The 72,089-nt window shown below is 44.1% G+C and overlaps 2 protein-coding genes across 4 annotated transcripts; one reads left to right on the forward strand and one right to left on the reverse strand.

The window, feature by feature from the left end:
* Nucleotides 1-5,397: 5,397 nt before the first annotated feature.
* Nucleotides 5,398-24,516, reverse strand: LOC112264513 (ubiquitin-conjugating enzyme E2Q-like protein 1). 3 transcript variants are annotated; one of them, XM_024441166.2, is made up of 3 exons: nucleotides 24,072-24,506; nucleotides 22,831-23,629; nucleotides 5,398-6,139 (listed from the first exon to the last, which is right to left on the reverse strand). In XM_024441166.2, the coding sequence occupies exons 2-3, from the start codon at nucleotides 23,557-23,559 to the stop codon at nucleotides 6,008-6,010; spliced, it is 861 nt and encodes a 286-aa protein (XP_024296934.1). In that variant the 5' UTR covers nucleotides 23,560-23,629; nucleotides 24,072-24,506; the 3' UTR covers nucleotides 5,398-6,007. The 3 variants fall into 3 exon arrangements, with proteins under 3 accessions (XP_024296934.1, XP_024296933.1, XP_042151376.1); XM_024441165.2 differs by having other exon boundaries at nucleotides 22,831-23,751; nucleotides 24,072-24,505; XM_042295442.1 differs by lacking the exon at nucleotides 5,398-6,139 and adding an exon at nucleotides 21,855-22,181 and having other exon boundaries at nucleotides 22,831-23,751; nucleotides 24,072-24,516.
* A 4,466-nt stretch (nucleotides 24,517-28,982) lies between these two features.
* med10 (mediator complex subunit 10) lies at nucleotides 28,983-31,427 on the forward strand. Its single transcript, XM_024441168.2, has 4 exons — nucleotides 28,983-29,326; nucleotides 29,684-29,767; nucleotides 30,380-30,482; nucleotides 30,746-31,427. The coding sequence occupies exons 1-4, from the start codon at nucleotides 29,205-29,207 to the stop codon at nucleotides 30,839-30,841; spliced, it is 405 nt and encodes a 134-aa protein (XP_024296936.1). The 5' UTR covers nucleotides 28,983-29,204; the 3' UTR covers nucleotides 30,842-31,427.
* Nucleotides 31,428-72,089: the final 40,662 nt, after the last annotated feature.

Below are 72,089 nucleotides of genomic sequence, written 5' to 3' on the forward strand. Positions count from 1 at the left end.
TCTCTCTGTCTCTGTCTCTCTCTCTGTTGTTGTTGTTTTCTATGGTTCTTGTGTCAAGGTAACCTTCAGGGGCTTGTTCCTTGTCTTTGACATTTTAGTGCCTTGGTGTGCATCACAGTGTGTGTGTGTGTGTGTGTGTGTGTGTGTGTGTGTGTGTGTGTGTGTGTGTGTGTGTGTGTGTGTGTGTGTGTGTGTGTGTGTGTGTGTGTGTGTGTGTGTGTGTGTGTGTGTGTGTGTTTGTGTGTCCTGTTGTGAGAGAGCCACTGCCCAAACAGAGACACAGCTCGGCGGACACTATTAACTGCTGTGTAGAATAATATAATAATATCACAATAATATGATAATCAAGTCTTATAGCTGATTGCTAATTTGTTTACACTATATTTCTCTCTCTCTTTCCCCTCTGTCTCTCTATATATTTGGGTGATGATAGAGAGACAGAAACAAGTGTGCCCATGGATCAATTAAAGGTTTGTGTGTGTGTCCTTCTGCTGCTAATGAAGGTGACTAGGTCACTGTTCACTCTCCTGACACTATCAGTTAGACCGTGATGTGCTGAACTTGTGTAGCCCACAAATGAGTCACACACACACACACACACACACACACACACACACACACACACACACACACACACACACACACACACACACACACACACACACACACACACACACACACACTTGAAGGCACTCTAACACCAGCAGTCCTTGAGATATAGTCATCCATTCCACATAGTCATCCATAAATGATGTGTTATGTGTTAGTGCAGTATGAAGCTATTACTCATCCACTACATGCAAAACTATCTCCCTGTGCTGCACCATGTCCTCCTGTCCCTCCTGTTTTCAACCTCCCTAACTGAGCACCTGAAGCTATTACTCATCCACTACGTGCAAAACTATCTCCCTGTGCTGCACCATGTACTCCTGTCCCTCCTGTTTTCAACCTCCCTAACTGAGCACCCTATCAGTCCACTGGGGCAGCTATAAACCTGAGCTGCTTCACTGTTTGTGTATGTGTACTGCATTTTTGGTATGACACCATCACCTAAAAAGGCATACACAAGACCCTTAGATAGAGAACCACTGAGCAACTGCAATATTTCCTTGTATGCCTTGGAATGTTTTATTTTATTTTTTATCCCTAATTACTTGTTCCTTCTTGACTTTTCTGGGTCATGGTTATTGACAGTACTTCTTTGTGTTGTGTTGGTGTGTAGACGGTTGTGAGTTGCTGCCCAGATTGGGATGGAAACTCCACTCTCTGACATCTATTTGAGAGGATGAAGTAGTATGACAGGTAGCCTAGTGGTTAGAGCGTTGGGCCAGTAACCGGAAGGCTGCTGGATCGAATCCCTGAGCTGACAAGGTAAAAATATGTCCTTCTGCCCCTGAGCAAGGCAGTTAACCCACTGTTCCCTGGGTGCTGTGGATGTCGATGAAGGCAGCCCCCTGCACCTCTCTGATTCAGAGGGGTTGGGTTAAATGTAGTGGACACATTTCAGTTGAATACATTCAGTAGGACAACTGACTATTAATAGCTGAGTAACTGTAGAAACATAGCTTGCTAGCCTAGTGGGTTAATACACACACACACAGAGGATGAAAGCTCATAGAAGACATTCTGTTCTGATACCACTTGAACCAGACCTGGTGACTCTTCAGATAGCAGAGACAAAAGATGAATTTAGCTAAGCTCTGAGATAATGGAGAAAGATCCTGTGTTTCAATATAAAACTGGAGCACAACGGAGACCAAAGTGGGTCTAAAGTGGGTCAAGAAAATGTGTGCAGCAGTATGTAAGTTTACCTCTTCAGGAATAACTTTTCCCTCTGAAAAACAGGTGAAAACTTGGTAAGTCAATGCTTAGTACATTTTTGGTAGAGATCCTAACATTGGACGCTGTTGGCTGTGCCTCCACTATTCAATGTACCATAACTACTCCGGAATAGCTCTAAAGAAAAACAAAGATCTTGGACAGTGAAGAGATAATGATTCACATGGTCATGATGACATGAAAAACATCAACAAAGATCTTGAATAGAGAAGAGATCAATAGATAAATGTTTGTGTATCATGTGAGTGAATACAAACAAAACCAGGTCCATTCATCAGTTTCAATAAGCTGTAACTTTTATTGCACATTCCTGTTTGGTCTTGCAACGACCTTTCACCTTTTGAACTTTTGACCTCGGCCTGGACTAGACACTTCAATCGGGAGTAGGGTGAAGTTGCCCCAAGAAGCTGATCTAGGGGCAGATGTGCGTATTCCATTGTAATCGTGAAGGTTAGGATTTAGGCAGGGTAAGCTGATCCTAGATCTGTGCCTAAGGGCAACTTCTACCCGAGCAGTACCGAAGTCTGGAACCAGAAAAAGAAGGAAGGACATCAGTGATATCACAGAAGAGAGTAGGAAATACACGTGAGAGCAGAGAATCCCGATTGATCCTTCAGTTCCAGTGGGTTCCATAGAGTTCTGCTCCCAGTGAGATTAGTTTCTGGAGAATGTTGACATCATTGTCTAGTCCTTCTTAATCTGGTTCTTTGAAAGTCCCCTATAAAATATACAACTGAACACCCTCCTTCTGACACAGATAAGCATCATCATTCTTAGTTCGGATTTATTTATCTTTTTCTGTGACAATACCTGCGACATGCTTCAACATCTTCATTTTGGCAAACCACAAATAAATTAAAACACAAACATTCAAAGAACATAACGTGAAAGTATTTTTTAGGAAGTCGGAACGAAAAATATAAATACAGAAAACGGAAATCAAGAGAACAAGAGAAGATCAGCATTTTGCTGTTCGTTTTTTACCCCGTCGTCGTTTTTCCCGTTGTTTTTCTTGAAAAAAAGATAGCTAGCTACCAATCACTTACCACATGCAGATATAATACAACAGAACTGATTCACCCAGTTAGTGTCTGCAAACTAACGATCTAAACTATATCACAAAATGATTCTCTTTAAACCAGCAAACACCCAATTTGGAGATATTTTGTCTTATATTAATTCTTAATTTTACAGTAGTTTTCTCCTCTCATCGTAAGCACAGAGCAACGCCCACAGCCAACCCTGACTTGACTGTCCCCAACAGAAAAGGAAGAAGACCGTCAGCACTGACTTAGGCCTCATCCCATTGGCACCCTATTTCCTACATAGGGCTCTGGTCACAAGTAGTGCACTAGATGGGTAATACAGTAGGGTACCATTTTAAAACGTACCCTTTCTCATGATTAGATACCAGATGGGGATGTCTTTAACTGTGTCCAAGAGACCGTCACACACGAGACAACCACTCTCACACACATATCATCCCCCTGATGATGAACATCATCTATAAGGATGTACTGTATGAACATTGCTTTACACACAATGTAAAACAAAAAGTGAGTTTGTCTAGAACCCCCGACCCAGCAGTGCAGGATGTGTGTGTGTGTGTGTGTGTGTGTGTGTGTGTGTGTGTGTGTGTGTGTGTGTGTGTGTGTGTGTGTGTGTGTGAGCAGAGCAGGAGGTGTGACGTCATCACTCTCACTAGTTATTCATCTGACAACTCTCTGGTCAAATGTCACAGCAATTAGCAACTAGCTCCTTGTGGTGCTCATTCCCAGCCACACATTTACTGTACAGCATAACAAGAGGGATGTGGAGGCTACAGTGTGTGTGTGTGTGTGTTTGTACACACACACACATGCTTTTTTTCAGCCATTCTGGATTCCAGCTGACATTTCGAGGAGCTGGCGGTAAACATCAAAGTTTGCATCCCTCTCTCCTTCCCTCTATTCCTCCCTCTCTTCCTCCCTCTCTCCTTCACTCTATTCCTCCCTCTCTTCCTCCCTCTCTCCCCCTCTCTCTCCTTCCCTCTCTTCCTCCCTCTCTCCTTCCCTCTCTTCCTCCCTCTCTCCCCCTCTCTCTCCTTCCCTCTCTCCCTCCCTCTCTCCCTCCCTATCTCCCTCCCTCCAGACATTAATCAGGAGCTCACTGAGACACAGTCATCTCTCAGAGGGCACTTGTTTATTATTCCACCACTCCATCCTCGCCAGAGTTCTGCTCTGTCCATCCTAATTTAGGGGTGTTATCATCACACACAGCCATGCTGGCAGGTGTGTGTGTGTGCACGCGAGCCAACGCTAAATGCTGAGTGTGCATGTGATGTGCCAATGCACACACCTTTCAGGGGCCTGATTATTAGCTTGACCATCTGGTACCTAAATCATGGATTATGAATTATAGCTGCTGGTCTTCATCTATACATGATAATGTGACCAGAGAGAGAGAGAGAGAAAGGGGGGAGAGAGAGAGAGACAGCGAGAGAGAGACAGCGAGAGAGAGAGAGATACAGAGAGAGATACAGAGAGAGATACAGAGAGAGATACAGAGAGAGATACAGAGAGACAGAGAGAGAGGAGAAAGAGACAGTGAGAGAGAGACAGTGAGAGAGAGACAGCGAGAGAGAGACAGCGAGAGAGAGAGAGAGAGAGAGAGAGAGAAGAGACAATGAGAGAGAGAGCGAGAGAGAGAAAGAGAGAGAGAGAGAGAGAGAGAGAGAGGAGAGTGAGCAAGAGAGAGAGGAGAGAGATTGCTGTGGTTGACTGTCATTCTATTAATCGTACAGTCTCTGCATATAAAGCAAGTGATTTTTTTTCTCGTTGGAAATCAATAACCGTCTACGCAACACACTGAGGTCTAAATTTAGCCACAAAGAGAGAGAGAGGAGAATTAACGATAGAAAGCGAGATGGAGAGAGAGCACAGCTCTACATACATTACAATCTTCATGTTGCATTGAACTGTGAAAAACAGCACAGTCAAAAGAAAAGAACAGAGGAGAGAAAAATCAAATAAAAAAGAAGGGGTGAATGCATGAGCTGCACTGCACTGCCTGTCTATTAAACATCAACAGCCGGGTCAGGATTTAAATGATCAGGCAGACTGGATGGACTTCAGTTCAGTGCATTGTAGTGTCAGCTTAGAGAGAGCGATGAGGGATAAGAGGAAGGAAGGTGAGATGGGAGGGTGGGACAAAATAGGAGAGGAAGGAAGGTGAGATGGGAGGGTGGGACAAAAGAGGAGAGGAAGGAAGGTGAGATGGGAGGGTGGGACAAAAGAGGAGAGGAAGGAAGGTGAGATGGGAGGGTGGGACAAAGAGGTGAGATGGGACAAAAGGAGAGGAAGGAAGGTGAAGGAAGGTGAGATGGGAGGGTGGGACAAAAGAGGAGAGGAAGGAAGGTGAGATGGGAGGGTGGGACAAAAGAGGAGAGGAAGGAAGGTGAAGGGAGGGTGGGAGATGGATGGGAGGGTGGGACAAAGAGGAGAGGAAGGAAGGTGAGATGGGAGGGTGGGACAAAAGAGGAGATGGGAACAAAAGAGGAAGGTGAGATGGGAGGGTGGGACAAAAGAGGAGAGGAAGGAAGGTGAGATGGGAGGGTGGGACAAAAGAGGAGAGGAAGGAAGGTGAGATGGGAGGGTGGGACAAAAGAGGAGAGGGGATACATCTCCCTCTTCTCAGTAGTCTTTCACAGTCTTTCCACAGATCCCCACACAGTCAGTGTGGGTGTGTGGTTGGTGTGTGGTTGGTGTGTGTGTGCGTGCGTGTGTCGGAAACCCAATCCATCAACCGCTGTGACAAACACTCCGCTGACACACACACACACACTTTCCTGAATAAGTCCGTTCACGCACATCCCGCAGAACCTTCTACTCAGCCGAAGGAGGGATGAACGCAGAGAGAGAGGAGGGAGGGAGGAGTGCAGCGCAGGAGGGAGGCTTGATGATGACGAGATTATGACAATTATCGGCAAAGTGAAGACGAAGTAGGAAAGCGTTCCTTTATTTGTTCCTTCTGAAGTCTCAGTGAGCTGATGAAGACAACAACAAGAAAAAACCCAAAGCAACCGAAAACAACTGGAGCGGTGGAGTGGTATGGTCAAGGAGGAGGAGTCGAGTTAGCGTGGTGTGTCATGGTTAGCATGGCTAGCTAGCGTCATGGCCGGCCCGTCACCTCAGCCGTCAGACACAGGGGGGGAGACCCAGCCGTACTTCTCGTGGGTCTTCACCAGACTCTTAAAGGTGGCCTCCGCCTCTTTGCGGCTAAACGCCTTCTTGGACTTCCCTGCTTTTCTGCAGATACGCCCCTACGGAAAGAGAGAGAGAGAAAGAGAGGGAGGGAGAGAAGGAGAGAGAGATGATTAGTAGGGAATTGACGTCATTGATACATTGAAAACACACCCACACAGAAAGAGAGCGAGAGGGAGTGAGAATGAGTACAGTATCATCTGCCTTCTACACCTCACTGAGTCAATTATTGCTGAGAAAACAGAGACCCACAACCATCAACCATCCTTCCACAAGCTCCCTTGGTCCAACTCCCCAAGGTGACTACTAAGTCAGCTCTTTACATAAAAAAAACTTCCTTGTCACAGATATTCAACACCCTTATGTCACCAGTACTGCATCAAAAGGATGAATATCCTCATAAGGATGAATCGTAAAATTATTTTACAGGTGAATAATAACATACACTACATGACCAAAAATATGTGGACAGCTGCTCATCGAACATCTCATTCCAAAATCATGGGCATTAATATGGAGTTGGTCCCCCCTTTGCTGCTATAACAGCCTCCACTCTTCTGGGGAGGCTTTCCACTAGATGTTGGAACATTGCTGCGGGGACTTACTTCCATTCAGCCACAAGAGGTCAGGCACTGATGTTGGGTGATTAGGCCTGGCTCACAGTCGGTGTTCCAATTCATCCCAAAGGTGTTCGATGGGGTCGAGGTCAGGGCTCTGTGCAGGCCAGTCAAGTTCTTCCACACTGATCTCAAAGGAATCCCAACTCTGATCTTTTGCCAATTATTTGTCATATTTGATATGTATAAACAGCAACAACACCAAAAAACATCTGATCTTTTGAGTTCTGATTTGTACCACATCTGTATGTGGTTCCCAATGATACATTACGCAACCTCAGTCTGGACGCAGATTTTTTTCCACATGACTTGCTGTTACCAAAACAACCACCCAAAATGTAATGGAACAGTGACAGAAAATGGACTGAAAAAAAGATCAGACATGAAGAACAAAAACTAAATTGGGTTCTTACGGCCCTGCTATATATCAGCCATCAGGGGAACGCGTTTAAAGAATGTTATGGAAGCTACTGTGCTGCTCGCATTGCGATGCGTCCAATCTCAAGAATCAGCCAGCTTTAATTCTCAATGCCTGACACGCACTTTCATTCTATCTTGTGAATTGAAATAATGAAAAATAAAGTTGATTTTGGTTGTTTTCTGTGTAGCAGGTAGAATGTCACATTGAGTGACATGTGTAGTGTAGTGTTAGGGTGGATGTGTAAACAACATCTTTCACTCTCTTGAATGGGGAAAGATATGCTATTATCTAATCAAATGTGATAAAATAAACAAGCCATCCAAGATTTTTATTAATAAAAAATTTAAAAAATATTATTATTTACAAATTCTGTATGGATCTTGCTTCATGAACAGGGGCATTGTTATGCTGAAACAGGAAAGGGCCTTCCCAGACCATTATTCCTCCTCCACCAAACTTTACAGATGGCACTATGCATTGGGGCAGGTAGCGTTCTCCTGGCATCCGTCAAACACAGATTCGTCCATCGGACTGCCAGATGGTGAAGCGTAATTCATCACTCCAGAGAACACGTTTCCACTGCTCTAGAGTCCAATGGCGGCGAGCTTTACACCACTTCAGCTGACGCTTGGCATTGCGCATGGTGATCTTAGGCTTGTGTGCGGCTGCTCGGCCATGAAAACCGATTTCATGAAGCTCCCGATTAACAGTTCTTGTGCTGATGTTGCTTCCAGCAGTTTGGAACTCGGTAGTGAGTGTTGCAACCGAGGACAGATGATTATTATGACCTATGTGCTTCAGCACTCAGTGGTCTCGTTCCGTGAGACTGTGTGGCCTACCACTTCGCGGCTGAGCCGTTGTTGCTCCTAGACATTTCCACTTCACAATAACATTTCTCTAGCAGGGCAGAAATGTGACAAACTGACTAGTTGGAAAGGTGGCATCCGATGGCGGTGCCACGTTGAAAGTAACTGAGTGCTTCACTAAGACCATTCTACTGCCAATGTTTGTCTATGGAGATTGCAACCCGTCAGCAATGGGTGTGGCTAAAATAGCAGAATAAACTAATTTGAAGGGGAGTCCATACACTTTTGTATATATAGTGTATACATGACCACGGTTTTGGTGGTGAAAGCTCAGGTGCTTTGGATGCTGTTACAACATTCGATTAATGTTGAAGGAAAGAGAAAGGAGTCACTCTCGATTGCCAGAGAGAAGGAGCTACTCTGGAGACTAGATCCTCTTCTCAGATCCAACAATGAAACATTTCAACATCACAAATATGAAAAGAAAAAATATGGGAGATAATATTCTTGCGATGGCTGCAAAAAGCGTCCCACAAACAATTGAGTTAGTCAAAGAAGCAATTCCATCCAAACACAATCTCCCATCTTGGTAAAAAAAAACAATAACAACTGTATTTCCTACACACACAAAGGCTAATAATATACAGTATGTGGGAGAGGAGGAAAGAAGCGAGTGTAGGCGTTGCATGTGACGCTAAAGCTGGGATGATCTCTTAGCAACAGTGGCTCAGTCTTCTCTAAAGAGGATTGTGTGGGTGGGAGAACAAAATGACAAAACAAAAAAGCCCGGACTTTATCTTCAAAATATTAATATTTAGCCTCAGAGCCACAATAAGAGGCATACTAAAGCTAATATAAGATGCATGGCTGATTCTGCTTTTGGAGGCGTTGTGTGTTGTCTTAAATGACATCATCTAATTTATGATTCACCTCTAGAGCATAACGCTTTGAAGGGTCAACTCACACACACACACACACACACACACACACACACACACACACACAGAGAGAGAGAGATAGAGGTAGAGATAGAGAGATAGAGGGAGGGGGAGGAAGAGAGAGACAGAGCAAGAGTAAGAGAGAAAGAGAGGGAGGGAGGGAGAGAGGGAAAGAGAGAGAATGTGAGAGAGAAAAAGTGGGAGAGAGGGAAAGAGATAGAGAATGTGAGAGAGAAAAAGCGGGAGAGAGGGAAAGAGATAGAGAATGTGAGAGAGAAAAAGCGGGAGAGAGGGAAAGAGATAGAGAAAGCGAGAGAGACAGAGAAAGCGAGAGAGAAAAAGCGAGAGAGAGACAGAGAGAGAGAGACAGAGAGAGATAAAGAGAGAGAGAGAGAGAGAGAAAGAGAGAGAGAACACAGGCCAGAATGGCTCCTTGCCACCACCGCAGTAAATCAGTTTCCATTGGTCACACTCAAACCACATTAAAGGGTAATGTATTAAACGAGCGGTTAGTGTGTCTGTACGGTCATTTTGCGTCAAAGGGATCAACCAAATCTCAGTAAGGCTCTGGTCAAATGTTGTGCGCAATGCTGACGCTATCTGCAAATCAAATCAAATCCAAGTTTATTTGTCAAGTGTGCCGAATACAACAGGTGTAGACCTTACAGTGAAATGCTTACTTACAGGCTCTAACAAATAGTGCAAAAAAGGTATTAGGTGAACAATAGGTAGGTAAAGAAATTAAACAACAGTAAAAAGACAGGCTATATACAGTAGCGAGGCTATAAAAGTAGCGAGGCAACATACAGACACTGGTTAGTCAGGCTTATTGAGGTAGTATGTACATGTAGATATGGTTAAAGTGACTATGCATATATGATGAACAGAGAGTAGCAGTAGCGTAAAAGCATCTGAAATAGCACCCTATTCCTTATATTGTGCATTATCTTAGGATGCAATTTCAGAACCATTCTTTGTCTGGTCAAAAGTAGTGTACTACATGTGGAACAGGGTGTCAATTGAGACTCTGTTTCAGATTCAGCCATTTTGTGTCAAATGGCAGGCTTGTGTGTCTGGTCGGACATTTTGTGTCTTAAAGATTCTGGGGATGAGTAGGATGGGGTCATAATGCTGAGTGGTCAGGTGATTAGGAACACAGTTTCCATGTCTAAATGCGCTGGTTAATGAGACTCAGTGACTAAGACAGACTAGAACAGGAACATAATAAGAACAGGAGGATCATCAGCTCAGAAGGTGGGATCTTTCTCCTGTCTCACAGAGGAGACACACAGACATTAAGGCTGTATCTCAATAGTCAGAGTAGTAGTAGGCCTACTATCTCCTCACCTCCTTCTCAAAACCCATCGGAGGTGAAGGTTAGAGAGAAGGGACCTTTGGCTTTCTCATCCAATGGGTTTGAGAAAGAGGCAAGGAGAGAGGGGACGTGAGGAGTATGCAATTGAGATTCTCCCATAGACTATTGAGATTAGTGATGCACGGATATGACATTTTTGGCCGATACCGATATCCAATATTTTCCTTGACAAAAAAAACCAATACCGATACCGATAACCGATATTGACCATTTTTGCAGCCTTTTGAACATTCTAGTACAGTTAAATAGTTAACACACACACACACACATGGACGCAGCGGTCTAAGACACTGCATCTCAGTGCAAGAGGCGTCACTATAGTCCCTGGTTCGAATCCAGGCTGTATCACATCCAGCCGTAATTGGGAGTTCCATTGGGCGGCGCACAGTTGGCCCAGCGTCACCTGGATTTGGCTGGGTTAGGACGTCATTGTAAATAAGAATTTGTTGTTAACTGATTTGCCTAGTTAAAAAAAGGTTACCCACACAGACACAGACTGACCAAAAAGTTATTTTGTTGGCATTTACGTATGTCCCCATTACCAGTAAAACATAATCAAAACCTATTTCTTTCACTTACCATTTAACACTATTTGACGTGTCAAATAAATTTGTTTACCAATCAGGACCTGGATATGACTGCACGTCACATAATAATTTAACGCATTCATACATTTTATATGTAGTTATTACACATTGATTAGTTGACTAGTAACCGTGTCTTTCTCACAGGCTACAAGTGTAGACAGACACATCAGGGATGCAACTGTGGGCGTCCTTATCCAATTCCGAGGAGCATATTGAAGATATTGGGGGCGTCAGGGTAGCCTAGTGGTTAGAGCGTTGGACTAGTAACCGAAAGGTTGCAAGTTCGAATCCCTGAGCTGACAAGGTACAAATCTGTCGTTCTGCCCCTGAACAGGCAGTTAACCCACTGTTCCTAGGCCGTCACTGAAAATAAGAATTTGTTCTTAACTGATTTGCCTAGTAAAATAAAAATTGTCACAATGACTCATAGATACTAAGGATCAGCCACAACAGTGGACTTTTCGGTTAGCCTTCAAAATAAAAGTATGGCATAATTCTACTAGTTGTGTTCATTTGCATCACTGTCAATGACATACATTTATTTTGAAGGCAAACCTGCAAATTCCAATATTGTGCCCAATCCTTATTGTGGCTAGCTTCACAACACATAACCCAGTCCGGTCGAGTCTCATTCGCCAGATGAAGCTAGTTGGCTGCTTATAACGTTAGCTTTGAGCAACAGGTTCAAGTAGCTGGCTAGCTATTTATTGTCATGAACTGAAGTTCAATTTCAATAGGCGAACAACAAGTGGCAACCTAGCTAATACTTGCTTACAAGGATTCCTAAATCATTGCTAATAATAAAGAAAATGACTGCAGTTTCTACTGGTCATTGTTTTCAGGCTGGTAGTATTGGTGCTAGCTAGGTACCAAGCTAAAGTTAGCTACCCCAGAAGTTGCGGTCGAACAAATTATGCTTTATTACCAACGCGGTATTGTAAACATATCGCTCGTGGCTGGTGTTTGCTTGTTTGCAGACTTTTTAGTACATCTTTGACAGTTTCTCCTGTCTCTCCTCTGTGAGACAGGGGAAAGGTCCCACCTTCTGAACTGATGATCCTCCTGTTCTTATTATGTTCATGTTCTAGTCTGTTCTAGTTGGACACGCAAAGACCCATACGGCGTTCCATTGTATGTATGTTGTGACGCTATTACTGTGTAACTCCGGTAGGGCAACATCGGAAAAATAGCGCACTTGGTAGTGCTAACCGGTGCTCGACCAGTCGGCGAAAGCCAACATCCCCCACGTCAGAGAACGGTTGACTGTCAAGGGCAATGAATTCCATTATCTTGGCTTTAATGGATTTCGCCGTTGAGTTGTCTCGCTGAAATGTTGTTACTTTTTCAAATGACTGCTTGACTTGTTGACTGCTTGACTTGTTGACTGCTTGACCCACACAGCAGATATTGTGGGCTAAATTGGGAATGCTGTGTTGCACGTATAGAGCAAAATTGAACGTGGCGTCATTACGTCATGTACCTACGTTATATAGGTATGCACGTCAGTTTTGACATCGGTGTTGCACATCAGTGTTAAACTAGACTTCCGATATGTTCACCTATATATCGTGCATCCCTAATTGAGATGCTCAATAAAGACACTGTGTCAGCAGTAATGGCCACCCTTTCTCAAAACCACTAAAATGAGTTGAAAAGTGAGAGAAATGTCTCGCTATTTTACCAGGCAAAATAATCCAGTGAAGACATGACTTCGAGACAGACAAAGCCTCTTATCAATAACTCATTGAATTCCTGAAACCTAGGACCCATTCCAGAGAGGTGAAAGCTCAACTGGGCGAGACTGTTTAGCTTGCCTAACTAATCGTTACCTTGGTATAATCATGTCTGTGTTTCAATAATGTGCCAGTTGACTCTGTTACAACCACTGATTTATATATCCACTAGATAACTGGCAGGGGGCACAGTTTTGAAGCCACTGTGCCTTCATCTCGGCACTCCCCCACCGTAGTAGAAAAATATTTTGAAAGCTATAGAAATGCATTTATTAATGTCTATATTCGTTTTTGACAAATGTATTTTATTATAGACACCTTAATGCAGACTTTTAAATTATATTATATGAGCCAAACATTTTTATTTATTATATAAAATCATTACCCTTAAAGTATAGTTTTTGGAGATTACTATTGTTACTGCCCCCACTACAACAAAAAATACTTGAAACATTAAATTGAAATACTATAGAATTCCATTAATTCCTATGGAGGACTGTTCCTACTAGGGAGTGCAAATATGGCCGACCAGTGGCTTCAAAGCCTCTCAATGGCTAATGCATAGCATCAAAAATCCAGGGTTTATATACATCATTGGTTACAGCCCGACACGGTTTGTGGCCATCTTTGCCATGGAGAGAGGTTGCCAGGGCGATCGAGAAGAGTCATTACCTTGGTGATTAATACCAGAGGACGACTGGCCAGTGGCCACTGGTTTAACACACAACCATTATTAGAACAATTTCAATACACACACGCATGCACAGCTAAATTCATCAACCTCGTCAATTATGACCAATTAAACAATTAACAAATGACATTCAAAACAATTTCCTGAATTGTCTTGCACTGATTTAATTCAACTGGATATCACAGCCATTTGAGAGCTAAGCCTTATTTCCCCTAATCAACATTGCCTGGAAGAGAGCAATGTAGAGACTGACTACCGCATTGTTTACATTACATCAATCAACAATATCACTCCACCGGCCAGCACACTCCATTAACGTGTGACGATTATGTCTGTCCCCCTAGCCACTGCACAGCGATTATTTCCTTCCCCTTGGCTGTGTGACGATTATTTCCGTCCCGTCTGCCCTGTGCAATTGGTATTTCCTTCCTTCCTTCCTGTGTGTGTGTGTGTGTGTGTGTGTGTGTGTGTGTGTGTGTGTGTGTGTGTGTGTGTGTGTGTGTGTGTGTGTGCGCGTGCATAGGGACTGAAATAAATCGTTCCAGCCCCAGGCATGTCTGGGCTGACTGACGCTTAACAAGACTGAAATAACAGAGAGAGCGAGAGAGAGATAGAAAGAGAGAGAGACAGAGAGAGAGGGTGAGAGACGGAGGCAGAGAGGGAGAGAGGAAGAGAAAGAAGGAGCAAGAGAGATGGGGAAGAGAGGGAGAGAGAGAGAGAGAGAGAGAAAGGTGTGTTTGTGTTTGTGTGTGTGTTACATCCAGAGTGTGCTTGAGGCTGTACAATACAGTTGTCTATCATTGTTAATCTAGTTCACTTAAGCCTTCCCTTCCTTGCTTGCTCACATCCACAGGGACACACACTAGTCCGTTGTGTGAAGTGAAGTGGTTGATGGGTAATCTTGTGAATGGAGATCAATGGGCTGGGCGGCGGGCACTCCGATCAGGGCCCCAGTGTATCTTGGTAAGAGGCTTTGGGCTTGGGATTATTGCGTAACGCCTAGCTGCATGTGCCAGAGAATCGGATCAAGCTAGAGAAACATGCTATGGTACTGGAGAGCTGGGGATATTGTCAACACATCACTGAAGACTTGTTGACTGTGGAAATTCATGTGTAATATGCAAATAGTTGTGGGTTTAGTGATGTCTGACTGTTTGTAAACCGCAAGTAGATACAGCACCAGTCAAAAGTTTGGACACACCTACTCATTCAATGGTTTTTCTTTATTTTGACTTATCTACATTGTAGAATAATAGTGAAGACATCAAAACTATGAAATAACACATATGGAATCATGTAGTAACCAAAACACCATTATCTCAACCAGCTTCACCTGGAATGCTTTTCCAACAGTCTTGAAGGAGTTCCCACATATGCTGAGCACTTGTTGGCTGCTTTTCCTTCAGTCTGCGGTCCAACTCATCCCAAACCATCACAATTGGGTTGACGTCGGGGGATTGTGGAGGCCAGGTCATCTGATACAGCACACCATCACTCGCCTTCTTGGTCAAATAGCCCTTACACAGTCTGGAGGTGTGTTTGGTCATTTTCCTGTTGAAAAACAAATGATAGTCCCACTAAGCGCAAACCAGATGGGATGGCGTATCGCAGCCAAATGCTGTGGTAGTCATGCTGGTTAAGTGTGCCTTGAATTCTAAATAAATCACAGACAGTGTCAACAGCAAAGCATGCCCACACCATCACATCCACCTCCTCCATGCTTCATTGTTTCTTGGCCCAAGAAAGTTTCTTCATATTATTGGTGTCCTTTAGTAGTGGTTTCTTTGCAACAAATCGACCATGAAGGCCTGATTCGCGCGGTCTCCTCTGAACACTTGATGTTGAGATGTGTCTGTTACTTGAACTCGGTGAAACATTTATTTGCGCTGCAATATGAAGTACAGTTAACTCTAATTAATTTATCTTCTGCAGCAGAGGTAAGTCTGGGTCTTCCTTTCCTGTAGCGGTCCTCATGAGAGACAGTTTCATCATAGCGCTTGATGGTTGTTGCAACTGCACTTGAAATTGACTGACCTTCATGTCTTAAAGTAATGATGGACTGTTGTTTCTCTTTGCTTATTTGAGCTGTTCTTGCCATATTATGGACTTGGTCTTTTACCAAATAGCGCTATATTCTGTATACTACCCCTACCTTGTCACAATACAAATGATTGGCTCAAATGCATTAAGAAGGAAATAAATTCCACAAATTTAACAAGGCACACCTGTGAATTTAAATGCATTCCAGGTGACTACCTCATGAAGCTTGGTGAGATAATGCCAAGAGTGTGCAAAGCTCTCTTCAAGCAAGGTGTCAACTTTGAATCTAAAATATATTTTGATTTGATTAACAATTTTTTGGTTACTACATGATTCCGTATGTGTAATTTAATAGTTTTGATGTCTTGACTATTATTCTACAATGTAAAAAATAGTTTAATTTTTTTTTAAATTAAAACTTAGAATGAGTGGGTGTGTCCAAACTTTTGACTGGTACTGAATATAAAGGGTGTAGGGTTTCTAGACTTTTAATAATCTCTTCCTGGTAAAAGATGAAGTGTAAAAAAAGCAAAACATTTGAGAGTGAATTTGGTCTTTATTCAACAAAGGTTCTCTCTGGACATGGTTATGTTAATGGCCGTCATGACCACTGACCTAAATAGCTGTGATAACGTGTGATAACGTGTACTCCGAGCATGCGCTGACTAACTGGCAAGTGTCTTCACTGAGATTTTCAACCTCTCCCTGTCTGAATCTGTAATACCAACATGTTTCAAGCAGACCACCATAGTCCCTGTGCCCAAGAACACTAAGGTAACCTGCCTAAATGACTACCGACCCGTAGCACTCACGTCTGTAGCCATGAAATGCTTTGAAAGGCTGGTCATGGCTCACATCAACATTATTATCCCAGAGACCCTAGACTCACTCCAATTTACATACCGCACCAACAGATCTGTATATAGCAATGATGTCGCTCTTGCTGCTGATGATTCTCTGATCCACCTCTACGCACACAACACTATTCTGCATACATCTGGCCCTTCTTTGGACACTGTGCTAACAAACCTCCAAATGAGCTTCAATGCCATACAACACTCCTTCCAACTTATTTTAAATGCAAGTACAACTAAGTGCATGCTCTTCAACCGATTGCTGCCCACACCTGCCCGTCCGTCTAGCATCACTACTCTGGACAGTTCTGACTTAGAATATGTGGACAACTACAAATACCTAGGTGTCTGATTAGACTGTAAACTCTCCTTCTAGACTCACATTAAGCATCTCCAATCCAAAATTAAATCTAGACTCAGCTTCATATTTCGCAACAAAGCCTCCATCACTCATGCTGCCAAACATACCCTCGTAAAACTGACCATCCTACCGATCCTTGACTTCGGTGATGTCATTTACAAAATAGCCTCCAACACTCTACTCAGCAAACTGGATGTAGTCTATCACAGTGTCATCCATTTTGACACCAAAGCCCCATACACTACCCACCACTGCGACCTGTATGCTCTCATTGGCTGGCCCTCACTACATATTCTTCGCCAAACCCACTGGCTCCAGGTCATCTATAAGTCTATGCTAAGTAAAGCTCCGCCTTATCTCAGCTTACTGGTCACCATAGCAACACCCACCCATAGCACAAGCTCCAGCAGATATATTTCACAGGTCACCCCCAAAGCTAACACTTCTTTTGGCCACCTTTCCTTCCAGTTCTCTGCTGCCAATGACTGGAATGAATTGCAAAAATCACAGAAGCTGGAGTCATATCTCCCTCTCTAACTTTAAGCTTCAGCTGTCAGAGCAGCTCACAGATCACTGTACCTGTACACAGCCCATCTGCAAATAGCACACCCAACTACCTCATCTTCATATTATTACTTATCCTCTTGCTCTTTTGCACCCCAGTATCTCTATTCTCTACTTGCACATCATAATCTGCACATCTATCACTCCAGTGTTAATGCTATATTGTCATTATTTCGCCTCCATGGCCTATTTATTGCCTTACCTCCCTACTCTTCTACATTTGCACACACTGTACATTTTTCTATTCTGTTGACTGTACATTTGTTTATGTGTAACTCTGTGTTGTTGTTTCTGTCGCACTGCTTTAACTTGGCCAGGTCGCAGTTGTAAATGACAACTTGTTCTCAACTGGCCTACCTGGTTAAATAAAGATGAAATAAAAAAATTCAAAATAAAAGATCCACAGCTGAAGAAATCTCTATTGCACGCCACACTGCCCTTTCACACCTGGACAAAAGGAACACCTATTTGAGAATGCTATTCATTGACTACATCTCAGCGTTCAACACCATAGTGCCCTCAAAGCTCATCACTAAGCTAAGGACCCTGGGACTAAACACCTCCCTCTGCAACTGGATCCTGGACTTCCTGACAGGCCGCCCCCAGGTGGTAAGGGTAGGTAACAACACATCCTCACACTGATCCTCAAGACAGGGGCCCCTCAGGGGTGCGTGCTCAGTCCCCTCCCGTACTCCCTGTTCACTCATGACTGCACTGGCAGGCACAACTCCAACACCATCATTAAATTTGCTGATGACACAACAGTGGTAGGCCTGATCACCAACAACGATGAGACAGCCTATAGGAAGGAGGTCCCAGACCTGACTGTGTGGTGCAAGGCCAACAACCTCTCCCTCAATGTGATCAAGACAAAGAAGATGATTGTGGACTACAGGAAAAGGAGGACCGAGCACACCCCCATTCTCATCGACAGGGCTGTAGTGGAGCAGGTTGAGAGCTTCAAGTTCCTTGGCGTCCACATCACCAACAAACTAACATGGTCCAAGCACACCATGCCAGTCGTGAAGAGGGCACAACAGTCTCCCTCAGGAGACTGGAAAGATTTGGCATGGGTCCTCAGATCCTCAAAAGGTTTTTACAGCTGCCCCATCAAGAGCATCCTGACTGGTTGCATCACTGCCTGGTATGGCAACAGCTCGGCCTCCTACCGCAAGGGCCAATTTCGAGTTTTCATAACAATCGGTAATCTGCATTTTTGTATGTCGATTATGGCCGATTACATTGCAATCCACGAAAAGAATGCGTGGCAGGCTGACCACCTGTTATGCGAGTGCAGCAAGGAGCCATGGTAAGTTGTTAGTTAGCATTAAACTTAACTTATAAAAAACAATCAATCTTAACATAATCACTAGTTAACTACACATGGTTGATGATATTACTAGTTTAACTAGCTTGTCCTGCTTTGCATATAATCAATGCTGTGCCTGAAATTGTGTCACTTTTCTTGCGTTCAGTGCATGCAGAGTCAGGGTATATGCAGCAGTTTGGGCCGCCTGGCTCATTGCGAACTGTGAGAAGACCATTTCTTCCTAACAAAGACCGGAATTAATTTGCCAGAATTGTACATAATTATGACATAACATTGAAGGTTGTGCAATGTAACAGCAATTTATAGACTTAGGGTTGCCACCCATTCGATAAAATATGGAATGGTTCCGTATATCACTGAAAGAATAAACGTTTTGTTTTCGAAATGATCGTTTCCAGATCTGACCATATTAATTACTTAAGGCTCGTATTTCTGTGCGTTTACTATATTATAATTAAGTCTATGATTTAATATTTGATAGAGCAGTCTGACTGAGCGGTGATAGGCAGCAGCAGGCTCGTAAGCATTCATTCAAACACCACTTTCCTGTTTTTGCCAGCAGCTCTTAGCAATGCTTGAAGCACAGCGCTGTTTATGACTTCAAGCCTATCAACTCCCGAGATTAGGCTGGCCTAATAGTCCTATAATTTCTAAAATAACAACAACCTAAAACTTCTTAACTGGGAATATTGAAGACTCATGTTAAAAGGAACCACCAGCTTTCAAATGTTCTCATGTTCTGAGCAAGGAACTTAAACGTTAGCTTTTTTACATGGCACATATTGCACTTTTACTTTCTTCTCTTTTGCATAATTTAAACCAAATTGAACGTGTTTCTTTATTTACTTGAGACTAAATTATTTGCATTTATGTATTATATTAAGTTAAAATAAAACTGTTCATTCAGTATTGTTTTAATTGTCATTATTGAAAATATTTATATATGTATAAAAATCGGCCCGATTAACCGGTATCGGCTTTTTTTGGTCCTCCAATAATCGGTATAGGTGTTGAAAAATCATGATCGATCAACCTCTACTACAGAGGGTAGTGCGTACTGCACAGTACATCACCGGGGCCAAGCTTCCTGCCATCCAGGACCTCTATACCTGGCGGTGTCAGAGGAAGGCCATAAAAATTGTCAAAGACTCCAGCCACCCTAATCATAGACTGTCCTCTCTTCTACTGCATGGCAAGAGGTACTGGAGCACCAAGTCTAGGTCCAAGAGGCTTCTAAACAGTTTCTACCCCCAAGCCATAAGACTCCTGAACACCTAGTCAAATGGCCACCCAGACTATTTGCAATGCCCCTCTTCTACGCTGCTACTACTCTCTGTTTTATCTATGCATAGTCACTTTACCTACATGTACATATTACCTCAATTACCTTGACACCGGTACCCCCTGTATATAGTCCCGCTATTATTATTTACTGCTGTTTAATTATTTGTTATTCTTATCTCTTACTTTTTTGGGGGTCTTTTCTTAAAATGGAATTTTTGGTTAAGGGCTTGTAAGTAAGCATTTCACTGTAAGGTCTACTACACCTGTCGTATTCGGCGCAGACAAATGAAAATGTATTTGATTTGATAATGCTGATAATCACCCACGGTCAAACCACTTCTAAAAACCATTCAGTGCTTGAATTGGAGCGGTGCAGCTCGCATGTTCTACAGCTTGAGTACCACTTATAGAATATTCACTCTAAGATATGAACTCTGGTACTGTCAAATTAAAGAACCAGCACCTTTTTAATTGGTCTTCAATCTGAAAACCTAAAGTCTTCTTCTGCTACCCTGGGGTCTAGTACACATCCATGTGGAAACCATAGGAATCTATTGTCTTTCAACTCAGTAACTACATCATCGTCCCATTCAGGAGATGGTTGTTATTGGAGGTGATCATTTTTATCTCAAGCAGAACCACCACAGGGAACCACAGAGTAGCAGTACTAGTGGCACTAGAGGAGGAATTACTTTGTGTTAGTTTCACATTCAGGATGTGGCAAACCAATCACATGGGAAATCAGGAAACACACATACAGAGATGCACAAGCAAAGACACATGCACACGCACACACTTGCATAATTAATCAATATTGTTTTCATTAGCAAACCTGAGGAGGAAGGCACTGTGAAGTTAATTAGTGTATACTGACTGCAGAGCTTCTCTCTCTCTCTCATTCTCTCTCTCTCTCTCATTCTCTCTCTCTCTCTCTCATTCTCTCTCTCTCTCTCTCTCTCTCTCTCTCTCTCTTTCTCTCTCATTCTCTCTCTCTCTCTCTCTTACTATCTCTCCATCAGAGTGTAATCAGAGAGATAGGATGGAAAAAACAACCGACTAATCCATTTCTAGAACCTTGTGATGTTCTGTCTTGACTGATACTGAAAAAAAAGAAAAAAGAAAATGGTGTACTCTGAATACGTGTGTGTGTGTGTGTGTGTGTGTGTGTGTGTGTGTGTGTGTGTGTGTGTGTGTGTGTGTGTGTGTGTGTGTGTGTGTGTGTGTGTGTGTGTGTGTGTGCAATTTTAAGGCCTCAACCAGTGGGATGGAGATGAGAACCACTACGTTCACAGCTGCTTCTGCTCACAATGCATCATTAGGATCTAATTGGCTCGTAATACATTATAAATGTATTAAGTGTAAATGAAATACTTGAGATGAGGTGTACATCACCAATCTATATTATTGATGTCTTTGCTATGGATCCTTTTGGGTGTTTTTCCTTACATTGCCCATGCATTTACGATTGTGACCACATCTTATGTGTCAATGTACCTGAATTATTTGAAGTGATATGCACAATATCAATGCATAATATTGAAAACAGAACCACCACACATACCTTTGTTTTACATTGTCCATTAGACTAAGCATATTTTTCTTCCTCTCTAATAATTCATACATTTAATAGACCTATAATAACACCTGCATGACCCAATGTCAACTGGAATTCAACTGAAATACTGTTACATCATCAAAGGAAAAAGGGAAAAACTACCACTGGAGGGAAATCTGGTGACACGCTTACATAAATCCCTCCTGTCATAACGCTGTCATAACAATGACGTCACATGTGACGGGCAAACCCGAACCGTCAGTCAAAGCAGCTAGATTCAAGGAATGTCAAGCAATAACGTTCTAATGCATGAAATGCTCCACTTGTTCATGTGGTGTATTTCATGCATCAGCGTACTGATTGAATAGGATCAGGTCAACAAACATGATAAATTACAGGGAAATGATCATATTTGATGACAGAGGGGGTGAGAATGTAGCAGTGTCTGATTTACATAAGTTCTGCTCAGTCTGTCTCTGTCAAAGAGGACAGGACAGGCGAGAGCACAGAGGAGAGACAAGCTACTGACTGACTGGATGATGCTTGGTCAATGTGGTTCCAATGACTTCATGGGCTACCTGCAGTAGTTTAATTACATTTTTTATTACATTTTTACATATATGATTTCAAATCATTCCTGTAGGCTTGAGGAAATGAAACCCTCATGCACATGTATTCTATATCTGGCCAATAATTAGATGATCTGGAGTGACCTTGTCATTTCTATGGTAGGCATTTTCCCCCCCCTTAATGGTGAGGATTTCTGGAGGTGATAAAAGATGATGCATTCCAATGAGGAGATAGGAGGAGGAATATACATCTCACACAGAGTAGAGAACATTCAGAGCACAGCAGCGAAATGGCGGCTGTAATGTCACGGCTAAAGATGAATCACGTCTGAGATGGGGAGATGGATTCTTGCCTCTCTCTTTCTCTCTCTCAGAGCTGGGGGAGAGATTTAGGTCTCACTAAATGAGATCCGTATCACAGTAAAACACCATTCTGATTCTGCTCAGTTTGGCAGATATGAGCAATGGCAAGCTGCAACTAACTCTCACAGTCTCATGACAGAATTAGACGTTCATCCAAGTTTCTCAAGCATCAAATTTCGAAATTGTTGCAAAGATCAAATTTCAAAGTTTTAAGGTTAAGTTAAGGCATTAACTCCGAAATCATAAAGTACAGGCTGACGTTTGGGATAGGGTTCAAACAAAAACCTCAAAAACAACTTTCTATTACTGGATTCCAACTGGCAACCTTTGGAATCAGAGGCAGGTTTTTTTGCCCATCCGTGTCCACAATGCAGTAGAAAAAGAGAAACCTACTTGAAAGTAACAGTGCTCAGACATGGATGGACGTCGAATACTGGTTTGTATCATGGATGGACCTCGAATACTGACTTGTATCATGGGTGACCTAGCTGCAACTACTTCGTATCGACAGGTTTTATGCAGTATGGGTTCACTAAATTAACATTATGCATGTTGCATGAGTGTCAGGTATGAACATTCAACACTAAATATTCAGCGTCTGCAGCGTCTAATGTTTCAAAACACACACGGGAAGAATGTATTAATAAAACAAATATCCTCACCTGTCCTTTTACCAGACTGGCCGCAAATTGTCTCATCACGGCTTCCACTGTGTAGGCGCTGGACCATCCGCGGGGGGTTAACAACTCCATACATATCGCTCCACCGTCCAGAACGTACCCGTTTTCCAACCGGGGGGTGAGCACCCGCATGAATGGCGGAGAGAAGGGGAAATTGTCGGGGAAAGAGACATTCAGCAGAATGAACTCGGTGTTTGTTTCTTTCATGTCCTGCCACAGCGCCGAGTCTTTGTCCACCTGGTGGAGCTTGACGTTCCAGTCAAATAGATTGTCGTCGACCAGCTCGACCGTTATAAAGTTGTCTCCCAACCGCCGGATCTCCTGGAGTTCCTTCATAAGTCTCCTCGTCCGGACTTGGGTGCAGTGCTGCCGGTGAGGGGCTAGTGGTGGTATTGAGGCACTGGTCGCTGATTTTCCAACCCCGATCCCACCTCCTCCTCCGCCTCCCATCTGCTGTTTCTCATTGGCGTCCTTGCCCTGTTGCTTATCCTTTACGGACGGTTTGTCATTGCTGTTGTGCTGGTCCAGCTTCTTCGCTTTGATCTCGGGGGTGCTGAGGATGTTGTTCGTCTCGTTGGTGGTCTGACAGTGCTGCTTAGTGTTCTTCGTGTTCCCCTTGATCCCCTTTAGTGAGCCCTGGTGATGCTTGGGGTCCTCTGTGTCCCGGTCGTGAAGACGAATCAGACCGATTTTCCGCAGTAGAGTGGCCATTATGTTTTCGCCGAGCGCAGGGCGATCGAAATTCACGATTCTCCCTTTACAGACAACCACTGATGTTAGACTGTGGAACCGTAAAAAAAACGTCAACAGTGTGCCGCAATCGCTCAGCTATACTGCAGCCTCTGGACAGACGCTTGCATGTAGCCTAGTCTTTCTTCAGTGCATCATTCCGATGAGGTCCGACTGAAAAAACACACAAGCCATGAATACACTGATGAACTGCTGTCTAATCGATTTGCAGTCTAATAAATCTGCCACTGAACGTAAAAAATAATCATATTCAATAGTAGCCTAGTGGACTGACTGTGTTGTGGCTATTGACTGCATTCCTAGTTGCAATGGCTGCTTAATATCTCTGCTATTATCCAAAAGGCTACAAAGCGCACCGAATAGATAGCTGCTTTGAAATAAGCCTATACACTATTATGTATGTTAGAAACGAATATAGTTAACACATAGAACACCAGCTTCTCTATTTTAATATAGCCTACACGTCGACTTACCATTTATAAGTCCGTTCGGAAAAATGTAGCCTTTGCGACGAAAAGGCGAATCTGCAGCAGCTATTACAGTAGAGAGGGATATCAAACGGTTACTATCCAGCAACGTTCGCGTTGACGTGACCTGGAAGAGCGAGCTAAAGCCTTTGATGTAACTGCAGCTGCCGCGACACTATCTGCTGAGGACAAACCAACTCCACTAATCCTTGGCGAGGACTCACACAATCCTCGTTAGCTCGCTGCGCTCACACACATATAGCAGTAGCGGAACGGAACGACCGGCCAGACGTGGGTTGGCTTTGGCCGCTCTACCTTGTTGGAATGGATAATGCTGTGGACTGGAGTGAGAGCGATAGATGTGGACGGAAGAGGAGAGCGTGAAAGTGGGCTGGGCTTTTTAGCCAATGTCATCCTATCAGCCGATACATAAGGTCGTTTTCCCCACTCCCCTATAGATCTCCCCTTTGCAGGCCTATATGTCTCAGGGTGGGGTTCAATTCCCTTCAATTCCAGTCAAGTCAGAAAGTAGGGTGATGTCAGCATTAGTGGGACATCAGGTGTTGTGGTACATTTGTGTTTGAGGGTACTGTTCTGTGTTGATTTTGCAACCCAATCACAATAAATGTTATTGGGCTGTTGGTGAATCAATTAAAATGTTATTTGGCATTGCTTCGTAAACAACAGGTATACTAACAGTAGGGTTGGGTAGGTTACTTTCTAAATGTAATCCTTTACAGTTACTAGTTACCTGTCCAAAAATGTAATCAGTCACGTAACTTTTGGATTACCCAAACTCAGCAACGTAATCTGATTACATTCAATTACTTGTAGATTACTTTCCCCTTATGAGGCATTAAAAGAAGACAAAAAGGTATGTTACCACTTGAACGACATCTACTGCAGGATAAATCAATGTTAAAGTTTACATAGCTGGCCATATGTGGATATTACATTTGACTTTATGGGTTGATTATGTAGGCTTCTTCTAACCCATCAATTTCTACTACATATAATAATACGGTTAAATTATATCTTTATATTAAAAACCAAGGTCTATCAGATTCCAGTCATTCCAATAAATGTTATACCCCTTGATCTTCAAGAATAGGACATGGAAATATGGAAGTATAGATTAGCCAAATTGTTCTCCCTGAGCATAACCCCAAAACTAAGGATTTATTAGCCAGCCCTACTCTGTTGTTTATGATTTTGTTGTCATGGAGGACTGATTGGGCTCATTAATAAATGCTGTCCTCATAGAACGGCATGCTTTGAGCACCACTGAAAAGTGCTATTTACATGTGAAAAATAAATGCTGTATGCTGAATTTGCTGTAGGCCTATTGTTTACCTTTTTGTTGGTGACACTTTGATATCGTGATAATATGCAGCTGTTTAAATCCACAGAAGAAACAATAACAAAACGGTTGCCCCGCCTCTGTTTTGGGTAAAAAGCTGAGGGATGGGTCTGGAAAAATGAAACCACTCTCAGATTAATAGACAGAGCTATGGATGCAAGGACTGACCATCCATGATATATAAAGTATTCTTTTAACCATGTTATGAGGTTATACCGTGTTTGTTTACAGTTATGATGTTTACAAACATTGGAGATATACAAGCTTATATTTTGGGTTTTCATGGAGTGTGACTAAATTCATGAGGCATTTATTTATAAGTTATATTCTTCAATAATCAATGGATACATATAGTACCAGTCAAAAGTTTTTAATCACCTGCTCATTCAAGGTTTTTTCTTTATTTGTACTATTTTCTACATTGTAATAATAGTGAAAACATCAAAACTATGAAATAACACATTTGGAATCATGTAGTAACCCAAAAAGTGTTTTTTTAAAAAGAGATTCTTCAAATAGCCACCCTTTGCCTTGATGACAGCTTTGCACACTCTTGGCATTCTCTCAACCAACTTCATGAGGATACATTTAAAAGAACAGGTGTGCCTTCTTAAAAGTTACTCTGTGGAATTTATTTCCTTCTTAATGCGTTTGAGCCAATCAGGTGTTGTGACAAGGTAGGAGGGTATACAGAATATAGCCCTATTTGGTAAAAGACCAAGTCCATATTATGGCAAGAACAGCTCAAATAAGCAATGAGAAAAAACAGTCCGTTATTTTAAGACATCAAGGTCATTCAATACGGAAAATTTCAAGAACTTTGACAGTTTCTTCAAGTGCTGTCAAAAAACCATCAAGCGCTATGATGAAACTGGCTCTCAGGAAGACTGCCACAGGAATGAAAGACCCAGAGTTACTTCTGCTGCAGAGGATAAGTTCATTAGAGTTACCAGCCTCAGAAATTGCAGCCCATATAAATGCTTCACAGAGTTCAAGTAACAGACACATCTCAACATAAACTGTTCAGAGAAGATTATGAATCAGGTCTTCAATGGTCCAATTACTGCAAAGAAACCACAACTAAATGACGCCAATAATAAGAAGAGACTTGCTTCGGCCAAGAAACACGAGCAATGGACATTAGACCAGTGGACATTTGAGATGGTTTGGGATTAGTTGGACCGCAGAGTGAAGGAAAAGCAGCCAACAAGTGCCCAGCATATTAGGGAACTCCTTCAAGGCTGTTGGAAAAGCATTCCAGGTGAATCTGGTTGAGAGAATGCCAAGAGTGTGCAAAGCAGTCATCATGGTTATGACATGATTCCATACGTGTTTTTTCATAGTTTTGATGTATTCACTATTATTCTACAATGTAGAAAATAGTACAAATAAAGAAAAACGCTTGAATGAGTAGGTGTTCTTAAACTTTGGACCGGTAGTGTATGTTGGGTGAATTCAGAAAAATGGGGACACTTTTTGCATCTCCTTTTTCTGTAACCTCCTTCGACATATATCCAACATACAGTATTAGCCCAACACATGATACATTGACATGTCTGAAATCCTCAACTGAGTCTAAACCATTTGTTCAGTTTACATTTGGTAGACTGGGACAGCAGGTTAGATAAATTGGGACAACATTGTTAAAGTCCTAATTGTACCCCAATGACAATTCAATTCAATGTTGTATGATTAGGAAGATTATGATTATGATTATGATTATCATGTGTTGAGCTAATATGTTGGGCATACACTATGTGTACAAAACATTAAGAACACCTTCCTAGCATTGAGTTGCCCTCCCTCAGAACAGCCTTAATTCGTCGGGGCATGGACTCTATAAGGTGTTGAAAATATTCCACAGGGATGCTGGCCCATATTGACTCCAATGCTTCCCACAGTTGTATCAAGTCAGCTGGTGGTTCCTTTGAGTGGTGGACCATTCTTGATACACAAGGGAAATTGTTGAGTGTGAAAAATCCAGCAGTGTTGCAGTTCTTGACACAAACCTAGGCAACAGGATAGATAATAAACAGTAGCATCAGCATATGTGATCTGTCAAAAGTGTTAGTGCAAAAAGTGTCAATGCAGATAGTCAGGGTAGCTATTGCTTAACTATTTAACTAACTATTTAGCAGTCTAATGGCTTGGGCGTAGAAGCTGTTCAGGGTCCTGTTGGTTTCAGACTTGGTGCATTGGTACGGCTTGCATATGCGTTAGCAGAGAGAACAGTCTATGACTTGGGTGGCTGGAGTCTGACAATTTTTAGGACCTTCCTCTGACACAACCTGGGATAGAGGTCCTGGATGGCTGGGAACTCGGTCCCGGGGATGTACGCACTACCCTCTGTAGTGCCTTGTGTCAGATGCCAAGCATACCAAGCGAGGATGCAGCCAGTCAAAATGCTGTCAACGGTGCAGCTGTAGACCTTTTTGAGGATCAGAGGGCCCATGACAAATCTTTTCAGCCTCCTGAGGGGCTGAATATGTTCTGTGCATTAACCATTTTTTAAAAGTTAGTGTGTTCTGGCTTCCTAGATGGGGTGACATGTTGAAACTCATGATAACCCGCCATGTAAAACCTTAAAAATAAGGCTTTCATTCTATCAATTATAATTCAACAATATCGCTTTTGGTGTTGAAATGAGTAGTTATTGGTAGTGTTTTAAAATATAATAACTAGTCATGTAAACAGTTGTTATATTTTATGAAATCAGAGTTATAGCACTGTTCCACTTCCCCTGAATGGTGTTTCAATAGTGGGACAGGGACCTTTTCAGCTATAAAATGCACAAAATGAACCTTTAATAAATGTAAATGTATTTTCCTTCATTAGATGTTGTATAATACATTGAAATATGTTGTTTTAGTTGTTCATAACATCTCTGAATTGATTTATTTGTTATATAGCAAATATAGCATAGGATGACGGTGGAAGGAATTAGAGGGAAATAATAAGATAGGAAAGAAAGGAGGCACATGATGTTCCATAAAGGGGGATAGAAAAGAGGCTACATTCATGAAAGGGGGCAGAATTTTGGGAAAGTAGAGGTGTTTCAGGATCAAGTAATAGATGTGCAGACTTTTAGTTAGTTAGATTTTCACCAAGAGCCTGGAAGGTCCCCAAATCGATTTTTCCAAAGGCATGGAGAGGGTTTTGTAAAAAGGTTATTGTCACATATTTGTAAAAAAACAAGTTTGTTATCGGATCGTTATCTACAAGCTTCTACAAAGTCTTATTGATTAATTCTTAACAAGTGTGAGGTGAAGTGGGACACTAGGGTAAGGTTATTATATTACAAAGTGGCATTCAACCAGCTGTCCTAAGTAGCCTACAAAGTATTTTACTATATTTTGTATGTTTTATTTCTTTATTGCACTGCTTTTATGAATCGAAAACACTTATAAAACACTGTCCATCAATATATAAACACATGCTTTCAAATGACCTGTATTAAAAATGCATGGTGATGATGATACATTGTAACAATCAATTTTACGAGTTATAAGACCTTGTACAAATAGCAAGTTGCAACAATGTGTCTCTGACTATTTCCGAGCACGACGCTTTGCAGCAATCTGGAGCTGCAGACGGCAGGCTGTCGCTACGGCAACTACACATTCGCCAATTATTGGTTCTTACCCTTCGGAAAAGCAGTGTAGCGCTATGGGAGTCTGGATAGCGACTGAAATTGTGATGAATTGACAAAAGGCTTTGTTTGTCTTTTTACATTTCATGTTTATGAGAACTGAAGACATAGATAACATTTTGTTTGAGACATGGCTGAGAAATTTGATAACCTCGAAGAGCATCTCGAAAAGTTTGTTGAAAATATTCGACAAATGGGAATCATCGTTAGCGACTTCCAACCTAGCAGTCAAACAGGACTCAACCAAAAACTGTAAGTTTTGCCAGTTGGCTCGCTAGCTAGGTGTTTCTAGTATTACTAGCCATCATAGCTAGCCCCTTAAATATGTGACTGCCAACTCCCCGTTATCAATACACCACAGTTGTGTAAAAAAGGCAAACTGGTTAGTCAATGCTAACTAGCTTCCACATAGCGAGCTAGCTAGCTAGTACAGTCAATAAATGTTGTAGACACACAGCATGGTATAAAATACTTAACATATATTAATGACCTGATTTAATTGCTGCCTAACTATCAGTAATGTTGAGGTAGTTAGTTGTATGGTAGTTGTAGATTTTGCCTGCTAACGTTAGTTGTTGAAATGTCTATCCTCGATTCTGTGCCTTTCAGAAACTACATGATCACGGGACTGCAGGACATTGAGAAATGTCGCCAGCAGTTACATGAGATCAACGTTCCTCTCGAGGCATTTGAGTGAGTAGATGTACCTACCAACTTGTACATACACCTGCCATTTCTAGCTCTAGTTTGTGAGCCTCGGAAGCCCAGGCTTCTCATGTAACTTTTGAAAGACTGGGAAAGTTCACCTCATGAATAAGATAAAAATGGGTGGAGAGTACGGTGGAGTCGAGATGGAAACTAGTTATGCGCCATTTCAAACCAATCACATAGTTTGTATGGGTGACACTGGAGCTGGAAACAAATTGTTTCTGAAAATAAATCTGCCTTGCATCAGGTGAGCATGCATTCATACGATACTCAACAAATGCTCCATAAGCTATAAGACTTTGTCTGACAGGGTAGGAAAAGGGACACAGACAAAACAAGGAATTGCATCTCTTGAGGGGAAACTGAGTAGTAATTTATTTGCAGAGCCAGTCAAATACGAGTGTTGGATGCCAGCGCTCCCATTCAAATAGTTGGGTCAACGAGATGAGATTTGTAACGATGGCTACTCGAGACTGTGGTGAGCTTAATAGAAGGAAAGTCACCCTTATACCAGCCCTTTCTCACCCTCAGACCTCCACTTGGCCACAGACCCTCAGCCTAACTAAACCAATGTTATGTTTTGCCTTATGTTGTCAGATACATAGACCAGGGTCGTAACCCCCAGCTGTACACTAAGGAGTGTCTGGAAAGGGCCCTGGCCAAGAACGAGCAGGTTAAAGGCAAGATTGACACCATGACGGTAAGTGGGAGTAGATTCAAGCCTAATAAAGACATGGAAATAGATTCAAGAAGTTACTTAATGACAAGTGTTCATGGTTACACTTTACTCAAAGTCTGCTGGTATAATGTCTTGGGATTATAATGGATTGTAAGACTTGTCATAAGATTATATAATCCTTTTATATTGTCTTATTACATTAAGGCCATAAAGGTTCTTACTAAATAACAGTAAATAAACTTTAGCTTCAAACTCTGACCCCTCTGTTCTGTCTCTGGTTGCAGAAGTTTAAGAGCCTGCTGATCTCTGAGCTGGGCAAGGTTTTTCCAGAGGAGATGACCAAGTACAAGGCTATCCATGGAGATGACCCCCCATCATAGTGACCCCAGAACTTTAACCCTGACCCCTAACCCCCCTACTCAAAGCCACAGAGAGGTTTCACAGGGCAGGATCGATGAGTCAGCCAGATGACGTGTATTCATATTCAGGGTTTATTAATGGGAAAGTGGGTTGTTGACATTGAGAAATCACCTAGTCTGAGATAATGAGACAGCTGTAGAGGTAGTTGGAGGAGAAATTCTTTGATGTGGGGAGAGTAATGTGGCAGGAATAGTAAGAACTGGCAGCCAAGAACCTATTGCCTTTTCGAATATCTATTTGTTGTACTGGAAGTATGTCATTTACTCAGAATGTGATATCTGGCTAACTGTTTCCTCCTGCTGTGTGAGATCCCACCTAGAACATGTATATAATGTTTCTACTTATACAGAACCTTTTTGTAAAGACTAAAGATCATTGTACAACACTGAAGATCTGGTCTTGGACTCTGTTTTGTATCAAGCTCAAGTATCTTGTACATGATCAACAAACTAGATCAGAGGTTTACAACACACATTTTGTGTTTTGATTGAATCATGTTTGTTTTGCTTTTTGTTTTATATTGCAAATAAATGGTCTTGATTGGAAGATTAGTGTGGTATTTACTCCCATGTTAGCGCCTTGTAGACTACAATTCATAAACAGGAACTTGATTTATAACAGGTATAAGTAGTAAAGGCCTCAATGTCCCATTCTTTCACTCAAAGGTCAATCACTATGGACATTATGTTATAAGAGGTTGTGTTCAGTGGGTATTAAAGAAGGAAATGGAAGAAAATATTTTTAACCAACAGATATTCAATGTTTATTTTTTTACCCACCTACCAATAGGTGCCCTTTGCGAGGCATTGGAAAACCTCTTTGGTCTTTGTGGTTGAATCTGTTAGAAATGCACTGCTTGACTGAGGGATCTTACAGATGATAGTATGTGTGAGGTACAGAGATGAGGTAGTCATTCAAAAATCATGTTGAACTATTATTGCACACATGGTGAGCCCATGCAACTTATTATGTGACTTGTTAAGCACATTTTTACCCCTGAGCTTATTTATGCTTGCCATAACAAAGGGGTTGAATACTTATTGACTCAAAACATTTCAGCTTTAAATTTTGAATTAATTTTTAAAAAACCACATGAATCCACTTTGACATTATGGGGTATTGTGTGTAAACCAGTGATACAATCTCAATTGAATCAATTTTCAATTCAGGCTGTAGCAACAAAATGTGGATAATGTCAAGTGGTGTGAATACTTTCTGAAGGCACTGCAGGTATCGACTTCTCAGCCGATGAGGCTGCCATCAACCTTCACAATGCCCTGAGGTCGCAGTTGATTAATTCCACTTAGGTTCTCCACAATGCAGGTGTGTGTGCTCCCTGGATGACTGGTTGCTTAGTAATTGGCGCGTTAATGAGAGAGCCCTCAGTGCTCTTTAGTGACGCACAGACGTGACAATGCAACCTGTCCTCAGGGGAAACGGGTGATGTCATATGTGTGTGTGCAGGGTACAGGTAGGTGGCTGATGTCATCAAACGGACACTATTCTCTGCCTTTTTTCTCCTTATCTTCCTTCTCTTTTTCCTCATCTCTCTTCCTCCCCTACTTGTCTTTGTCCTTTACTTGTACTGTGCCGTCAACATCTTATCTCCTCTTCCGGTGTATTGTCATCACCTGCTAACCTCTCCCATTTCTCAAGGAGTTTTGAAGGAATTGTCAGTGACAATGCATCATAGGTCAGGGGTAGACCTTTCAGTCACCAGCAACACAGGGAAAGGCTTTTGATGTAAATGTACTTTGGATGTTTTTGTTCAGTTTATTGTTATTCCCTTTTTATTATTTCTCTAGCTGAATGTGTGTGTGTGAGAATTACTTCTTGTGAGGTACGTTTGACTTCCTCCGTTTCCCTCGTCCTCCTCGTGATCTCAGGCTAGTCGCCTCCAACGCGAACATCCTCGGCCGTTACCTAGGTTACCTACCTTCTACCTTCTCTATTTTATGATGGCCACATTCTTTTTATTTTATTTATTTTTTTGTCTTCAGAATTCCTACCAGGAGTGAGTCAGAAAGAGAGGGGGAATGTGGGATTTCTTGATTGAAATAGTCTTGCTGCTAGAGGTGGATCCTCTTGCTCTTTGTTATATGCAGTTCCTGGCCTTGAGTAGTGTTTATGACACTGAATGCTATCTAGTTCAATGAGGGTACTGGAAAAAAATCATTTTAGTTCCTAACAGTTGCTTTTATTAGTTAAAGTGATGTCATATTCCTATTGTAAACTATAGATGGTAAATGTATGAAGTTGTGTACATTAATGCAGCATAATTAACATAGTTAAGGCTCTGTCCTGTGTAGCCCAGTTGGTAGAGCATGGCACTTGCAGTTCAGGGTTATGGGTTCAATTCCCATGGGGGTCCAGTACGAAGAAAATGTCATTTCACAAGTGTAAGTCACTTACGCAACAGCAATCTCTTCCTTGATAAGGGTCAGAAGACAGTCCTTCTGTCGCTCCTGTTACTATGGTAACACCCCTCCCCGGTCCCTGGCTAGATGCAGATACAATTGCCCATGCCATGTGTGTGTTTAATTGCATATTAAGTGAGAAGGCAGAAGGTGTGTGTTTGTTATTCATATTAGAGCCCTAGAGGACAATAAAGGCAGCCAATAGAATCCGCTTTGATGAGACCGACACACACACACACCAGCCTTAGAACAGAAGGTCGTCAGGTCACCAGAGAGGCATTGACGATCTCTAGGATCACTTTACTTATTCAGTCACCTGTAGTAGAGACAGATTGAATGACTGTTACCTAGTACGTCTATGGTTCCTCTAGGTCCATTTACACACTAGCTGTTAACATGAATCACCAAGGAAAAAGACACCTCTACCCTGGCACCATTCTGAAATATCCCTGCTTAGAGGAGAGGGAGATGAGAGAAATACTCAAAGAGAGAGAAGAGGAGAGGGGGGAGAAACATTCAGAGGGAAGAGGAGAGGAGAGGGGGGAGAAACATTCAGAGAGAGCGAAGAGGAGAGATGAGAAATAGAGGGTGATTGAGAGAGGAGAGATGGTTGAGAGAGTAATGAAAGGAGACAGAGGAGAAAAAGATGGAAATAGAGGGGGATTGAGAGAGAAAGGAGAGAAGAGAGATGGGAAAGAGGGAAATAGAGGGGGATTGAGAGAGACAGAGTCGAGAGAAAGGGGGAGAGAGATACTACGCCCAGGGGTGTAGTATTGTCCAGTGAGGAGGATGGGACACTAAACGTTAAATGAAACCTATAAATTACCAGTTAGTTGTCATCTGCACATCCAGACTCCACTGATAAATCACATTACTGAGTAGGAGAAAGTGACTGATTGCACCTTTATTGTTACAAATGGTACTAATACATGGAAGGATATCTTTATTTCAGGATTATGCCTGCTCTATCAGTATTTCTAACCATTTTATCTCTCCTCCACTCCTCTCTTCTCTCTCCTTGACATCCCTCTCTCCCTCCCCCATCCCTCTCTCCACCCTGCCCAAGAGTCCCCATCTAATCTACAATCAGAGAGATTTGCTAAGGAGCAGTGTGTGCAGGGTGAACCAGAGGGAGCAGGAGGAGGGGAGAGATAGACAGACAGACAGACAGACAGACAGACACAGAGGGAGAGATAGATAGATAGATAGATAGATAGATAGATAGATAGACAGACAGACAGACAGACAGACAGACAGACAGACAGACAGACAGACAGACAGACAGACAGACAGACAGACAGACAGACACAGAGGGAGAGATAGATAGATAGATAGACAGACAGACAGACAGACAGACAGACAGACAGACAGACAGACAGACAGACAGACAGACAGACAGACAGACAGACAGACAGACAGAGGGAGAGATAGACAGACAGACAGACAGACAGACAGACAGACAGACAGACAGACAGACAGACAGACAGACAGACAGACAGACAGACAGACAGACAGACAGACAGACAGACAGACAGACAGACAGACAGACAGACAGACAGACAGACAGACAGACAGACAGACAGACAGACAGACAGAAGGAGAGATTGTAAAATGAGAGAGAAAGAGAATGTATAAAAGGATTCTATAATTTCCCCCTGGTTTAATTATCTACCTTTGTAGACAGCTCTGCTCTCTCCCTATCAGTGTTAAGTGTGTGTGTGCAATTGTGTGTGTGTGTGTGTGTGTGTGCAAGCGTGTGTGTAGGTGTTAGGACACTGCTCCCCGTCTCAGCATTAAGTGTGTCTTAATAACACTGAATTATAATCCCACCATAACACACACACACACACACACACACACACACACACACACACACCACACACACACACACACACACACACACACACACACACACACACCCCCTACACACACACACACACACACACACACACACAACCCCCCACACACACACACACACACAACCCCCTACACACACACACGCGCACACACACACACACACACACACACACACACACACACACACACACACACACACACACACACACACACACACACACACACACACACACACACACACACACACACACACACACACACACACACACACACACACACACACACACACACACACACACACACACACACACACACACACACACACACACACAACCCCCTACACACACACACACACACACAACCCCCTACACACACACACACACACACACACCCCCCTACACACACACACACACACACACACAACCCCCTACACACACACACACACAACAAAACCCCTACACACACACACACACACACACACACACACACACACACACACAAAACCCCTACACACACACACACACACACACACACACACACACACACACACACACACAGACACTACTGGATGAATGGAGGGAATAGATCACGTTCATGTTTCTCCAGCACTTTGTGTTGTTGTGATCAGATATGTCATTACAATCATTTTCATGATGTATATGTAATCATGTATCTGTATTATGTCTGGGAAAAGTGGCAGGTATGCATAAATTGAAGTCTAGGTTAATTCCACAAGCTTAAATAATGGCTGTGAATGATACCAACAATGATTCTCACATTCTATTCATTATTTTGTCTTCAGACATTTAGCCTCAGGCTGTTTTGACCTGACGCTGAGGGAATTTGGGAATGTGGTTGTACACTGAGTAAGTATACCAAACATTAGGAACACCTTCCTAATATTGAGTTGAACCCCCTCCTACCTTTTGCCCTCAATTTATTGGGGCATTGACTCTTATTGGCCCGTGATACACGTCAGTATTCGACGTCCATCAATGTCTGAGGTTGGGAGATGATGTAGAAAACGCCCACTAGGGGCAACAGTGAGCGATGTTACCTTCAAGTAGGTTTCGGTTTTGTTAGTGTGTTGAGGACGGGGATGGCGGATGGACGTAAGCATCTGATTCCAAAGGTTGCAAGTTCAAATCCAACAATAGAGAGTTGCTTTCTATACTTTTGTTTTAAGCCTATCCCAAACCTTAACCCTATACCTTAACCATTCAGAGTTAATGCCTAACCTTCAAAATTCAGTTAATGCCTAAACTTAACCTTAAACACTTCAAAATTGGATGTTTGGAACAACTTTGAAATATGACGTTTGGAACAACCTTGAAATATGACGTTTGAGAAACATGGCTGAACATCTCATTTTGACGTGAGACTGTGAGAGATGGCAGGGACTCCACAAGGTTCCGAAAGCGTTCCACAGGGATGCTGGCCCATGTTGACTCCAATGCTTCCCGCAGTTGTGTCAAATTGGCCAGATGTTCTATGGATGGTTGAGCGTGAAAAACCCAGCAATGTTGAATTTCTTGACACAATCCAATGCGGGATCATAGGTTTCACCTGGATTCACCTGGTCAGTCTTTGTCATGGAAATAGCAGGTGTTCTTAATGATTTGTATACTCAGTGTATGTGGTTCCTTTTGGGGAAAAAGGCCTCTGCTTTGCTCTGTAGGCGACCTCCCCAGGAACAGAGGGGGTGAGTAGAGATGTGTCCCAAATGGATGAATAAAATGTACATTTGTCTCCTCTATAGTCAGCTGTTAGCCCCGCTCATTATTGTCCTCCGAGACAACACACACACACACACACACACACACACACACACACAGTCACACACACACACACAGAGTCAGGCCTCATGAAACTGCCCACCACACCCAGGCTTTGTCTAGCCATGTGGCCCACACTGCTGTGCTCATATGTGGTCCTTGGTAGGGACATCGCACGCACGCTCAAACTCACACACACACACCCCACAGACTGCAACACACAGGCACATGCATGCACATTTCGCCATGAGCCAACCCTCTCCCAAAGAGCCAGGAGAAGGAAAGACAGGACAGAGAGAGAGGGAGAGGGGAGAGACCACTGTTGTCTGGGGTGTGTGCTAGCAGTAAGGTTGGGGTTGGATGTAGGTCACTAAGAGTGGGAGGTGGGGTGAGGGTCATGCAAGTGTTCAGGGACGTCACACACCTCGCCATCGGCTGTTAGAGACTAAGGACGGCGGGGGTGGGGGCATGTAGCGTGTGTATAGGTCATGTCAGGGTTGTGTGTGTGTGTGAGGGGGAGGTTGACCCCCTGGTATAATGGGGTTGTGATGGCCATATTGTTTCCGTTTCGTGCTGAGGTCTGGCCCTGTCAGCAGATGTGCTGTTACACACAACATAATGAATCACTGTATGGCTAGATGGGTGTCTGTTGATGTCCATTTGTGATGTCAGTTATATGTGTGTAAGCAGTTTTTGATGATGAAGTGTGTGACTCACTAAGATCAGTTAATATCCCCCTAGGGACTGATGGGGTATAACAGGGACCAACAGTCTAATTTAAATCATAGCTATGGGGCTATTGTGACCCCATCTTTATAACACACACGCACACACACACACACACACACAAATGCTCATAAAAGGCACAGGAGGGTCATTACTAGTCTGCAACACTCTTTTCTCCCTCTCCCTCCCTCCCTCCCTCCTCCCCCTCCTCCTCTTCTCTCTCCCCCCCTCTCCTCTCTCTCTCCTCTCTCCCCCTCCCCATCTCCTCCCCCAGTCATTATCTCTTTATCAACCATTTACCATGTAGGTGCCACCACCACACCTTCAGTCACTAATAACACACATACTGTATCTGTGTTAGTTTCCACCACCACACCTTCAGTCACTAATAACACACATACTGTATCTGTGTTAGTTTCCACCACCACACCTTCAGTCACTAATAACACACATACTGTATCTGTGCTAGTTTCCACCAGCACACCTTCAGTCACTAATAACACACATACTGTATCTGTGTTAGTTTCCACCAGCACACCTTCAGTCACGAATAACACACATACTGTATCTGTGTTAGTTTCCACCAGCACACCTTCAGTCACTAATAACACACATACTGTATCTGTGTTAGTTTCCACCAGCACACCTTCAGTCACTAATAACACACATACTGTATCTGTGTTAGTTTCCACCAGCACACCTTCAGTCACGAATAACACACATACTGTATCTGTGTTAGTTTCCACCACCACACCTTCAGTCACTAATAACACACATACTGTATCTGTGCTAGTTTCCACCAGCACACCTTCAGTCACTAATAACACACATACTGTATCTGTGCTAGTTTCCACCAGCACACCTTCAGTCACTAATAACACACATACTGTATCTGTGTTAGTTTCCACCACCACACCTTCAGTCACTAATAACACACATACTGTATCTGTGTTAGTTTCCACCACCACACCTTCAGTCACTAATAACACACATACTGTATCTGTGTTAGTTTCCACCACCACACCTTCAGTCACTAATAACACACATACTGTATCTGTGTTAGTTTCCACCACCACACCTTCAGTCACTAATAACACACATACTGTATCTGTGCTAGTTTCCACCAGCACACCTTCAGTCACTAATAACACACATACTGTATCTGTGTTAGTTTCCACCACCACACCTTCAGTCACTAATAACACACATACTGTATCTGTGCTAGTTTCCACCACCACACCTTCAGTCACTAATAACACACATACTGTATCTGTGCTAGTTTCCACCAGCACACCTTCAGTCACTAATAACACACATACTGTATCTGTGCTTGTTTCCACCAGCACACCTTCAGTCACTAATAACACACATACTGTATCTGTGCTTGTTTCCACCAGCACACCTTCAGTCACTAATAACACACATACTGTATCTGTGCTTGTTTCCACCAGCACACCTTCAGTCACTAATAACACACATACTGTATCTGTGTTAGTTTCCACCACCACACCTTCAGTCACTAATAACACACATACTGTATCTGTGCTTGTTTCCACCAGCACACCTTCAGTCACTAATAACACACATACTGTATCTGTGTTAGTTTCCACCACCACACCTTCAGTCACTAATAACACACATACTGTATCTGTGCTAGTTTCCACCACCACACCTTCAGTCACTAATAACACACATACTGTATCTGTGTTAGTTTCCACCAGCACACCTTCAGTCACTAATAACACACATACTGTATCTGTGCTAGTTTCCACCACCACACCTTCAGTCACTAATAACACACATACTGTATCTGTGCTAGTTTCCACCACCACACCTTCAGTCACTAATAACACACATACTGTATCTGTGCTAGTTTCCACCAGCACACCTTCAGTCACTAATAACACACATACTGTATCTGTGCTAGTTTCCACCACCACACCTTCAGTCACTAATAACACACATACTGTATCTGTGCTTGTTTCCACCAGCACACCTTCAGTCACTAATAACACACATACTGTATCTGTGTTAGTTTCCACCACCACACCTTCAGTCACTAATAACACACATACTGTATCTGTGTTAGTTTCCACCACCACACCTTCAGTCACTAATAACACACATACTGTATCTGTGCTAGTTTCCACCAGCACACCTTCAGTCACTAATAACACACATACTGTATCTGTGTTAGTTTCCACCACCACACCTTCAGTCACTAATAACACACATACTGTATCTGTGTTAGTTTCCACCACCACACCTTCAGTCACTAATAACACACATACTGTATCTGTGTTAGTTTCCACCACCACACCTTCAGTCACTAATAACACACATACTGTATCTGTGCTAGTTTCCACCAGCACACCTTCATAAAGGTTTATATGTGTGACATATGTAGGGATACTTGGCAAAACGCACATCACTACTGTGCACTGGTGATGGAACATTGAAAAGGGGATGAAAACAAACAGCTAGCTGACAAAGGATTGACCTTTTAGGAGCAGGATTCTTTTTGTCTTCTCATGGTGGACATACTGTAGAGATAGAAATCCACTCTTAGTGAAACAGATGCTGTCCCCATAGGAGAACTGCTTGAAGTACCCTTTTTGGTTCCAGGTAGAACCATTTTAGTTACAGGTAAACCTCTCTTGGGTTACATGTAGAATCCTTTCCACAGAGGGTTCTACCTGGAACCAAAAAAGGTTCTCCTATGGTGAAGGAAAGCTTCTGAAACCTTTTTTCTAAGAAGTTACATTTGAACCTTTTTATGTAAACTTCTGGTCTATTTTGGGAGATTGGTGAGATACAATTGACTATCATCTAGTCACTGCAATGCCCACTCACGATTCCAACCCACGCAGGGCTGTATACTGGAGTTGTGATACAATATATACTACTCAAACCTATTTTTACAGAAGATGATGAAAAAGGTGTCCACATGCTTGATGTCAAACCCACATACCTTATCGGCCTACATGTTCTTCTCATGTCTCATTCTCCTACATATACATATCTCCCTTCCTCTCTCTACCTAGCTCCCATCTCTCTCTCTCTCTCTCTCTCCCTTCCCTCTCTCTCTCTACCTAGCTCCCATCTCTCTCTCTACCTAGCTCCCATCTCTCTCTCTCTCTCTCTCCCACCCTTCCTCTCTCTACCTAGCTCCCATCTCTCTCTCTCTCTTCTCCCCTTCCCTCTCTCTCTCTACCTAGCTCCCATCTCTCTCTACCTAGCTCCCATCTCTCTCTCTCTCTCTCTTCCCCCTCTCTCTCTCTACCTAGCTCCCATCTCTCTCTCTACCTAGCTCCCATCTCTCTCTCTCTCTCTCTCCTTCCCTTCCTCTCTCTACCTAGCTCCCATCTCTCTCTCTTCTCTCTCTCCCTTCCCTCTCTCTCTCTACCTAGCTCCCATCTCTCTCTCTACCTAGCTCCCATCTCTCTCTCTCTCTCTCTCTCCTCCCTTCCCTTTTCTCTACCTAGCTTGCATCTCTCTCTCTACCTAGCTCGCATCTCTCTCTCTACCTAGCTCCTATCTCTCTCTCTACCTAGCTCCTATCTCTCTCTCTACCTAGCTCACATCTCTCTCTCTACCTAGCTCACATCTCTCTCTCTACCTAGCTCCCATCTCTCTCTCTACCTAGCTTGCATCTCTCTCTCTACCTAGCTCCCATCTCTCTACCTTCTCTCTCTCTCCCTTCCTCTCTCGCTCTCACTTCCTCTCTCTCTCCCTTCCCTCTCTCTACCTAGCTCCCATCTCTCTACCTTCTCTCTCCCTTCCTCTCTCTCCCTTCCCTCTCTCTCTCTACCTAGCTCCCATCTCTCTACCTCTCTCTCACTTCCTCTCTCTCTCCCTTCCCTTTCTCTCTACCTAGCTCCCATCTCTCTACCTCTCTCTCTCACTTCCTCTCTCTCTCCCTTCCCTCTCTCTCTCTACCTAGCTCCCATCTCTCTACCTTCTCTCTCTCCCTTCCCTCTCTCTCTCTACCTAGCTCCCATCTCTCTACCTTCTCTCTCTCCCTTCTCTCTCTCTCTCTCTCCCCTTCCCTCTCTCTCTACCTAGCTCCCATCTCTCTCTCTCTCTCCTTCCTCTCTCTCTCCCTTCCTCTCTCTCTCCTTCCCTCTCTCTCTCTACCTAGCTCCCATCTCTCTACCTTCTCTCTCTCCCTTCCTCTCTCTCTCCCTTCCCTCTCTCTCCCTTCCCTCTCTCTCTCTCTCTCTCTCTCCCTTCCCTCTCTCTCCCTTCCCTCTCTCTCTCTACCTAGCTCCCATCTCTCTCTCTCTCCCCTTCCTCTCTCTCTCCCTTCCTCTCTCTCTCCCTTCCCTCTCTCTCTCTACCTAGCTCCCATCTCTCTACCTTCTCTCTCTCCCTTCTCTCTCTCTCTCTCTCTCCCTTCCCTCTCTCTCTCTACCTAGCTCCCATCTCTCTCTCTCTCTCCCTTCCTCTCTCTCTCCCTTCCTCTCTCTCTCCCTTCCCTCTCTCTCTCTACCTAGCTCCCATCTCTCTACCTTCTCTCTCTCCCTTCTCTCTCTCTCTCTCTCTCCCTTCCCTCTCTCTCTCTACCTAGCTCCCATCTCTCTCTCTCTCTCCCTTCCTCTCTCTCTCCCTTCCTCTCTCTCTCCCTTCCCTCTCTCTCTCTACCTAGCTCCCATCTCTCTACCTTCTCTCTCTCCCTTACTCTCTCTCTCCTTCCTCTCTCTCTACCTTCCTCTCTCTACCTTCTCTCTCTCTCTACCTAGCTCCCATCTCTCTCTCTTCCTCTCTCTCTCTCCCCTTCCTCTCTCTCTCTTCCTCTCTCTCTCCCTTCCCTCTCTCTCTACCTAGCTCCCATCTCACTCTCTCCCTTCCTCTCTCTCTCTCCCTTCCCCCTCTCTCTACCTCGGAAGTTAATTAGTGTATACTGACTGCAGAGCTTCTCTCTCTCTCTCTCTCTCTCTCTCTCATTCTCTCTCCCTCTCTCTCTCTCTCTCTCTCTCTCTCATTCTCTCTCCCTTCCTCTCTCTCTCTCTTCCTCTCTCTCTCCTTTCCCTCTCTCTCCCTTCCCTCTCTCTCCCTTCCCTCTCTCTCTACCTAGCTCCCATCTCTCTCTCCTTTCCCTCTCTCTCTCCCTTCCTCTCTCCCATCTCTCTCTCTCTCCCTTCCTCTCTCTCTCCCTTGCCTCTCTCTACCTAGCTCCCATCTCTCTCTCTCTTCTCTCTCTCTCCCTTCTCTCTCTCTCTCTCTACCTAGCGCCCATCTCTCTCTCTCTCTCTTCATCTCTCTCTCTCTCTCTCCCTTCCTCTCTCTCTCCCTTGCCTCTCTCTACCTAGCTCCCATCTCTCTCTCTCTCTCTCTTCCTCTCTCTCTCCCTTCTCTCTCCCCCTCTCACTCTCTCTCTACCTAGCTCCCATCTCTCTCTCTCTCTCTCTCTCTCTCTACCTCTCCCCTCTCTCCCCCTCGCTCTCTCTCTCTCTCTCTCTCTCTCCTTCCTCTCTCTCTCCCTTCCCTCTCTCTCTCTACCTAGCTCCCATCTCTCTACCTCTCTCTCACTTCCTCTCTCTCTCCCTTCCCTTTCTCTCTACCTAGCTCCCATCTCTCTACCTCTCTCTCTCACTTCCTCTCTCTCTCCCTTCCCTCTCTCTCTCTACCTAGCTCCCATCTCTCTACCTTCTCTCTCTCCCTTCCTCTCTCTCTCCCTTCCCTCTCTCTCTCTACCTAGCTCCCATCTCTCTACCTTCTCTCTCTCCCTTCTCTCTCTCTCTCTCTCTCCCTTCCCTCTCTCTCTCTACCTAGCTCCCATCTCTCTCTCTCTCTCCCTTCCTCTCTCTCTCCTTCCTCTCTCTCTCCCTTCCCTCTCTCTCTCCCTTCCCTCTCTCTCTCTACCTAGCTCCCATCTCTCTACCTTCTCTCTCTCCCTTCCTCTCTCTCTCCCTTCTCTCTCTCTACCTAGCTCCCATCTCTCTCTCTCTCTCTCTCTCTCTCTCTCTCTCTCTCTCCCTTCCCTGTGTCTCTACCTAGCTCCCTTCTCTCTACCTTCTCTCCCTCTCCCTTACTCTCTCTCTCCCTTCCTCTCTCTCTACCTTCCTCTCTCTACCTTCTCTCTCTCTCTACCTAGCTCCCATCTCTCTCTCTTCCTCTCTCTCTCTCCCTTCCTCTCTCTCTCTTCCTCTCTCTCTCCCTTCCCTCTCTCTCTACCTAGCTCCCATCTCACTCTCTCCCTTCCTCTCTCTCTCTCCCTTCCCCCTCTCTCTACCTCGGAAGTTAATTAGTGTATACTGACTGCAGAGCTTCTCTCTCTCTCTCTCTCTCTCTCTCATTCTCTCTCCCTCTCTCTCTCTCTCTCTCTCTCTCATTCTCTCTCTCCCTTCCTCCCTCTCTCTCTTTCCTCTCTCTCTCCTTTCCCTCTCTCTCCCTTCCCTCTCTCTCCTTCCCTCTCTCTCTACCTAGCTCCCATCTCTCTCTCCCTTTCCCTCTCTCTCTCCCTTCCTCTCTCCCATCTCTCTCTCTCTCCCTTCCTCTCTCTCTCCCTTGCCTCTCTCTACCTAGCTCCCATCTCTCTCTCTCTTCCTCTCTCTCTCCCTTCTCTCTCTCTCTCTACCTAGCGCCCATCTCTCTCTCTCTCTCTTCATCTCTCTCTCTCTCTCCCTTCCTCTCTCTCTCCCTTGCCTCTCTCTACCTAGCTCCCATCTCTCTCTCTCTCTCTTCCTCTCTCTCTCCCTTCTCTCTCCCTCTCACTCTCTCTCTACCTAGCTCCCATCTCTCTCTCTCTCTCTCTCTCTCTCTCTCTACCTCTCCCCTCTCTCCCCCTCGCTCTCTCTCTCTCTCTCTCTCTCTCTCTCTCTCTCTCTCTCTCTCTCCCCCCTCGCTCTCTCTCTCTCCTTCTACCTCTCCCCTCTCTCGCTCTCTCTCTCTTTCCCCCCCTCTCTCTCTCTTTCTCTCTCCTTTCATGTCTGCTTAAATCCTATGGGGATGATGGTGATGTTTTCCTAGGTCTGTGTAATGAGTATTGATTCAGTTATTCTACTAGAACTAATTACAATACTGTTGATTCTTGGTTTCCTACAGATGACATATACTAAAGCATCATACACTGTAGTGTCTGTCTGTCTGCACCATACACTGCAGTGTCTGTCTGTCTGCACCATGCACTGCAGTGTGTGTGTGTGTGTGTGTGTGTGTGTGTGCCGGCCGGCCGTCCGTCCCCATCTACCTTATTGTATTCTTACCAAGAGCAGCATCGCTACAATACATTCACACTGACCTCAGACTGAAGAGGTGTGTCTGGAAATAGCCTCCTGTTGACAGCTTTGTCCCTTGTTCTAGGTAGGACACACACACGCGTCTAATGGAGGAGCTTAGGGAGAGGGCGATGCTTGTGTCAGCATGTCACGTAATAGATTTTATCATTGCGTCCAAAAGAGCATCGAGCCAAACCATCTCTCACACACACACGCCCCACTGTGAACATCTTCAAGGTCGTGCTGACCTGCTGCTAGACACACACACACACACACACAGAATATAAACATAACAGATCAAGGCGTCTTTTGAGACAGTTGCTTCAGGTGTGTGTGTATCAGATGGTATCTTTAGCCCTTATTAATTGTGTTGTAAGGGTGATGAGCTTAATTGCCAGTCCTGGCTAGCAGGATGCTCAGTCTGCAGAGGCAGGGGGAATTATATAAAACGATGTACAGTTTTTTCCAATTGCTAACACACTAAAATGACATGCACAGCACAATTATTTAAACTGACACACAGAGAGCAAAACCTCTTCTCTCGTCTCCAAAAGTCTAAACACATGTTCTGCTTTACACACATTTTGCAATTCAAAATGGCCCTTTCTAAATGCACTGCACACGGTTCTCTGCATAAGACACAACAATCTGACATAAAGTCACATGTTTGCCATTTCAAAACACTGCCATTCAAAATGACACTACATGAGCTAATTGGCCAATACATGTGCCACCTGGCCAAACACCTCAATGGTTAAATTTTACCACTTCAATCAGGAAGCACAATGAAAAGACCACAGGTGAGCACCTTTTGTTTTACAGCAACAATGGAAGCCGTTGCAGAGAGAGGAAGAGGGAGGGTGAGAATGAGAGTGGGAGGATGAGTGAGAGGTAGGAGTAGAGCTTGTAGAGGAGTTCTTGGCCAACGAAAACAACAACTTTCAAATGAAATCAGAGCAACCTTAGTTGATCATGTCATCAACCATGGGCTGACAATGTGAGAGGCTGGACAGAGAGTGAAATCAGAGTAACCTTAGTTGATCATGTCATCAACCATGGGCTGACAATGTGAGAGGCTGGACAGAGAGTGAAATCAGAGTAACCTTAGTTGATCATGTCATCAACCATGGGCTGACAATGTGAGAGGCTGGACAGAGAGTGAAATCAGAGTAACCTTAGTTGATCATGTTATCAACCATGGGCTGACAATGTGAGAGGCTGGACAGAGAGTGAAATCAGAGTAACCTTAGTTGATCATGTCATCAACCATGGGCTGACAATGTGAGAGGCTGGACAGAGAGTGAAATCAGAGTAACCTTAGTTGATCATGTCATCAACCATGGGCTGACAATGTGAGAGGCTGGACAGAGTGTGAAATCAGAGTAACCTTAGTTGATCATGTCATCAACCATGGGCTGACAATGTGAGAGGCTGGACAGAGTGTGAAATCAGAGTAACCTTAGTTGATCATGTCATGGGCTGACAATGTGAGAGGCTGGACAGAGTGTGAAATCAGAGCAACCTTAGTTGATCATGTCATCAACCATGGGCTGACAATGTGAGAGGCTGGACAGAGAGTGAAATCAGAGTAACCTTAGTTGATCATGTCATCAACCATGGGCTGACAATGTGAGAGGCTGGACAGAGTGTGAAATCAGAGTAACCTTAGTTGATCATGTCATGGGCTGACAATGTGAGAGGCTGGACAGAGAGTGAAATCAGAGCAACCTTAGTTGATCATGTCATCAACCATGGGCTGACAATGTGAGAGGCTGGACAGAGAGTGCAGCCCAACTTGAGCCGTTTTACTGTCGCCTGTGTCATCCGGACATTTAGACTGGAGTACAGGTATGTAACCAACATTTCTTTCACACTATGTAGTACACCCCATGTCATAGTGTATCAGTTGGGTGACACCTGTTTACTTCATGAATGGCTGCTGTCATACACTAACTGCACAAATTTCCTGTAGAATTTCCTCTACTGTGGGGGAAATATCTTTAGGCTGCATTGTCCAAGCCCTATGTTTGAGTTTTTTTGTTTTTCTAAAGGGCTGAGAGAAACAACCATGGTGGAGGAAGGGGCCAACCATGGTGGAGGAAGGGGCCAACCATGGTGGAGGAAGGGGCCAACCATGGTGGAGGAAGGGGCCAACCATGGTGGAGGAAGGGTCAACCATGGTGGAGGAAGGGGCCAACCATGGTGGAGGAAGGGGCCAACCATGGTGGAGGAAGGGGCCAACCATGGTGGAGGAAGGGGCCAACCATGGTGGAGGAAGGGTCAACCATGGTGGAGGAAGGGGCCAACCATGGTGGAGGAAGGGGCCAACCATGGTGGAGGAAGGGTCAACCATGGTGGAGGAAGGGGCCAACCATGGTGGAGGAAGGGGCCAACCATGGTGGAGGAAGGGGCCAACCATGGTGGAGGAAGGGTCAACCACGGTGGAGGAAGGGGCAACCATGGTGGAGGAAGGGTCAACCATGGTGGAGGAAGGGGCCAACCATGGTGGAGGAAGGGGTCAACCATGGTGGAGGAAGGGGTCAACCATGGTGGAGGAAGGGGCCAACCATGGTGGAGGAAGGGGCCAAATGTTCACCGGGGTACAGGAAGCTGCCATTGTAAACTTGGTTTTGGAAAATAATGAAATCAGATGACGAGAAATTCAAAGCCACATCATCCAAGACAACACCATATTCAACAACATTCAACGAGTCAGTCTGTCCACATTGGCTCGCATTCTCAAGCGAAACCAATTCAGAATGAAACAACTTTATAAGGTGCCGTTTGAGAGAAACTCTCAAAGAAACAAAGAGGTCAGACGAGCATATGTGGATGTAAGTACAATATTGACTGCAGTACACTACACGCAACATTGTTTCCCAATGTACTGGATAACACCATATTGACTGCTTTTGTTCTATGTTTTCAGGGAGTACTGGAAATGGATGCTCATGCAATCCCACATGAGTTCATCTTTATAGATGAGGCTGGGTTCAACCTAGCAAAGACCAGAAGAAGGGGGAGAATCGTCATTGGCCACAGAGCCATTATAGATGTTCCTGGCCAACGTGGTGGGAACATCACAATGTGCGCTGCCATCTCCAATACGCATGGTGTCCTCCACCATCATGCCAACCTTGGACCATACAACACAGCCCATATTCTCACATTTCTGGACAGACTCCTCAACATTCTCATACCACCAGAGCGTATGAATGATGCAAACCATCAAAGAACCCGGTACGTTGTAGTATGGGACAACGTAAGCTTTCATCATTTCTTGTGCAATACCTCCCACCATACTCACCATTTCTGAACCCCATAGAAGAGTTATTTTCGGCATGGCGGTGGAAGGTATACGACCGGCAGCCCTTTGTGCGCAGGCCTCTTGTGCAGGCTATGGAAGAGGCATGTGATGAGATTGATGTGGGTGCGATTCAGGGATGGATAAGGCACTCAAGGCACTTCTTCCCTCGATGTCTGGCAAGGGAAGATATTGCCTGTGATGTGGACGAGGCGTGGTGGCCAGACCCAGCTGTGATGTGGACGAGGCGTTTGTGGCCAGACCCAGCTGTGATGTGGACGAGGCGTTGTGGCCAAACCCAGCTGTGATGTGGACGAGGCGTTGTGGCCAGACCCAGCTGTGATGTGGACGAGGCGTTGTGGTCAGACCCAGCTGTGACGTGGACGTGGGCCAGACCCAGCTGTGATGTGGACGAGGCGTTGTGGCCAGACCCAGCTGTGATGTGGACGAGGCGTTGTGGCCAGACCCAGCTGTGATGTGGACGAGGCGTTGTGGCCAGACCCAGCTGTGATGTGGACGAGGCGTTGTGGCCAGACCCAGCTGTGATGTGGACGAGGCGTTGTGGTCAGACCCAGCTGTGATGTGGACGAGGCGTTGTGGCCAGACCCAGCTGTGATGTGGACGAGGCGTTGTGGCCAGACCCAGCTGTGATGTGGACGAGGCGTTGTGGCCAGACCCAGCTGTGATGTGGACGAGGCGTTGTGGCCAGACCCAGCTGTGATGTGGACGAGGCGTTGTGGCCAGACCCAGCTGTGATGTGGACGAGGTTGTGGCCAGACCCAGCTGTGATGTGGATGAGGCGTTGTGGCCAGACCCAGCTGTGATGTGGACGAGGCGTTGTGGCCAGACCCAGCTGTGATGTGGACGAGGCGTTGTGGCCCGACCCAGCTGTGATGTGGACGAGGCGTTGTGGCCAGACCCAGCTGTGATGTGGACGAGGCGTTGTGGCCAGACCCAGCTGTGATGTGGACGAGGTGTTGTGGCCAGACCCAGCTGTGATGTGGACGAGGCGTTGTGGCCAGACCCAGCTGTGATGTGGACGAGGCGTTGTGGCCAGACCCAGCTGTGATGTGGACGAGGCATTGTGGCCAGACCCAGCTGTGATGTGGACGAGGCGTTGTGGCCAGACCCAGCTGTGATGTGGACGAGGCGTTGTGGCCAGACCCAGCTGTGATGTGGATGAGGTGTTGTGGTCAGAACCAGCTGTGACGTGGACGAGGCGTTGTGGCCAGACCCAGCTGTGATGTGGACGAGGTGTTGTGGCCAGACCCAGCTGTGATGTGGACGAGGCGTTGTGGCCAGACCCAGCTGTGATGTGGATGAGGCGTTGTGGCCAGACCCAGCTGTGATGTGGACGAGGCGTTGTGGCCAGAACCAGCTGTGACGTGGACGAGGCGTTGTGGCCAGACCCAGCTGTGATGTGGACGAGGTGTTGTGGCCAGACCCAGCTGTGATGTGGACGAGGCGTTGTGGCCAGACCCAGCTGTGATGTGGATGAGGCGTTGTGGCCAGACCCAGCTGTGATGTGGATGAGGCGTTGTGGCCAGACCCAGCTGTGACGTGGACGAGGCGTTGTGGCCAGACCCAGCTGTGATGTGGACGAGGTGTTGTGGCCAGACCCAGCTGTGATGTGGACCCAGCTGGCGTTGTGGCCAGACCCAGCTGTGATGTGGATGAGGCGTTGTGGCCAGACCCAGCTGTGATGTGGATGAGGCGTTGTGGCCAGACCCAGCTGTGACGTGGACCCAGAGGCGTTGTGGCCAGACCCAGCTGTGATGTGGACGAGGTGTTTTGGCCAGACCCAGCTGTGATGTGGACGAGGTGTTGTGGCCAGACCCAGCTGTGATGTGGATGAGGCGTTGTGGACAGACCCAGCTGTGATGTGGATGAGGCGTTGTGGCCAGACCCAGCTGTGATGTGGATGAGGCGTTGTGGCCAGAACCAGCTGTGCGGCAAGATGCTGCCTAATTATTTTTCTTGCCTCTTTTTTTCTATAAATTCTTTCTGCAATTTTCTTTTTCAGTTTACTGTTTGTGAGCATATTTTTGTTCAGTCCAATGTAAATATATTTGCTGTGCATATGTTGCACTGACTTGTTTGGTGAAAAATACAAAATAAAATGTTTCAACAGCATGTGTGTGTATCTGCAAATATTTATGTGCATCTGAAGAATTTTCTACAATTTGAACTATTTTAGTATTATGGCAAAGCATACTAAAGATGAGAGTGCTTTTCATTATGCCCAACAGTGTGTAGTTGGTTAGACAAAAATCTGGTAATATGAATGAAGTGTGTGCCATTTGATTTTGATAATGCTACATGTAGTTTTGGTTGCAGTGCTTCATTTTGCAGGATATAAGAGGTATTTTGCAGTTTGGGTGTGTGGTTTTGTGAATTGTGTTAAGTATTTTGATAAAACCGGCCTAGTTTGCAAAATTATGTTTTAGCAATTGGGAAAAACTGTAACTGAAGACCTGAGCAGGAATACTGTCACTTCACGACACAGACCAAAACAAACCAAAATCTGCTGCTGCCTTCACCATTCTGGACCATGATAAATGTTTTTATCTGAGATCTGCACGCTGAAGAATCATTTTTTCAGTGACGTCAATGAATGTGTGTGTTTGTCCGCATATGTGCATGTCCGTGTATGTGCTGGTATAGAAGTGATGGCAGTATATTACTGAGTCAGTGGAAAGAGCAACAACACCTGTTCAAGGAAACGATGGATGCAGGACCTTATTCTCCCTGACAAGCCTAGGCCTCGATCTCTCCATACCTGCCTGTACCACTTTCTAAAAGGCACAGACGAGGAAATACAGGAGTTGTTTCGAGAGAGAGGGGAAGTGTGTGTGTGTGTGTGTGTGTGTGTGTGTGTGTGTGTTGTTTGTGTGAGTGTGTGTGTGTGTGTGTGTGTGTGTGTGTGTGTGTGTGTGTGTGTGTGTGTGTGTGTGTGTGTGTGTGTGTGTGTGTGTGTGTGTGTGTGTGTGTGTGTGTGTGTGTGTGCGCAATTTATATATAGATATACACTGAGTGTAAAAACATGAAGAACTCTTTCCATGACCTAGATTATCCAGGTGAAAGCTAATATCTCTTATTGATGCCACTTGTTAAATCTCCTTCCATCAGGGTCGATGAAGGGGGGGAGACAGGTTAAATAACCATGTTTAAGCATTGAGACATGGATTGTGTACGGGTGTCATTCAGAGGGTGAAAGGGCAAGACAAGAAATGTAAGTGCCTTTGAACGGGGTATGATAGTAGGTGCCAGGAGCACCGGTTTGTGTCAAGAAATGCAACACTGCTGGGTTTTTCCACACCCGTGTGTATCAAGAATGGTCCACCACCCAAAGGACATCCAGCCAACTTGACACAACTGTGGGAAGCATTGGAGTCCACATGAACTAGCATCCCTGTGGAACGCTTCTGACAGCTTGTAGAGTCCATGCCCTGACGGAGGGGTGCAACTCATTATTAGGAAGCTGTTCTGTGTAGATCTGCGTGCATGGGTTTGTATCTGCTTGTCGATAATGTTACATCATAAACTACGCAAGAGGAAATAAATAATTATTGCTTAGGCCAGTTCTTAGTCCCAAGTGTACCTACTACTACTTAGGAGGGGGTGAGGAGGGGGGTAGTTCTAAGTGCAGCGAAGCCAGACAAATTTAGATTGGCGTAAAAGTGCTGACATTCCTACGCAGTCAGCACTTTGTGTGTTCTGTGGAGACGTGCTGAAATTAAGAGGTGAGTAAAACAAGTCCATAAAGAGAGAGAGGTAAAAGGAGAAATGAGGGTGAGCAGGTACAGCAGGACTATCCCCTCTTAGTGCAGAACATGTCTCTAACTCCTGTAACTCAGCAGAACCTGAACCTAATGGAACTCTAGGTCTATTTATATTTGACTTATGCAATGGTGCAGGTTAACATCATCAGTCTCTCTCTCTTCTCTCCATCCACCCCTCCATTTATATCTTTTCCTCTACTTTCTTTCCTCTTCCTCCGTCACTCCCCTCTCCCCTCATTTACTCTATCGCTCCACCTGTTCACCCCTCTTATCCTCCCAAATTCTTATCTACAATGGCGGCCTACCCCGGCCAAACTTGGACGACGCTGGGCCAATTTTTTGCCGCCCTATGGGACTCCCAAATAAAGGCCGGATGTGATAGAGCCTGGATGGAGGCTGATGACAGACAGATCTCAGTAGGAAGATGGAGGCTGATGACTGACAGATCTCAGTAGGAAGATGGAGGCTGATAACTGACAGATCTCAGTAGGAAGATGGAGGCTGATGACAGACAGATCTCAGTAGGAAGATGGAGGCTGATGACTGACAGATCTCAGTAGGAAGATGGAGGCTGATAACTGACAGATCTCAGTAGGAAGATGGAGGCTGATGACAGACAGATCTCAGTAGGAAGATGACAGACAGATCTCAGTAGGAAGATGGAGGCTGATGACAGACAGATCTCAGTAGGAAGATGGAGGCTGATGACAAGCATGTTCCAGTGCTATCTCAACCCTGACATATTCAAGCATAAGCCTGTCCTTGTTTCTTGTCACGCCCTAACCTTAGAGATCCTTTATTCTCTATTTTGGTTAGGTCGGGGTGTAACTGGTTTGAGCGTTCTAGTTTCTTTATTTCTAGGTTGGCTTGGTATGGTTCCCAATCAGAGGCAGCTGTCTATCGTTGTCTCTGATTGGGGATTATATTTAGGCAGCCTTTTCCCACCTGTTTGTTGTGGGATCTTGTTTTTGTGTAGTGCCTGTGAGCACTGCATTTGCGTCACGTTTCGTTACTCTTTACTGTTTTTGTGAGTTTCATTGAATAAACAAGTGGAACTCTACGCACACTGCGCCTTGGTCCATTTATTCCAACGATCGTGACATTTCTAGGGGTTCAGTGTAAGGCTTGGGTCAGTTCCATTTAAACTAATTCAGTTCACTTGCTCAATCTTGGTTGGGGTCAATTCCAAGTCAATTAATTCTGTCCATTATAGTTCATTCAACTCCACCTTGGTTGAGAGTAACCAAAGAGCTTTACAATACACTGCTTTACAAATGTCACTCATGTCCCATTCATCCCTGTAGTCTGCGTTTCGCCTTCACCTTTCTGTTAGGACAGGCTGTATAATCCTCTTTGCTGTGAATGGGAACACACTCATACACATACAGTTGAAGTCGGAATTTTACACACACTTAGGTTGGAGTCATTAAAACTTGTTTTTCAACCACTCCACAAATTTCTTGTTAACAAACAGTCAGGACATCTACTTTGTGCATGACACAAGTAATTGTTCCACCAAATGTTCACAGACAGATTATTTCACTTATAATTCACTATATCACAATTCCAGTGGGTGAGAAGTTTATATACACTAAGTTGACTTTGCCTTTAAACAGCTTGGAAAATTCCAGAAAATGATGTCATGGCTTTAGAAGCTTCTGATAATTGACATAATTTGAGTCGAGTTGAGGTGTACCTGTGGATGTATTTCAAGGCCTACCTTCAAACTCAGTGCCTCTTTCCTTGACATCATGAAAAAATCAAAGGAAATCAGCCAAGACCTCAGAAAAAAATAGTGGATTTCCACAAGTCTGGTTCATCCTTGGGAGCAATTTCCAAATGCCTGAAGGTACCACATTCATCTGTACTAACAATTGTACGCAAGTATAAACACCATGGGACCACGCAGCCGGCATACCGCTCAGGAAGGAGATGCGTTCTGTCTCCTAGAGATGAACGTACTTTGGTGCGAAAAGTGCAAATCAATCCCAGTACAACAGCAAAGGACCTTGTGAAGATGCTGGAGGAAACAGGTACAAAAGTATCTATATCCACAGGAAAACGAGTCCTATATCGACATAACCTGAAAGGCCGCTCAGCAAGAAAGAAGTCACTGCTCCAAAACCGGCATAAAAAAGCCAGACTACGGTTTGCAACTGCACATGGGGACAAAGATTGTACTTTTTGGAGAATTGTCCTCTGGTCTGATGAAACAAAAATAGAACAGTGTGGCCATAATGACCATCGTTATGTTTGGAGGAAAAAGTGGGAGGCTTGCAAGCCGAAGAACACCATCCCAACCGTGAAGCACGGGGGTGGCAGCATCATGTTGTGGGTGTGCTTGCTGCAGGAGGGACTGGACAATTATATGGATATAATGGAGCAACATCTCAAGACATCAGTCAGGAAGTTAAAGCTTGGTCACAAATGGGTCTTCCAAATGGACAATGACCCCAAGCATACTTCCAAAGTTGTTGCAAAATGGCTTAAGGACAACAAAGTCAAGGTATTGGAGTGGCCATCACAAAGCCCTGACCTCAATCCTTTTGAAAATTTGTGGGCAGAACGGAAAAAGTGTGTGTGAGCAAGGAGGCCTACAAACCTGACTCAGTTACACCAGCTCTGTCAGGAGGAACGGGCCAAAATTCAACTGTACATGGTTGAAGTGCACACACACACTTGCAGGCAGGCAGGCACACACATGCATGCTCAAAATGCTTACGCACGCACGCACGCACGCACGCACACACACTCTTCATCCTGTGTAGTTGGTTCCTTGAGCCATTGATAGGAGAGGATTCGGGGGAAGAACAAAGTGATGCATGTGTGTCACCATAATAAGTGTCCCCCTTCATCCCCTCATGTAATATGTAACAGGTTGAGGAGGAACATTTCTTCTTTGAAAAACCAATTGGGACAATGAGTCACTTGTTGTCTAAACCTCTGTATCTGTTCTCTTCTGAGTCTCACAGAGACTGTCTGGCCAACAATCTACTATAGTTGTTACAATCAAATAGTTACAATTCTGCTTCTCCACATCCACCCTTTGTAAAAGGGAGTCAATTTCAAAATCACATAGATGTTAACGGTATTGTCATTTATTCCTCTGGCTTCGTTTCATATTAACGTCTCAGAGCCCTAAAACCTCACCAACATCAAACAATCTGTACAAGGTTAGCTATAACCCTCACAACACAGCCTGTAAATAGATTCAGTGTGAGTCATGCATAGTAGTGGGTCCATAGATGTGTTGACGTCTAAAGCTGTCACAAACATACACACACGGACACACACACGCCATCCTGATGTTATAATGTTGTCTTTATGTTCTATTCTAACCTCAGAGGACTCTAACCTCAGAGGACTCTAACCTCAGAGGACTTCTATATCGAGAAAGTAAGAGATCATCCCTCATTAGCAGGTTTCATCGGATTAAGACTGTGTGTGTGTGTGTGTGTGTGTGTGTGTGTGTGTGTGTGTGTGTGTGTGTGTGTGTGTGTTCAGGTCCATGTGTTAGTGTTGTAATAGGTTGGCAGAGCAGTGGGTCACAGACACAGCACCTTTGAGCCGTAAAGACGTAAACACACAAAGTAGGAATTTGGCTACAATAACAACAATAATCGTATGCTCTGCATCTTTGTGAATCACTTAATTGACCCTCAGCCTTCCGACTGTATCTGGTTCTAAAAAAGATGGACCCAAGACACAAGAGATGAAACAGACAGGCGACTGACACAGAGAGAAAGAGAGAGAGAAAAAGAGAGAGAAAGGAAAGGGATCACTTCAGTGGAAATTAGATAATGTCACAGTAATTTGCTGCTAGCACCATGACGACAACCATACTCACATCTTTAACTTTGCGTGTGTGTTTGTTTGCATGCATGTGTGTGTGTGCATACGTGTGTGTGTTCATACTTGTGTGTGTAAAAACCTTGTGCGGTGGGGTGAGAAGTAATTAAATGTAAGTAAATGAATCATTGAATAGGAAAAAAACTAGAGCAGTAGATTCAACTCCTCTTCCCTCCTCCTCTCTCCTTCTCCCTCCTCATCCTTTTTCCCTCGTCCTCCTTCTCCCTTCTTTCACATTCTCCCACCTCCCACCTCCTACGTCCTCCCTCATTCCCCCTCCTCCTTCTCCTCCTCCTCTCTCCCTCCTCCCTCCTTCTCCATTCTCCCTCCTCCTTCTCCTACCTCCTTCTCCCCCTGCTTCTCTGTCCTCCCTCCTTCTCCATCCTCCAACCTTCTCCTACCTCCTCCCTCATTCTCCCTCCTCCTTCTCCTCCTCATCCCTTTCCCTCATCCACCTTCTCCCTTTGCTCTCCTTCTCCCTCCTCATCCTTTTTCCCTCCTCCTCTCTTCTTCCACCTCCTCCCTCCTCCTCCCACCTTCTCCTACCTCCTCCCCCATTCACCCTCCTTCTCCCTGCTTCTCGGTCTTCCCTCCTTGTCCCACCTCCTCCCTTCTTCTCCAACCTTCTCCTACCTCCTCCCTCATTCTCCCTCCTCCTTCTCCTCCTCATCCCTTTTCCCTCATCCTCCTTCTCCCTTCTCTCTCCTTCTCCCTTCTCATCCTTTTCCCCTCCTCCTCTCTTCTCCCACCTCCTTCCTTCTTCTCCAACCTTCTCCTACCTCCTCCCTCATTCTCCTCCCTTCTCCCTCTTCCCTCCTCCTTCCCCCTTCTCCCTCCTCCATCCTCCCTTCTTCTCCCACCTTCTCCGTGCTCCTTCTCCCTCCTTCTCTGTCCTCCCTCGTCCTCCCAATTTCTCCCACCTCCTCGCACCTCCTCTCTCTTCCTCCTAACTCTCCTCCTCTGTACATTATTCAATTATCAAACATTGTCCTAACCTTTATACTGTATACATGTCTCCTCAAGGGGCAGGTGTGTGCGTGTGTGGATCCATGCTAGAATTGTATTGTGTGTCTGTGTATCCGGGCTTGCACGCTCCTATGTGTGTTGCTCTTTACCTTGACGTTGAAAGGTCTATTCCCCTGGGGGTTGGCTCTCTAATTCAGGTTAACAGGGTTACAGGATGTTGAAGGAAAGGTTCCTCTCTCTCTCTCTCTCTAAGCCAGGAGTAGACATACAGAGCTCTGTGCTCACGTGTTCCTCTATAGGTCAGGAACACCCAGCTGCAAGAAGCTGTGTACATTATGGATAATGTAAACAGTTTACAGACACAATATATACAGTTATACACACTGAAAACATACAGTATCAGTTGTGTTTTTCCCTGACCCAGCTGCCCCTCTGATCCATTCACACACTATTTAAAGGTCAGCTGCCCCTCAGAACCAACTTCGCTGGTTTTAAATGGACTATGTGGCATTGATATGAGTCAAAACCATGAATTGTAGTATCAAAATTGACTACAAAGTGTAAATAGGATCATTTCTATCATGAAGTCAGTCTCGTCCAAAACAGAGTTTTGTAAGTGAGTTGGTTACGACTTCCTGGAGGGTTGGGTATGGATTACTTCCATTCCCATTTTTACCAACGATGCCCAATAATTGTCAAGAGACAATAGGTTGTGGTCCATCCCCAGCTGCCATGTGGACATTTGTTGTCAAGTGTGTATATGGCTTCAACTCCCACACATTTTGCTCAACAAACAGAAGTGGAAAGGGCTTCCATGAAGTTGGTTCAAACTTCCAATGCGTTTCAACAATATTGCCAGATGGCCAGGAATGGATTACATCTGACACGGTCACTTCTGCTGCCTGCCAACCATCAAACCACTGGTGTTGGTGAGTACTAGAGGTTTTCACGGATTCAACTGTGCCCAAATTCCCGAGACCCGATTCTAGAACTTAGTGGGTCCCGATCCAGAATTCTAAATAATGTCACGGTTCTGGGTCAGATCTGATATGATTGTCATGGGTCTGGGGTATGTGTCATTTTAACTTACTTGTCCGGAAGAACCCATATAGATACTGCTACTGCTGCGGTAGAAAGAGAGAAAGAGAAATTGCATAATTTATGCTGCTACTCTTTGCGTTTCACGAGAGTGGTGCTTGTAGCTTGTTGTTGTTGTTGACTAATCATAAACCATCAAAGCGGCAATAGGCTACAGTCATAGAGTCTCTGTGTTAAGATAAAAAAAGTTAAGATGATATCTAATCAATTAAATTAAAATTGGAAATTGGAATTAAAATGATGGAATAAAAGTTCAAGGAGAAGGATAGGCTACAACGACCAAGAGCCAACAGGTAGGCTGCTACTTAATATTCTGAATGGAGTTGTTGTTGTTTGTAACTCTGTAGGATGAGAAAGCCATGCAGCCTCAGTTAGCCTAGCTATTTATCTATCTTAACTAGCCTCTCCCGGTTTGATGCAGTCAAGACAGGTACTACGTAATCATATTGGATGATAAATAACCTAGCTATGTCAGCTTTTAGCCCACTATAGCACGAGTTATCTTGGTTGGTTGCGGTCTCTCGTCTCTCCCTCTTTCCTCCCTGTTCCTCTTGTCACTTGCTGACACTCACAGTAGCCTACACACACAGCACAGCCCCTGCTGCCACCTCCTTTCCCTCACACCTTATCACCTCCGGTTAATAAAGTAGCTTAAAAATATACTTTTCTGCTGCTTCCCTCACTCGGGTCACACCGGGTCTGGATCAGACTAGATCTATACGGAACGGGTCTAGTTGTCCATGGGGCCGTTCGGAATGGGTCTCTATTTTGTAAAAATGTATTTATGCATATCGGGTCCAGATTTTTTATTTATTTAACCTTTATTTAACTAGGAAAGTCAATTAAGAACAAATTCTTATTCACAATGACGGCCTACCAAGAGGCAAAAGTCATCCTGCTAGGACGGAGGCTGGGGAAGGTTAATTTCGGAATGGGTCAAACCTTTTGGACTCGTAAAGGCCACTGGTGAATACATCAGCTAAGTAGATAGCTAGTACTAGCTAGCTAGTAGCTACTTTTGGATATACAACATTATTTGATAATGCTAGCGAGCCAGGCAGGCTATGATACCACATGGAAGGGGAATGATACTGTAGTTATCTAATAACAGCTAACTGTATGTAACGCTCGTCTTCCTCCTCTTCTGAGGAGGAGTAGTAGGAAGGATCGGAGGACCAATGCGCAGCGTCGTAAGTGTCCATATTCTATAATAAAGTAATTGAACACTGAAACAATATATAAAACCACAAACAAACAGTCCTGTATGGTGCTGAACAAACACTGAACAGAAAATATATCACCCACACCACACAGGTGGGAAAAGGCTACCTAAGTAAAGTATGATTCTCAATCAGAGACAACTAACGACACCTGCCTCTGATTGAGAACCATACCAGGCCAAACACAAAAACACCACATAGAAAAAGGAACATAGACAACCCACCCAACTCACGCCCTGACATAACAACAGAATTAAGGTCAGAATGTGACACTGTAGCCCATTGGCATTTAGAATCAATACAGGGCAGGCACTGGGATACTAGATTGCTAGCTAATCATAGCCAGTTCCCTTTCAATAATTTTTCAACTTGAACAGGCAAGCTAACATAGCTAGCCAACTGATTTCAACTCGGACAAAGATATGATAACTAACCCGGATTTGCAAGTTAGCTAGCATTCGGGGGCTTCGTCTGCTAACCCAAACAACATGCCTGTTCTCATAGAAGTTTATAGTGTATTTTCTAGGGCAAAAGGATGGTCTTTTTCTACTACCACTGAGGCTATGGCTTTGGCAGCAAACAGCAAACAGCCTAGTAACGGCATCACCGGCCTGGCAGCAAACAGCAAACAGCCTAGTAACGGCGTCACCGGCCTGGCAGCAAACAGCCTAGTAACGGCGTCACCGGCCTGGCAGCAAACAGAAAACAGCCTAAACGGCGTCACCGGCCTGGCAGCAAACAGCCTAAACAGCCTAGTAACGGCGTCACCGGCCTGGCAGCAAACAGCCTAGTAACGGTGTCACCGGCCTGGCAGCAAACAGCCTAGTAACGGCGTCACCGGCCTGGCAGCAAACAGCCTAGTAACGGCGTCACCGGCCTGGCAGCAAACAGCCTAGTAACGGCGTCACCGGCCTGGCAGCAAACAGCAAACAGCCTAGCCAAACAGCCTAGTAACGGCCTAGCAAACAGCCTAGTCACCGGCCTGGCAGCAACAGCCTAGTAACGGCGTCACCGGCCTGGCAGCAAACAGCCTAGTAACGGCGTCACCGGCCTGGCAGCAAACAGCCTAGTAACGGCGTCACCGGCCTGGCAGCAAACAGCCTAGTAACGGCGTCACCGGCCTGGCAGCAAACGGCCTGGCAGCAAACGGCAAACAGCCTAGTAACGGCGTCACCGGCCTGGCAGCAAACAGCCTAGTAAACGGCGTCACCGGCCTGGCAGCAAACAGCAAACAGCCTGGCAGTAACGGTGTCACCGGCCTGGCAGCAAACAGCCTAGTAACGGCGTCACCGGCCTGGCAGCAAACAGCCTAGTAACGGCGTCACAAACAGCAAACAGCCTAGTAACGGCGTCACCGGCCTGGCAGCAAAGCAAACAGCCTAGTAACGCGTCACCGGCCTGGCAGCAAACAGCCTAGTAACGGCGCCACCGGCCTGGCAGCAAACAGCCTAGTAACGGCCTGGCAGCAAACAGCCTAGTAACGGCGTCACCGGCCTGGCAGCAAACAGCAAACAGCCTAGTAACGCAGCAAACAGCACCGGCCTGGCAGCAAACAGCCTAGTAACGGCGTCACCGGCCTGGCACAAACAGCCTAGGCCTGGCAGCAAACAGCCAGCCTAGTAACGGCGTCACCGGCCTGGCAGCAAACAGCCTAGTAACGGCGTCACCGGCCTGGCAGCAAACAGCAAACAGCCTAGTAACGGCGTCACCGGCCTGGCAGCAAACAGCCTAGTAACGGCGTCACCGGCCTGGCAGCAAACAGCCTAGTAACGGCGTCACCGGCCTGGCAGCAAACGGCAAACAGCCTAGTAACAAACAGCCTAGCGTCACCGGCCTGGCAGCAAACGGCAAACAGCCTAGTAACGGCGTCACCGGCCTGGCAGCAAACGGCAAACAGCCTAGTAACGGCGTCACCGGCCTGTAACACTTTTGTAGTTACAGTCCCTCTGTTAGCATATAAATTACTTCCAAACTGCAGAAAGTAATTGTTATCGCTATATGTATCTGAGTGATTGTATTTAATTTAATTCACAGTCTACATAAAAAACGAGTGGATGTGTTGTTCAGCAGCATTGTGGGAACCACCATATCAGGAGCTGTTACAGAAGGCTGAGGCAGTGGCCAGACACCAGTCCCACTTCAGAGTAATGGAAGACACTTTGGTCACATTTGAAGTGGTCACATTTGATCTGCTCAATCTCTCCTGGAATTCACCTAACCACCATTGATAATGTAATCAGTGCTGCGTGTATATGTGTCTTTTATGTTGTAAGGAGATGCCAATGGACTACTCCTGGGCCCGAGTGAGTAATGCCAACCAGTCAGTGCCATGCTGGTACGTGTCCCTTGTGAATTAGCTGTGAAACAGGATCTTTGATTGGAAATGTTCAGCTGTGTATTTACTGTTGGCTTCCATGACTGTATGTTGACAGTCTTTCTCTCTCTCCCTCTGTGATATAGGAGCAGAAGTCGGGCTCCTTCATGACCAATATCTGTGACGAGAGGGGCCATTTCCATGGTAACATGTATTTACATGATGCGTTTGCTATCTTGCCATAATTGATTTGACAGAGAAATGTCAGCTAGATAGGATAGCCAGCTGCTGTTAGCTTGACTCAACAACGCATGCTTTAGCTGACCATCTTGAAATGGCGAGTCAGCAGGGAGAAGTCCTTCAAAGCTTAGCTTACCTCGCCGTACTCACTACTGGCCTTGTATGTTGGGATTAAATGGCGAAGACACAGCCAAGAAACATCCACATCAAACCGCACCCCCAAGACAACTCTTATTTGCCTTCAGTCACAACCGCTAGATTTTCTTAATGAGCATTGACGAAAAACAAGGCCGAATCAGGAAATCCAGTTGCCCTTTAAAATTGTGTGGACAAATTTTACATTTTGATGGAAACAATACATAAATTATGTTTGTTATGTGAAAGTGATATTTTGAAACAAAGGTATGTCTTATTTTCTCTTCTCTTCTTTTGAAGCTCTTCTGCGTCTCCAGAGAGACTAAACTGTTTTCCTCCACACTCTACCCTCCTTATCACATACAGGTAGAGCCAACGACAGCTTTGTTTAATATTTCAGTCATTCAGGTAATACATGAGACAGCACCATATCCAGGTTAAAGTGATACATAAGGGAGGACAATGATTAATTCCAGCTGGCTGTGAATCAGATAATTGTCATCATGGGACTGTATTGGGCCATTTATTACAGCTGTCCATGCTTGGTACAGTAAGACAGCAGGAATATGTCAGGCTGAGAGAGGAGAGGAGATATATTGGATTTTATAAACTGGGTGGTTCGAGCCCTGAATGCTGATTGGCTGACAGCCACGGGTATGACAAAAAATAAATAAATCTCTAATTACGTTGGTAACCAGTTTATAATAGCAATAAGGCACCTCTGGGGTTTGTGATATATGGCCAATATACTACGGCCAATATTAATGTTTAAATATATTACATGCACACACACGCACGCATGCACACTCAGTCACTCACGTATGCAGGCACACACGCACACAGACAAAAAAACACACGGCTTTAGAATCTTGATAATGGTTTGTTAATTGATGAAATGTTAATTTGTCTTGAAGAATGTTCATCAATTAATCAATGATACCTCTCTGCTCTCTGTCAATGTGATGTATAGAGGTAATACGCCGCTGAAGTGTGTGTGTGTGTGTGTGTGTGTGTGTGTGTGTGTGTGTGCGTGTGTGTGTGTGTGTGTGTGTGTGTGTGTGTGTGTGTGTGTGCGTGTGCGCGTGTGTGTGTGTGTGTGTGTGTGCGTGCATATGTGTGTGTGCGTATGTGTGTGTATGTGTGTGTGTGTGTGTGTGTGTGTGTGTGTGTGTGTGTGCGTGTGTGTGTGTGTGCGTGTGCGTGCGTGCGTGCGTGCGTGTGTGTGTGTGTGTGTGTGTGTGTGTGTGTGTGTGTGTGTGTGTGTGTGTGTGTGTGTGTGTGTGTGCGTGCGTGCGTGAGACAGACATATTTTATATGTCAGCAGTGAGATCAGTTGATTGATGGACCTGTGTGGACATGCCTGCTGTACGAACTGTGTTGATTAGAATTCCCAATTACATACCATCTGGAGAGGAAAAGAGAGAAAGAGTGGGAGTGAGAGAGAGAAAGGGAGAGAGAACAGGAGAGAAAGAGTTATAGAGAGAAAGACAGAGGAAGAACAAAAACAGGGAGGGAGATAGATAATGTCGTATAGCTCTTGAAAAGACCCTCACTAAATGTCAGAGTGAGTACACACACACACACACAGGATACATTTCAGGCTTTTTGTTTCATCACACCAGATCCACATATCTCCTTTTCTCTCTCTCTCTTTCTCTCTGTCTCTGTCCTTCTTCCTTCCCTCTCCCCTCTCTATCTCGATATGATAAGCACTAGCTTTAGTATGTCAGTTTGTGAGGTTACAGTGACATGGTCCACCAGCTGTTATGTAACATGTTATTCTGCTCTCTGCTGTATGAACTCACTCACCCACGCACACCCCCCCCACACACACACACACACACACACACTCACCCACTCACACCCCAACACACCCCCACACACCCACACACACCCCCACACACACCCACACACATTTGCACGCCCACTTGCACACATACACATCTGCACACACTAAACACTGGTCGTTCTCTCTCTGACCATATTTACCTCTAGGACGGTGATACAGCCAAATACAAATGACATGTCATCACATCTCTAGGCTATTACTTCTCTCTCCTTGCTTGTTTTCCTGCTGGTGTTGGTGCTTTTGGTGTGTATGTGTTTGAGTTTAGGTGTGTGTTTTTTGCGTATTTCTGCAGACGCACCTACACAATGTGCACATGCAATGTTTGTACTATTCTGGAGTAGCTGAATACAAATTCTAAAATCCAAACATGATTTTATAGAATGGAATATAATATACTTTATCATTATCTGAAAGGAAATTCTTTACACATCTTCTTTGTGTATGCCTACAGATCTGATATCTCAATGTGATCCCTCTGTTGTTGCAGATATTTTCCCTGTGCAGCAGGAAATGCAAACTGCAGTGTATTCAAGGTGTAAAAAGGCTTCTAACGTTTGCAATTTGTCAGACTTGATTTGCCCTAACAGAAATGTATTAACTCCTACATTCATGTCCATTCATTATATTAATTATTAACAATAATTTATATTGTCTGTTGCTATAGGATTATTTTTTGGTTTTAACCCTATCACAGACCTTAACCCTTACCTTCAACATGCACAATGAGTGCCTAAACTTAACCCTTGAAATAGAAAGATACTACTACTAGAAAGATTCTGCAGTGACAATGTGAGAGCTTGTTGTTAGAGACACGGTGGTGGGGGAGGGCACTGTGAATATGAAGTAGTGGTAAATTACCATACATCACATCAAACAGCCTGCAAGATCAGGGTGATTTTGCTGACACACACGCACACACGCGCGCGCACACAGGCACAGACACACACACACCCAACCAGAGTGATCATGATGAGAGGAACATATACCAATTCAATCCAATTTTCCTTCTGATTATCATCTGAATGTCATATCATTAGTTCTGAACTGAAAGTTCAGTGTCTGTAAGGATCATTTCTAGTCTAGGCTTCTCATACAACATCAGTATTCTGTCCCTAACACCTAATTCTGTCTGGCACGCTCCTGAGAGAGCGAGAATGCAAGTACGGTTATGTGGACACGGCCAGCCACAGAGGAAGAAGGACAGTGAGAGAGAAACACAAAAACAAAAGGAGAAAGAGATAAACACAACATGTCCTCTGACTCATTGCTGAAATAGGTGACCTTGGTGTAACTATGGAGATTCCTTCCCAGAGTTCCCCCTGTTCCTCTCACTTCTGCTGAGGTCACCATGTTAGAGGTCAGTGAAGGTATGCCACAGATTATTTTTATTTGATAAAATATTGCATTTGGCCTTTACTACTATCGCCCATAGAAGTGCATTGAATAGCACATTCATAAATGGCAAATAAAGACAGCAAAAAAAATAATCATAAGGGGCTGAAGTGTCTGTCCTATATCTAGGAGATATAAGAAAGCTCAGGAAATATTGTTGTTTTTTTGGACACATATTTAACCCCTTATTTTAGCTGCCACAAACTACCTCTATACTTCCATTCATTTGTATGGGTTACCTTCAGACGAGTCCCATGACACTTGTGGGGATCGTAGAGCAAACCATTGTGTTGGTGATGTTTTTCCTTTGAGAAATTAAGAAGTAGGGCTGTTCAGAACGAGGGTCTGTTGTGGTTGGGTCGGGCGACATGAAAGCTCACTCCACTTTGTTTTCGTCCGGTATTGAACACAGTTTATCCCGTCTTAAATTTTTGCGATTATTTACATTTAAAAATACCTAAAGTTGGATTAGGAAAGTTGTTTGAAATGTTTGGATCAAGTTTACAGGTAACTATATTAGATACTTTATAGTCATGTTGCGTGAGTTGGAACCAGTGTTTTTCTGGACGCTCCAAATAAATTGATATTTTGGAAACATAACGACAGAATTTATCCAACAAAAAGGACAATTTGTGATGTTTAATGGACATATTGGAGTGCCAACAGAAGAAGATCTTCAAAGGTAAGGCATGATTTATATGTTATTTCTGACTTTTGTGACGCGCCTGGCGGGTTGAAATGTGATTTGTTTGATGGGGTGCTGTCCTCAGATAATAGCATGTTTTGCTTTCGCAGTAAAGCCTTTTTGAAATCTGTCACTGTGGCTGGATTAACAAGAAGTTCATATTTTAACCGATGTATAACACTTGTATGATTCATGAATAATTATTATGAGTATTTCTGTTTTTGAATTTGGCGCGCTGCTATTTCACTGGGTGTTGTTAAAATCAATCCCGTTAACGGTATTGGCGCGTGAAGGGTTCACTAAGAAGTTTTGAAGATCCCGAACAGTGAAAATTATGGTTTTAATCCAATTGGATATGTGGATGAAACTAGTTCATAGTAGGTTGACCTAAGTATGACTGTAGCTGGTACACTGACAAAGTTGATCATAAAGTTACTGGTCCCCACCATGTCAAAAGCTTGGATTCAGGAGGCAGGCATTACTTCCGGCATTATGCAACATCACATAATGCCAGAAATGTTATACACCAATTGTAGCGTCTTATAATTATGCAATGCCTTAAAACCGTTATCACATGAGCGCATCATACAGCTTTGTTTACAAACCATAAGATATCTCAAGCAGAAGATGGCAGAATGACACTGGTAACTAACTCCTTTTTATCTGTGTTGTGACTTTTAGCTAGCAAGCTACTTACCAGCCTGACGGAAAAAGCACACTGTGTTGTGACTGGATGCCATAGTGTTAATTTGATGTTACACTATTTTCCAAAGAATAAAGACATCTAACAGCAGTAGTTGCTTTTCATTTCGGGTGGACAGGCTGCACAGAAAATTACAATCATGTCACACTTTTGCAGTTCACACTTCAAGCGAAGTTGCTTCATCTATTGTGGAGAACATTCAATGATTCTGGCAAGGAAGCTAATGGTGAAGAAGGATGCTGTACCAACATTAACAGTGGGTAGGTGTAGGGCTGTTATGGTGATGTATTGCCTGGTGTTCTCCAGTCACGTGACCGTTTAGTCATGGTAACGAGGCTTCTCCAAGCTCTGATCCTGCTGATGGTCATTAGTAGCCTACCAAACGTGCTAACTACCTGGTACTCAGCACTCTATTGTCAGAGGTGGGACCAAGTCATTGTTTCACAAGTCACAAGTAAGTCTCAAGTCTTAGCACTTAAGTCCCAAGTCAAGTCCCAAGTCAAGTCTCAAGTCGAGACCGTTAAGTATCAAGTCAAGACTCAAGTCTTTAACTTTGAGTTTCGAGTCCTAAACAAGTCATAATGTGCTCTTCACCAAATGTAATACCATTTCATATTTTTAACAAGAGTAAGTTAGTATATTACATTTATGCAAATCATGAATGTTTTTAAAAATATCTACATATTTATTACTTTCCAAATAAACGTTATATTTCCATGGAAATACATGGGTAGCCATGAGAGACCCCTCCATGAAAGACCCCCCCCCATACACAATCACCCAACCTCGTTTTAGGAACATCAGGCAGTATTTAGGCTACCAACTGCCTAGCCAGTTGTAGCTCAATCTTGGGTGCCATGATCACGTTCCTGCACTGACTGACTGTGTGGAGGCTCATTGATTTAACATTACGTTAGCCTACAAGATACACAAGTAAAGTTATAAATATATAGCTGTCGGCTATATTAGCCACGACTTACCTTTCTTTGTGCAGCTTCAAATGTTGAACAAAGTTGGAAATTGTTGCGACTCCGTCTGTAATTTTCTTCCAGCATGTTTTGCAAGTTACAATACGTTTTTGTTGATGCAGCATCATCTTTATATCCATCTTTATATAATAGTTTGCCATTCCATTGTGTGGGTTGTTGTCTTACAGTTGATGTAGCTTGTGTCTTTAAGGCTAAACATGATGATTAGGGGGTGGGTATTATTATTTCACTTTCCATCTCCTTTTGTCTTTCCATTATCATCAAGCTATTATCCATTCAACATCTACTCTGTCTGCACAGCTTCCCAGGCAACTACCGCAGCAGGAATGGTGTGATACAAGCTTTCCCAAGGCAAAGAAGGGGGATATGCTGTGAAGCCTGTGAAGACAGTCCCAGCATACTGTAAGTCACAGTTATTCATTTACAATCAATCAAGCATTTCAGGCACACACATTCCAAATACAAACATTGAAAAGTTTCACCAAAAAGTGCAGGACCATATATTCCATATTTGAAATTGAGTGCTTCAAAAATACAAGAAAACATATTGTAGAATGAGTAGTTCACTACATAAACTAATTGCATTAGAACTCAGAATGAGTAAATTCAAGTAAATTAAATTCACTACTCATTTAACAAACATTTCCTTTTCCAAAAACATTACCGGCTACTGTATTAGGCTTATGGCTCTACTATTGTTTTTTTGTCAAATTATGTCTCGCCATTATTTCTCACCTTTTTTCTCGTGCATGTTCATGTTGATCAATGTTTTAACTGTGCTGGCCTATTGTTCAATAAATACAATTCTGAACATATTGTCATTTATAATACTAATGCAGAGGCACCAATAGATTGGTGCTGCAGATGGATATATCCACTAATACAGGACTGTTAAAGGCCCAGTGCACTACTTTTGTGAATCTTTAATTGTAATTTTTTATAATATATATTTTTTTATTCAGATTTTTCAGGGGGTGCTGCTGCACCCCTACTTCCCACGGCTATGTATCAAGGAAATGTATTCTGTAATGAGTTAAACAACTATAGAAAGGCAATTTTGTGTTGCTGCTGTTTGAATGATATCCAACAGTCCATGATCAGTTCTATTGCCCATGAGAGCCATTTTCTGAGAAGATGGGGTGAGGTATATTATTTACGCTTGGAATGACGTGGCCCATTGTTCACCTGGTCATCAATGACATGTGGCCCATTGTTGACCTTGTTACCTTGCAACGAACACAAGGGTGTTTCAAAGAGCTGCCATTCAAGGCGAGATCATGAATATAAGCTCCTCGCCCACTCAGCCGGTTCTTTCAGGCTTCCCGATAGTTAGAGATGAGAGAAAAGATAAAGCAAATTCAGGTCTGAGAATTTTGATAGTGTTAACATATTATGGGGGATGTTTTGGTCATTCAAAGGCAATTTTTACTTGGGAAATAGGATGACTGTGTGGGACCTTTAATGATTACATGTATACCCATAACATGATGCAGCTACCACTATGCTTGAAAATATGGAGAGTGTTACTCAGTACTGTGTTGCATTGGATATGCCCCAAACATAACACTTTGTATTCAGGAAAAAAAGTCAATTGCTTTGCTGCATTTTTTGCAGTATTACTTTAGTGCCTTTTTGCAAACAATATGCATGTATTGGAATATTTGTGATTCTGTACAGGCTTTCTTCTTTTCGCTCTGTCAATTAGGTTAGTATTATGGATTAACTACATTGTTGTTGAGCCATCCTCATTTTTATCCTTTAACAGCCATTAAACTGTAACTGTTTTCAATTCAACATTGGCCTCATGGGGAAATCCCTGAGTGGTTTCCTTCCTCTCTGGCAACTGAGTTAGGAAGGATGCCTGTATCTTTGTATCTTTGTGACTGGGTGCATTGAACAACCATCCGAAGTGTAATAACTTCACCATGCTCAAAGGGATAGTCAATGTCTGCTTTTATTTTTTTCTACCCATCTGCAAATAGCTGCCCTTCTTTGCGAGGAATTGGAAAACCTCACTGGTCAATTTGTTGAATCTGTGGTTGAAATTCACTGCTCGACTGAGGGGCCTTACAGACAATTGTATGTGTGGGGCACAGAGGGGAGGTAGTCATTCAGAAATCATATTAAATAAACACTATTATTGCACACAGAGTGAAACCATGCTCCTGAAATTATTTAGGCTTGCCATAACAAAGGGGTTGATTACTTATTGACTTTGTAAATATTACGAAAAACATTCTACTTTGACATTATGGGGTTTTGTGTGCAGGCCAGTGACAAATCTAAATATAATCCATTTAAAAAAGTCAAGGGTTGTGAATACTTTCTGAAGGCACTGTACACGGGGTACCAGTACCGAGTCGATGTTTACAGGGGTACGAGGTAATTGAGGTAAATACTGTATGTACAGTGCCTTGTGAAAGTATTCGGCCCCCTTGAACTTTGCGACCTTTTGCCATATTTCAGGCTTCAAACATAAAGATATAAAACTGTATTTTTTTGTGAAGAATCAACAACAAGTGGGACACAATCATGAAGTGGAATGACATTTATTGGATATTTCAAACTTTTTTAACAAATCAAAAACTGAAAAATTGGTCGTGCAAAATTATTCAGCCACTTTACTTTCAGTGCAGCAAACTCTCTCCAGAAGTTCAGTGAGGATCTCTGAATGATCCAATGTTGACCTAAATGACTAATGATGATAAATACAATCCACCTGTGTGTAATCAAGTCTCCGTATAAATGCACCTGCACTGTGATAGTCTCAGAGGTCCGTTAAAAGCGCAGAGAGCATCATGAAGAACAAGGAACCCACCAGGCAGGTCCGAGATACTGTTGTGAAGAAGTTTAAAGCCGGATTTGGATACAAAAAGATTTCCCAAGCTTTAAACGTCCCAAGGAGCACTGTGCAAGCGATAATATTGAAATGGAAGGAGTATCAGACCACTGCAAATCTACCAAGACCTGGCCGTCCCTCTAAACTTTCAGCTCATACAAGGAGAAGACTGATCAGAGATGCAGCCAAGAGGCCCATGATCACTCTGGATGAACTGCAGAGTTCTACAGCTGAGGTGGGAGACTCTGTCCATAGGACAACAATCAGTCGTATATTGCACAAATCTGGCCTTTATGGAAGAGTGGCAAGAAGAAAGCCATTTCTTAAAGATATCCATAAAAAGTGTCATTTAAAGTTTGCCACAAGCCACCTGGGAGACACACCAAACATGTGGAAGAAGGTGCTCTGGTCAGATGAAACCAAAATTTAACTTTTTGGCAACAATGCAAAACATTATGTTTGGCGTAAAAGCAACACAGCTCATCACCCTGAACACACCATCCCCACTGTCAAACATGGTGGTGGCAGCATCATGGTTTGGGCCTGCTTTTCTTCAGCAGTGACAGGGAAGATGGTTAAAATTGATGGGAAGATGGATGGAGCCAAATACAGGACCATTCTGGAAGAAAACCTGATGGAGTCTGCAAAAGACCTGAGACTGGGACGGAGATTTGTCTTCCAACAAGACAATGATCCAAAACATAAAGCAAAATCTACAATGGAATGGCTCAAAAATAAACATATCCAGGTGTTAGAATGGCCAAGTCAAAGTCCAGACCTGAATCCAATCGAGAATCTGTGGAAAGAACTGAAAACTGCTGTTCACAAATGCTCTCCATCCAACCTCACTGAGCTCGAGCTGTTTTGCAAGGAGGAATGGGAAAAATGTCAGTCTCTCGATGTGCAAAACTGATAGAGACATACCCCAAGCGACTTACAGCTGTAATCGTAGCAAAAGGTGGCGCTACAAAGTATTAACTTAAGGGGGCTGAATAATTTTTTTGGCCGCCCAATTTTTCAGGTTTTGATTTGTTAAAAAAGTTTGAAATATCCAATAAATGTCGTTCCACTTCATGATTGTGTCCCACTTGTTGTTGATTCTTCACAAAAAAATACAGTTTTATATCTTTATGTTTGAAGCCTGAAATGTGGCAAAAGGTCGCAAAGTTCAAGGGGGCCGAATACTTTCGCAAGGCACTGTACATATAGGTAGGGTTAAGTGACTTGGCAAAAGGATAGACAATAAGCAGTAGCAGCAGTGTACGTGATGATTCAAAATAGTTAGTCCTAAGGGGGTCAATGTAGATAATCCGGGTAGCTATTTGGTTAACTATTTGGCTCTCTTATGGCTTGGGGGTAAAATCTGTTCAGGGTCCTGTTGGTTCCAGACTTGGTGCATCGGTACTGCTTGCCTTTCATTTTTTAAAGTCCTTCCTCTGACACCTCCTAGTATAGAGTTCCTGGATGTTAGGGAGCACAGCCCCAGTGATGTACTGGGCCGTACGCACTACCCTCTGTAGCGCCTTGCGGTCGGATGCCAAGCAGTTGCCATACCAAGTGGTGATGCAAACCAGTCAAGATGCTCTCAATGGTGCAGCTGAATAACTTTTTGAGCATCTGAGGGCCAATGCCAAATCTTTTAGGCCTCCTGAAGGGGATGAGGCATTTGCCTGCCTTCTTCACAACTGTGTTGGTGTGGGTGCGGGCCATGTTAATTATTTAGTGATATGGATACCGAAGAACTTGAAGCTCTCGACCCGCTCCACTACAGCCCTGTCGATGTGGATGGGGGCGTGCTCGGCCCTCCGTTTCCTGTAGTCCACGATCAGCTCCTTTTCTGGCTGATGT

The sequence above is a fragment of the Oncorhynchus tshawytscha genome, linkage group LG13, assembly GCF_018296145.1.
Source record: "Oncorhynchus tshawytscha isolate Ot180627B linkage group LG13, Otsh_v2.0, whole genome shotgun sequence".
Taxonomy (NCBI): Eukaryota; Metazoa; Chordata; class Actinopteri; order Salmoniformes; family Salmonidae; genus Oncorhynchus; species Oncorhynchus tshawytscha.

Bases quoted from the DNA above. Each gene is read 5' to 3' on its own strand.
- LOC112264513 (XM_024441166.2), bottom strand. From the start codon at position 23,559: ATGGCCACTCTACTGCGGAAAATCGGTCTGATTCGTCTTCACGACCGG. The intron at 6,140-22,830 runs GTGAGGATATTT...CTCTTTCCGTAG, and splicing joins CCAGTCTGGTAAAAGGACAG to GGGCGTATCTGCAGAAAAGC.
- med10 (XM_024441168.2), top strand. From the start codon at position 29,205: ATGGCTGAGAAATTTGATAACCTCGAAGAGCATCTCGAAAAGTTTGTT. The intron at 29,327-29,683 runs GTAAGTTTTGCC...TGTGCCTTTCAG, and splicing joins ACAGGACTCAACCAAAAACT to AAACTACATGATCACGGGAC. The intron at 30,483-30,745 runs GTAAGTGGGAGT...CTCTGGTTGCAG, and splicing joins GCAAGATTGACACCATGACG to AAGTTTAAGAGCCTGCTGAT.